Below are 55,252 nucleotides of genomic sequence, written 5' to 3' on the forward strand. Positions count from 1 at the left end.
GTGCCACTGACCTGACGGATACAGGTTTCAGCGCTAGATACAGATGCTCTGTATACAGGATACAAAGCAGCTGTTTCTCAAAAAGTAAAAATAATTTTTAATAAAATGTAATTAGAAAGTTGCACCAAACACACTGATACATGTTTTTATTATTAAAAAATTAATAATAAAATAAAATGTTTTCAAAGGTGTACATAGCCTTTAATGCAAACTTCTTAAACATAGTAACTCAGATTTTTAATAGGATTTTACCTTCCTAGTGTACCACATTTTACCCAGATGAGCTTTAAAAAGTTTTTCCCATCTTATAAAGAGATCACTAGAATATGCTATTACTTTTTGATTGATGGATGTCCGGCTCCGAAGACCTTTACCAATCATAAAAAAGGAGGGGCCACAGCGGGAATATAGCAGTGATACATCCCCTTCCTTGTTTTCCTGCACAGCAGCGCTCCTGGCCACCCGACTGTGCAGGGAAATGCTGATCTTTTTTTTTAATGCTGTAGCTATTTATTTTACAATTTACAAAATTTCCCTTCCCATATTGAAGGCACATACATTCTTCCTGCATTACTTGCTTTATGGCAGTTCATAAGCAGAAAAATGGGAGTTAAAAAATGGAAGTCAATAGTAAAAAAAAATTACACAGACTCATAAAGTCTACAATAAGGGTATGTGCACACACAAACTCAAAAACATCTGAAAATACGGAGCTGTTTTCAAGGGAAAACAGCTCCTGATTTTCAGAAGTTTTTCAAGCCACTCGCGTTTTTCGCAGCGTTTTTTTACGGCCGGTTTTGGAGCTGTTTTTCTATAGAGTCTATGAAAAACGGCTGAAGAAGTGACATGCACTTCTTTTTCGCAGCCATTTTTTTTAAACGGCTCGATAGAACAGAACGCTCTTTTTCCTATTGAAATCAATGAGCAGATGTTTGGAGGCGTTCTGCTTCTGATTTTTCAGCCATTTTTCAGGACATTTACGGCTCAAAAAACGTCTGAAAACACTACGTGTGAACATACCCTAAGAGTACTGCCCCTTTCCAAAAGACCAGAGAGTGATAAAAAGGATCAGAGCAATGAGCATGTGTGGAGAAGAGGAGCCACCCATTAAGGCTGGGTTCACACGTGGCGGAATTTCACTTGAATTCCGCTGCGGACACTCCGCAGCGTTAATCCGCAGCGGAGCCGTTTCTCCATTGACTTCCACTTAAATTTAGAAGTGTTCGTTTAGACGATGCGTAAAATTCCGCTGCGGAGCATAGGCTGCGGAGCGGAATTTGGTGTCCGCAGCATGCTCTGTCTGTTGCGGAGCAGTGGCGGACTGGTTGCGGACTCATGGCGGAATTTCTCCATTGACTTCAATGGAGATTCTAAATTCCGCAATGAAGTCCGCAGCTGTCATGCACATGTTATGTGTGCTGCGGATGCGTCTTGCTTTTTTAACATGACATTTCTTCATTCTGGCTGGACCTATGTATTTCTAGGTCTACAGCCAGACTGAGGAAGTCAATGGGGCTCCCGGAATTACGGGAGCGTTGCTAGGAGACGTCAGTAAATAGTCACTGTCCAGGGTGCTGAAAGAGTTAAGCGATCGGCAGTAACTGTTTCTGCACCCTGGACAGTGACTACCGATCCCAATATACAGCAACCTGTAAAAAAATAGAAGTTCATACTTACCGAGAACTCCCTGCTTATGTCTCCAGTCCAGCTTCCCAGGATGACGTTTCAGTCTAAGTGACGGCTGCAGCCAATCACAGGCTGCAGCGGTCACATGGACTGCCGCGTCATCCAGGGAGGTAGGGCTGGATGCCGAAAGAGGGACGCGTCACCAAGACAACGGCCGGTAAGTATGAAATTCTTTTACTTTCACTAGGGAAAGTGCTGTCCCTTCTCTCTATCCTGCACTGATAATAGAGAGAAGGGAAGCACTTTTCCCGCAGTCCGCAGCAGCTAGTCCGCATCAATTTACTGCACATTTTGGGCAGATCCGCAGCCGTAATCTGCAACCCGGATTAGGTGCGGCATTGATGCGGACAGTTGCGGAGGAAATCCGCGACGTGGGGGCATGCCCTTAGAGAGAGCAGTTTGCATAGGAATAGAAAGAATATTGGAATGAAAAACCTAATGGAAAACCAAAAACGTGCAATTACCTCTACTGATTTGGTAGAACTTAAAGGGGTTTTCCGGTTTTAGCAAATTAATGTTATTTTCTTGTATAATTAAACCATTGGAGACCCAGCCAATTTAATTTTTTTCACTTTTGTTTTTTCCATTGTTGCATTTTGTGAGCCATAACCTTTTTATTTTTCCATCAACATAGACATATGAGGGCTTGTTTTTTGCAAGACGAGTTGTGATGAACACACAGGTGCCGGGATCGTACTAAGACACAGCTCTGATACACATACTGTATCAACGAGACGTACACCCGTGTGGTCATCGCATGACCATGGCCAAAATTGTATTCACTGCAGTAAACAATGAATGTTCCTACTGTATAACAAGCAGAGATGTTGAAAACCATGAGGAATTAATACAGAAAGTTTATTCGAAAATTGTATAGCTTTTAATGATACAAAAATAACATTAATTTACTGATACCAGACAACCCTTTAAGATAAGTACAGAACCCCTTTAAATAATTGACTAAGTTTTAGAAAGACCTATATATCTTTAGTATCAAGGGCCAGTAAATTAAGTATTCTGCATGTTTAGCGTGCTATGCAAGGAAAACCTTGTCCTGGAATTCATGGAATCATGACAGTGACATGTCTTCTCTCTGATCCTCTTAATAGACCTCCAAAAACAAGAAGGACTGGACTGCCATATGTTTTTGTTTTCACACCTGGGTCACATCTTGGATTTGTTTTTGTTTAAAGACAGAGGAGAAAATAAAGTTGTTGTGGGGAATAAACCTAGAGAGAGGAACAACAAAGGACATTACACTGGAAGAATGCTTTAGGCTATAATAATAATAAATATGAGCTGCTCAGCCATGTGCACTGTAGTCACTGGAATTCTATTGAACTGGACAGCTCTCGGGGTATTAGGGTCATGCAGGTTTGAAACAATGCCATTGAAAACAAGCTAAACCTAAGCTTTACATATACAAGTTGAAAACTAATTCAAACAAAATATTAGTTAATAATACTGCTAATATAAAGAATACAAAATACTATAAACATCCATCTTATGCCGACAACGTTTTTCACGGCATCCGAGTGGCACCAGATAGTTTTCACAGACCCATTCACTTCAGCGGGTGAATCGGGTCAGTAAAAACGGACCCGACTTTCTGATCGGTGGAAATATAGGAAGGGACCCGGCCGGCACACACGGTCGTGTGCATGAGGCATTATGCTCTGTTCACATCTGCGTTCCGGATTTCGTTGTTCTGCTCCGACATGCAACGGATCCCAAGTTTCTGGTATTCACATTGTTACCAGAAACTTGGGATCCGTTGCATGATGGAAACCAACGACACCCAACAGAACCCATTGATGGGTCCTTAATGGTTTCCGGCATTTTGCTGGGCCCCAATACTGCTATTTTGTCCCGGAAAAACAACAGAATCTGTGACGGAAGACCCTAATGGAGCCTTCGACGCAGGTGTGAACAGGGCCTTATCTCAGAGCTTCAAACAGCAGGGTTGTTTTGACATTGTGATTCCAAACCATGTAATGATTGCAGATATGGTGGCACAGCTCTGCGTCAACTGTTTAAACTCTTCATAGGTATCATACAGATCCCTTTTTGTAACCCCTTAATGACCAGCCTATTTTAGACCTTAATGACCAGGCTATTTTTTACGTTTTCCATCGTCGCATTCCAAGACCTATAACTTTTTTATTTTTGCGTCGACATAGCTGTATAAGGTCTTGTTTTTTGCGGGACAAGTTGTATTTTTTTAATAGCACCATTTTGAGGTACATATTATTTATTGATTAACTTTTATGAACTTTTTTTTGGGGGGGGATAGAAAAAAATCTGACATTTCGCCACTCTTTTTAGCATCCTAAATCTATGCCGTTTACCGTGTAGTATAAATAACACTATAAGTTTATTCAGCGGGTTTTTACGATTGCAACGATACCAAATTTGTATAGTTTTTGTATGTTTTACTACTTTTACACAGTAAAAACGCTTATTTTTCAAAATTATTTGTTTTTGTGTCTCCATATTTGAAGAGCCGTAACGGTTTTATTTTTTCGCCGATGCAGTTGTATGAGGGCTTTTTTTTTGCGGGACGACTTGTAGTTTTTATTGGTACCATTTTGGAGTAGATGCGACTTTTTGATCACTTTTTAATCACATTTTTTAAAGTCAGGATTCACAGAAAACAGCAATTTTTCATTTCATTTTTTACGGCGCTCACCGTGCGGGTTAAATAATGTAATAGCTTTATAGTCGGGGTCGTTACGGACGCGGCGATACCAAATATGTGTAACTTTTTAACTTTATTTTGTTTTTTTAATAGTAAAGCAGTTTGTAAGGGGAAAAAGCGGGTTTTTCATTTATTTTTTTTCACATTTTTTTTAAATTAACTTTATTAAACGCTTTTTTTTACTTTTTTACTAGTCCCACTAGGGGACTTTACTATGCGATCCTCCGATCGCTATTCTAATACACTGCAATTCATTACAGGCAGACCTGGGGGCCTTTATTAGGCCCCCGGCTGCCATGGCAGACACAGACACTCGGCTATCTTATCGCCGGGTGTCGGTGGGATGAGAGGGAGCTTCTTCCCTCTCTCCAAAACCACTCAGATGCGGTGCTCGCTATTGAGCACCGCATCTGAGGCTTTAAACGGGTGAGATCCATACTAATATCGGGTATCGATCTCACCCGGCAGAGCAGGGACGCTCCCAGCCCTCAGATGCCTCTGGCAGCTGAGAGCAGGGAGATTTGACAGCTCCCTGCTCTGTTTACTTATTCCGATGCCGCGACGTAAAAAGTTTATGGCATTGGAATAAGGCCCGTTAGTGACCGACGTAAAAAGACTATGGGCCGGTCTCTAACGGGTTAAAGCGTCATCAGTCATGTATTTTCATTAATTGGGCGTTATTTATAAAAACTAGTGCAGATAAGAACAGGAAGTGCTGTCCACTGCAACCAATCCGATAACTTCTTTAATTTTTAGAAAATAAAAGCTAAATTCTTTGGCAACGCCTCCAGTTCTTGTCTGCCCTAGTTTTTTGTGTCTCCATATTTGAAGAGCCGTAACGGTTTTATTTTTTCGCCGATGCAGTTGTATGAGGGCTTTTTTTTTGCGGGACGACCTGTAGTTTTTATTGGTACCATTTTGGAGTAGATGCGACTTTTTGATCACTTTTTAATCACATTTTTTAAAGTCAGTATTCACAGAAAACAGCAATTTTTCCGTCGTTTTTTATTTCATTTTTTACGGCGCTCACCGTGCGGATTAAATAATGTAATAGCTTTATAGTCGGGGTCGTTACGGACGCGGCGATACCAAATATGTGTAACTTTTTAACTTTATTTTGTTTTTTTAATAGTAAAGCAGTTTGTAAGGGGAAAAAGCGGGTTTTTCATTTATTTTTTTTCACATTTTTTTTAAATTAACTTTATTAAACGTTTTTTTTTACTTTTTCACTAGTCCCACTAGGGGACTTTACTATGCGATCCTCCGATCGCTATTCTAATACACTGCAATTCATTACAGGCAGACCTGGGGGCCTTTATTAGGCCCCCGGCTGCCATGGGAGACACAGACACTCGGCTATCTTATCGCCGGGTGTCGGTGGGATGAGAGGGAGCTTCTTCCCTCTCTCCAAAACCACTCAGATGCGGTGCTCGCTATTGAGCACCGCATCTGAGGGTTTAAACGGGTGAGATTCATACTAATATCGGGTATCGATCTCACCCGGCAGAGCGGGGACGCTCCCAGCCCTCAGATGCCTCTGGCAGCTGAGAGCAGGGAGATTTGACAGCTCCCTGCTCTGTTTACTTATTCCGATGCCGCAACGTAAAAAGTTTATGGCATTGAAATAAGGCCCGTTAGTGACCGACGTAAAAAGACTATGGGCCGGTCTCTAACGGGTTAAAGCGTCATCAGTCATGTATTTTCATTAATTGGGCGTTATTTATAAAAACTAGTGCAGATAAGAACAGGAAGTGTTGTCCACTGCAACCAATCCGATAACTTCTTTAATTTTTAGAAAATAAAAGCTAAATTCTTTGGCAACGCCTCCAGTTCTTGTCTGCCCTAGTTTTTTGTGTCTCCATATTTGAAGAGCCGTAACGGTTTTATTTTTTCGCCGATGCAGTTGTATGAGGGCTTTTTTTTGCGGGACGACTTGTAGTTTTTATTGGTACCATTTTGGAGTAGATGCAACTTTTTGATCACTTTTTAATCACATTTTTTAAAGTCAGGATTCACAGAAAACAGCAATTTTTCCGTCGTTTTTTATTTCATTTTTTACGGCGCTCACCGTGCGGGTTAAATAATGTAATAGCTTTATAGTCGGGGTCGTTACGGACGCGGCGATACCAAATATGTGTAACTTTTTAACTTTATTTTGTTTTTTTAATAGTAAAGCAGTTTGTAAGGGGAAAAAGCGGGTTTTTCATTAATTTTTTTCACATTTTTTTTTTATTAACTTTATTAAACGTTTTTTTTTACTTTTTTACTAGTCCCACTAGGGGACTTTACTATGCGATCCTCCGATCGCTATTCTAATACACTGCAATTCATTACAGGCAGACCTGGGGGCCTTTATTAGGCCCCCGGCTGCCATGGGAGACACAGACACTCGGCTATCTTATCGCCGGCTGTCGGTGGGATGAGAGGGAGCTTCTTCCCTCTCTCCAAAACCACTCAGATGCGGTGCTCGCTATTGAGCACCGCATTTGAGGGGTTAAACGGGTGAGATCCATACTAATATCGGGTATCGATCTCACCCGGCAGAGCAGGGACGCTCCCAGCCCTCAGATGCCTCTGGCAGCTGAGAGCAGGGAGATTTGACAGCTCCCTGCTCTGTTTACTTATTCCGATGCCGCGACGTAAAAAGTTTATGGCATTGGAATAAGGCCCGTTAGTGACCGACGTAAAAAGACTATGGGCCGGTCTCTAACGGGTTAAAGCGTCATCAGTCATGTATTTTCATTAATTGGGCGTTATTTATAAAAACTAGTGCAGGTAAGAACAGGAAGTGTTGTCCACTGCAACCAATCCGATAACTTCTAAATAAAAGCTAAATTCTTTGGCAACGCCTCCAGTTCTTGTCTGCCCTAGTTTTAGTACATGGTCCAGTCTCTTTCACTACTACGCATCATTTGTTGACCAACTATACATTATATTGGCTATAACACTTGTTTTGACTAAAACACATTACAAACTGCATCCCAAACTGCATTGTGTGAATTTAAGCAGAGGCGTAGCTAGGTTCTCCAGCACCCGGGGCAAAGATTCAGTTTGGCACCCCCCCCGCCCCCCAACCTCTTTCCCGACATCTCCTTCCCCCTCGCCATGTTTGTTTTCTCTACCAATCAATGATGTGTCATTTATTTTCCACATTTTTTTAATGTAACTTGAGCATAAAAACATTTGTACATTTTACGAGCAATATAGCTCTATACAAAACACCAGAACCAAGCTCATTACATATATACAGCACCAGAACAAAGCTCATTACATATATACAGCACCATAACAAAGCTCAATACTTAAATATAGCATCAGAACCAAGCTCAGTACATACATACAGATCCAGTACCAAGCACTGTACATGTATACAGCACAAGAACAAAGCTCAGTACATATATACAGCACCAGAACCCAGCTCATTACATATATACAGCACCAGAACTAAGCTCAGTACATAAATACAGCACCAGAACAAGCTCAGTACATAAATACAGCTCAAGAACCAAGCTCAGTACATAAATACAGCCCCAGAACCAAGCTCATAACATATAGGGTATGTGCACACACACTAATTACGTCCGTAAGTGACGGACGTATTTCGGCCGCAAGTCCCGGACCGAACACAGTGCAGGGAGCCGGGCTCCTAGCATCATACTTATGTACGATGCTAGGAGTCCCTGCCTCGCTGCAGGACCACTGTCACGTACTGAAAACATGATTACAGTACGGGACAGTTGTCCTGCAGCGGGGCAGAGACTCCTAGCATCGTACATAAGTATGATGCTAGGAGCCCGGCTCCATGCACTGAGTTCGGTCCGGAACTTGCGGCCGAAATACGTCCGTCACTTACGGACGTAATTAGTGTGTGTGCACATACCCATATACTGTCATGGTCACAGGGTATGTGGACCCACAAGGCCGCTCCGCCGTAGCGGAGAGGCAACTGACCAGGTCTCAGTCTATACGAAAGTCTACAGCAGTTCATAACACTCGGGTACCTGAACTAGTCCAGACAGTGGCTGTGGCTTCAGCACGGATGGAGGTCGGTGCAGCAGGTTGCGGCAGATGTGGCGGGCAGTACAAGACGTAGCAGAAGACACAGGATGTGGCAGAAGACACTGGATGTGGCAAACGACAGCAGGTGCAGTAGGACACAGGAACAAGGACACAGCACGGGATACAGAAACAGGTAAAAGGGCACGAGCGTGCACGCGCACACTACGGGACACAGCGGACCGGAGCGGAAATGAGCGCTGGCGTCTCCTAGGAAGGAGATGGGGACCCGACGGCCCATGGCCATGGACGCTACAGTATATCCCCTCTTACGCCTTCTCTTCTTGGGGCCAGAGCGAGAGTTCTCCTCCGGCTCCCAGGACCTCTCCTCAGGACCAAACCCTCTCCAGTCCACCAAATAGAAAGTCCTTCCTCCTACCCTTTTGCAGTCCAGAATCTCCCTCACCTCGAACACATCAGAAGAACCGCTGGGAGCAACTGTGGAACTAGAAGTCTTGCTGTAGTGGTTCAGGACCACTGGTTTCAGGAGGGACACATGAAAGGAGTTGGGGATTCTGAGGGTAGGAGGCAGCCGCAGTTTATAGGAGACAGGGTTTATCTGTTGCAGAATTTCAAAAGGACCAAGGAACCTGGGAGCAAACTTGTATGAAGGCACCTTCAAACAAATGTTCCGAGAGGACAGCCAGACTTTGGTACTCAGAAGATACTGAGGCGGCTCTCTTCTCTTGGGATCCGCCTTTCACTTCATGCGATCGACTGCCAGCAAAATAGAGGACCGGGTCTGTTGCCAGATTTGCATAAAGTCCCCAAATGCAGAGTCAGCAGTGGGTACCTGAGATGTAGTCGACACAGGAAGAGGGACTCTAGGATGTTGACTATATACAATGTAAAATGGAGTGGAAGTGGTGGACTCACTCGTGTGGTTGTTGTATGAGAACTCGGCCCATGGAAGAAGCTGTACCCAGTTATCGTGCTATGAAGAAATGAAGTGGCGGAGATAATTCTCCATGATCTGGTTGATCCTCCCGATTAGCCCATTGGACTGGGGGTGATAAGCTGAGGAAAAGTCCAATCTCACATCCAGGAGTTTACAGAGGGCTCTCCAGAACTTTGAGGTAAATTAAACCCCCCGGTAAGACACAATGTGAAGGGGCAAGCCATGCAAGCGAAAGATGTGCTGAATGAAGAGACTCGCCAGTCGGGGAGCAGAAGGTAGGCCGGTCAGCGGGATAAAATGTGCCATCTTAGAGAAACAATCCACCACCACCCAGACAGTGTTGCATCCTGCTGAGGGAGGAAGGTCTGTGACAAAGTCCATCGCAATGTGCTGCCAGGGGGCATTGGGTACAGGCAGAGGTTGAAGCAGGCCGGCAGGCTTGGAGTGAGTAACTTTGTTAGAAGCACACACCGTGCAAGAAGAGACAAAGTGCAGAACATCTTTAGGTAGCGTGGGCCACCAGAAGTGACGAGCAATCAGGTCTCGGGTTTTACGAACACCAACCTGCCCAGCTAGTTTAGAACTGTGTCCCCAGTGGAGAATTCTTCTCCTGTCTGCCAACCGAACAAAAGTCCTCCCCAGAGGGATGTCTCTAACCTGCAAAGGATTAGCAGTGACAATGCAGGATGGGTCTATGATAGTTTGAAGGGACTCCACCGTGTCATCCGTCTCAAATGACCTGGACCAGGCATCGGCCCTCACATTCTTGTTAGCGGGACGGTAGTGGAGCACAAATTGGAAATGGGTGAAGAACAGCGACCACTTGGAGTGACGGGGATTTAGTTGTTGAACGGACTGCAGATATGTAAGGTTCTTGTGGTCGGTGTAGACCAAGATGGGGTGAGCTGCGCCTTCTAGAAGATGTCTCCACTCCTCCAGAGCCAATTTAATGGCCAGTAGCTCCCGATCCCCAATAGAGTAATTGCGCTCTGCAGAAGAAAAAAGTCTCGAGTAATAGCCACATACTACTGCCTTTCCTTTGGAGCTCCTATGGAGCAGAAGTGCACCTGCACAAACAAAGGAAGCACCCACCTCCAATGAGAACTGCAAAGACACGTTAGGATGATGGAGGATCGAGGCTGAAGTGAAGGCTTTCTTGAGGCTAATAAACGCGGACTCTGTCTCTGGAGTTCACACCTTGGCGTTCACAACCTTCTTGGTAAGCCGTCAGAGATGAGAATGAGAGATGGGAGCCGTCAGAGATGAGAAGTTTGTAATAAACTGCCGGTAGAAATTGGCGAATCCCAGGAACCGCTGTATGGCCCTCCAGGACAGACTTTAGTTTCTCAGGATCCATCTTAAGACCTTGATCCGAGATGATGTAGCCCAGAAAGGGCAAAGACCTCTTTTCAAAGACGCACTTCTCCAACTTGGCATATAAGCGATTCTCCCTTAGTCGCAGAAGAACCTGACGGACATGCCTCCGATGGGTGATCAGATCTGGGGAGAAAATCAAAATATCATCGAGATAAACTACAACACACATATAGAGGAGATCTTGGAAGATATCATTGACGAATTCCTGAAAGACTGCGGGAGCATTACACAGTCCGAAGGGCATCACTAGGTATTCGTAGTGCCCATCACGAGTGTTACCCCGGCGAATCCAAATTGGGTTATAAGCCCCCCGCAGGTCTAGCTTAGAAAAGATTTTGGCTCCTCGTATTCGATCAACCAGCTTGAATATAAGTGGCAATGGGTATTTGTTCTTGAGCGTGATCTGGTTGAGACCACGGTAGTCAATGCAGGCTCGAAGTGATCCGTCTCTCTTCTTAACGAAGAAGAAGCCGGCCCCAGCCAGAGAGGAAGATTTTCATATATAACCTCTCTCCAAATTCTCCTTGATATAGGCTGACATGGATAAAGTCTCTGGAAAGGAGAGAGGATATACCCGTCCACTGGGAAGAGAAGCATTTAGAACCAGTTCAATGGGACTGTCATAATTCCGATGTGGAGGCAACGTCTCCGCCTCCCGCTTGTAGAAGACATCTGCAAAACAGGCATACTGAGATGGTAGATCGGAGATTGACTGAGGCAGAGGGGGCATAACAGGACGAACTTGTGACAGGCAATGGCTATGGCATCTGGAACCCCATTGAAGAATCTCTCCGGAACTCCAGTCAAGAACCAGGGCATGTAAGTGAAGCCATGGCAGACCCAGCAGGATGGGATTGATAGCCTTAGGTAGTACAAGGAAGGCGATCTGCTCCGAGTGAAGAGCTCCGACCCGTAGTGTCAACGGCTCTGCGATGAACACAATGGGACCGGGCAATGGTAGACCATTCACGGAGGCAACAGCCAGGGGTTTCTCCAGAAGAACTGTGGGTAGATGTAAACGATCCACTAGATCCTGCTGGATGAAATTAGCAGCTGCTCCGGAGTGAAGATAGGCGGAGGAGGGATGTGACGTCTCTCCGGAGACTATGGCCACAGGAATCGATAATTTGGGAGAGGTTTTAACGTTTGGAGACGTCCCACCTAGAGTTGCCTCACCAACCAACCCTAGGTACTGGAGTTTCCCGGTTTCTGTGGGCATTGGCGCACAAAATGACCCTTAAGGCCACAATACATACATAGTCCAGAGGAGCGTCTGCACTGCTTCTCTTGTTAGGACAACCAGACTCTGTCTACCTGCATGGGTTCTTCAGGTAGCGCACTAGGGGAAGGCAATAGTGGTCTCTGGACCGAGGGTGCTGGTCTGTGGACACGGCTCTCCTTTTTAAACTCTTGAGTGCGCTCCCGGATTCTCATGTCAACCCGAGTGAATAACAGGATGAGGGCATCCAAGGTAGAAGGAAGGTCGCGGGCCGCCAGTTCGTCCTTGATGTGAGAAGACAGTCCCTGCCAGAAGGTTGCCACCAGTGCCTCATTATTCCATGCCAGCTCGGCTGCTAGGGTACGGAAGGAGATAGCATACTCCCCTACTGTGGAACCCTCTTGCTTGAGGGTCAACAGAGTGGCTGCGGCAGAGGATGTTTGACCCGGCTCCTCGAACACGGCATGAAATGACTGCAGGAACAAGGCTAGGTTCGAGGATACAGGTCCTTGTTGCTCCAAGATTGGGTTCGCCCATGCGAGTGCCTTGCCAGCAAGAAGGGAGATGATAAATGCTACTTTGGCCTCCTCGGAGGGGAAGAGATGAGCCCGTAGCCTAAAATGAACCGTGCATTGGTTAATAAATCCTCTACATGCTCTGGGATCACCGTCATAGCGTGGAGTAAGAGGCAGAGGAACTGTGAATCCGGAACAAACAGGAGGAGCAAGGGGCAGTGTACAGCAACAGCCTCTGGAGGAAGAACCGAAGGTGGAACAGTGAGTAGATCCAGACGGACCATGATAGAATTTACAGTCTGAAGAAGTTGGTCCTGACGTGTGGGTACCTGAACTAGTCCAGACAGTGGCTTCAGCACAAATGGAGGTTGGTGCAGCAGGTTGCGCCAGACGTGGCGGGAAGTACAAGACGTGGCGGAAGACAGTTGGACGTGGCAGATGACACTGGACGTGGCAAACGACAGCAGGTGCAGTAGGACACAACTCCAACACTAGTAGGCACAGAAACAAGGACACAGCACGGGATACAGGAACAGGTAACAGGGCACAGGTAACAACTGGAATGGGAAACAATAAGGGACCATTTGCAAGACAGACTTGGGATAAACTTACAACGCTCAGGCAAGGATCAGAAGGCCTGGGCCCTACTTATAGAACAGGAAATCATGTGGGTTGATGATGATGATGATTTTCATGTGCGCACGCTGGCCCTTTACGAGCGTGCGCGCACACCATACGGGACACAGCGGACCGGAGCGGAAGTAAGCGCTGGCGTCTCCTGGGAAGGAGATGGGGACCAGCGCTCACAGGTCCATGGCTGCGGGCGTCAGGAGGTGAGTGAACCCGACGGCCCGCGGCCATGGACGCTACAGTATCCCCCGTCTTACGCCCCCTTTTCTTGGGACTAGAGCGGGAGAGGAACTTCTTAACGAGAGCAGGGGCATCAAGGTTCTCCTCCGGCTCCCAGGACCTCTCCTCAGGATCAAACCCTCTCCAGTCCACCAAATAGAAAGTCCTTCCTCATACCCCCTTGCAGTCCAGGATCTCCCTCACCTAGAACACATCAGAAGAACTGCTGGGAGCAGTTGTGGTACAGGAAGTCTTGCTGTAGCGGTTCAGGCACACTACGGGACACAGCGGACCGGATCCATAGCTGCGGGCGTCGGGAGGTGAGTGAACCCGATGCCCGCGGCCATGGACGCTACATATACAGCACAAGAACAAAGCTCAGTACATAAATACAGCACCAGAACAAAGCTCACTACATATTTACAGCACCAAAACCAAGCTCAGTACATAAATACAGCACTAGAACCAAGCTCAGTACATATATACAGCACCAGAACAAAGCTCAGTACACAAATACAGCACCAGAACCAAGTTCAGTTCATATATATAGTAACAGAACCAAGCTCAGTACATATATACAACACCAGCACAAATACAGCTCAATTGAGTGCAACCCCTGCCGTACAGGTTTGCACTAAATTGTTTCCAGCTCCCAGCATGGACCGAACAATGGTAAGGATATGCTGGGAGTTGCTGTTTCACAAAAAAAAATCATATCATAATCATACCACCTATCATCTCGCTGCAGATCATACAGTGACTACAGTACTGATTAGAGGCAGAATAAACATTTACATTAAGTGACTCACCGGTGACATCTCAGATTCTAGTTCTTTTTCTCCATCCGGTCCAGACCTCTAAGATGACTTCTCCCAGTCACAGCCCATTTCTGCAGTTTGCCGCTCAGCTGTCTTCAGCTTCTCAATTTCTACACCTATGAACAAAGATAAAGTTCTCATTATACCACACACTATGCCCCTAAATATCATAGCGCCATACACTGCACCTCTAATCATAATAGCACCATACACTGTGTCCCACACACACACACACACACCCCGTACCCCCTGTAGATAGTGCCCCCCATAGAGCCCTCTGTAGATAGTGCCCCCATATAGCCACCCCTGTATATAGTGCCCCACATACAGCCCGCTGCATATAGTGCCCCACATACAGCCCCCTGTAGATAGTGCCCCAAATACAGCCACCATGTATATAGTGTCCCACATATAGCTCCCCCTATAGTGCTCCCCATATAGCCCACACCTGTATATAGCCCCCACTGTAGATATAGCCCACCCCTGAATATAGTGCTCCACATATAGCCCACCCCAGTATATAGTGCTCCACAGATAGTCCACCCCTTTATATATCCCCCTGTAGATATAGCCCACCCCTGTATATAGTGCTCCACATATAGCCCACGCCTGTATATAGTTCTCCACATATAGCCCACCCCAGTATATAGACGGCACTGTAGATAGAGCCCCCCATAGATAAAGCCCCCCATAGATAAAGCCCTCCCTGTAGATAAAGCCACCCCCCGTAGATAAAGCCACCCCCCGCAGATAATGCCACACACTTTTTTATTAGGATAAAAAAACAAACTATACAAACTCACCTTAATCCCGTTCCTGCGCCGTCCGGCCGCAATGGAGACCTGCTCTCTTCCGCGCAGTTCTCCTGGGTTTGATCGATGCAAGCAGCGCTTGCATCTATGAAAAGCGCTGATTGGCAGGGCAGAATGACTTTCCCTGTCAATTAGGGCCTTTCAATGACGCAAGCTTCACTTGTAGAAAGGCGCTGAATGGCCGGGCACGGAACGTACCCGGCCATTCATTGCTTCTAATTGTACCTGTGTCCTATAGGCGCAGGTGCAATTATAGTGCAGGAGGGGGTGGCAGCGGCTGGTTTCAGTGGCGCCGCCGACCCCTCAGAGAGGCAGCAGGCCGCCGTCATGGATGGTGTGGCCCTGGCGCCCCCCTCTAAGTTGCAACCGGGGCACATGCCCCGTCTGCCCCCCCCCCCCAGCTAAGCCCCTGATTTAAGCCAAACACATGAGTGAATACAAAAGAGAGGACACTATCTTTCCTTTATACTTTTCCTTCTTTTTGGATCAACTGTTGTCCTCAAAACTTCACCAAAAGCTGCATCGGTGAATCCAGTCTAAAGGTGCCCAATACTCCCTCGACAGCAGATGTTAGTGAAAAGAAGGGTTGGGCATGTTGGATTTCCACGTTACTTATTTACCTCTCCCCATTGATATTAACATGAACACTCGTTTATGGGGCAGTCATGATTAATAACTGATGGCTGAACATGCCAACACTTATTTATTGTGTATGGCCATTTTAAGATAATGTATATGCAATTTTTAGATGTTTTATTGCAGAGTTTGCTTAATTCATTATGATCACAGGATGTCACCCGGATTGGAATTCCTGTGAAGAGGAAATGCATAACAGGTGGTATATATGGAGAAAGATACATGAAATGATGGCAATAGTATTTGCACACAGTTATAATCTTTTCTGACTAAATAGGTTCACTGGCAGGATGAAATAATACGTCTTTCAGAGTCTGCCAGTCAGAAGTAACTTGGATGAATAAGGCCTTCTTCATGCACACATTTTTCCCAGTGTTTTAAAACACATATAAAAAAATTGCCAGAAAAACGCCATACCTAGAGAATGCTGCGTTTTGAAGAAAACACCACTAACCTAAAAAAAAAAACACCATAAAGCAAAACACTGTTTATGTACAGTAGGCTTTCTTATATTTTACTATAGACTTTAAAGTAAAATCTGTTCACAGCATAAAAAGCCACTGGAAACTTGAGTAAATATTGTAAATGAAATCAGCCAAAGTCTGCCATAAATAAAACATTGAGGGGTCTATGATTTTTGTTGTTAGTTACCATATGAAATTAAAAGAATACTTAGCCGCTCAAACGACCCAAATTCAGTCCAACGATCCTGGTGGCATCAACCTCTAATCCACTTTAGGGCTTATTCAGACGAACGTGTTGAAACTCGGACGTGAAAAACAGCCATTTTTCACGCCAGAGTTGCCCCCGTGTGGGTCCCGTTTTCATGGATCCTCATAGACTCGAGTCTATGGAGGGATACGTGAAAACGGAAGAAAATAGGACATGATCTTTTTTTCAACTGACCCTTCACACGGTCTGTTGAAACAACGGCCGTGTGAATGGCCCCATTGAAATACATGCGTCCGTGTGACGTCGGTTGTTTTAACGGCTGTCACAAGGACATATCCAACGTTTGTCTAAATAAGCCCTTAAGGGAAGGTAACAGCACAATAAAACTGGTGCAGCAGATGTCAGTGCTGGCTGGTTAAATGTCCTAGTTTAGGGCTAACTTGGCGTGCCTTTACTTTTATATTATGTTTTTAAAAGCTCAGTTTGTGAGTAGCAATAAACCCTTTTTTGTTTTATCACAATTTACTGGCGGTGCAACTCTATGTGTCATTTCTCCCGTAGTAGGCTCATTTTAAAAATCAGAGAGCCGGGGACCGCCGTGGAACTACTGAGTCCAGCCAGTACTGACATCTGCTGCACCAGTTTTATTGTGCTGTTACCTTCCCTTAAGGTGGATTATGGGAGGATACCACCAGGATCATTGGACTGAATTTGTGGACTCAATTGGGTCATTTGAGCAGCTAAGTATTCTTTTAATTTTGTATGTTTGCAAAACAGTCTTTTAGAACAAACTCTTAACTTAGCCTTCCCCCGACTTTTTGAAAACAAGTGTGCGTAACAAAATTGTACACATTTATAATTGTTGATAACTTTTATATTTGTATATCTACTCTGTAGTTACCATATAAGTAAGACAAAAAAATATTTTTGCAATGTTCTCCAAAATACAGCGCTGTAAATACAGTGCACATGGTGGCTCCATACTATGCCCATGCTTGTCAATGGGAGATACAGAAACATATATTACAATGATGTTAATAGACAGTGTTAAATTATATATACATAATTATCGTTTTTTTCTTAAAGATGCGATTAAAGTTGGAGTATAGTTTCCATGATAACAATTTGCCAAAATGAAGCTCTATGAATCACAGAGTTTATCAATGGGAATCTCCACTTTGTGCCATCCCTACTTCCTAGAAGGGTTCCTTCGCAATAAGTAGACACCCAGCGATCAGCAGAAATGAGTGGGGAAACCTGGCAGTAAAGGGAGTTTTACACAGGACGATTATCGGGCAGACGAGCATTCATAGAACGGTCGTTGCCAATAATCGCCCTGTGTAAAAAGGGCAGCGATCAGCAGATGAATGTGCAAACGCTCGATCATCTGCTGATTGTATAGTTTTAAAAAAGTAAAATATTATCGTTGTCGCCAGCACATCTCCCTGTGTAAACAGGGAGACGCGCTGCCGACATGATAATAATGTATGGGGATGAGCGATCGGAGTAAAAACCGCTCGTCCCCATCCATAGCTCCATGTGACAGGAGCAAACGAGCGTCGATCAAGGATGTCTCGTTGATCGGCGCTCGCTGCACTGGTCAAGTGTCGGCCGGTGTAAAAGTGTTCAATTTACCCCTTTAAGTGAAACCCACTTCTATGTCATATCTTTCTGCTATGGTTTTGTAGCATACTTGAGTATACTCTAATGACGATTAACAAATATTGTTATCAAACTGGGATAAATATCTGCTATGCTGAGATTCAAGGAAGAAGAAAGAATGCTTCTTCTATAGTGTGCGTTTTCTCTTTAAGACAAACAGATGGCTTAAAAGTCCAAGGCAGCAGGGATGTCCATTTGTGATTATGTTAATTGGATTAACAACCAAGTCATCACATAAACTGTTCTGTAGGACATTGGGCACTGAAGATCAGTGAAGCGGACATCTGTGTCATTGTTAAAGAATCAGAAGGTTTTATATATTATGTCTATAGTATTGATTTTTCTTTAGAATAACTGCAGTACGGATACAATTTTTGTTATATTGTTATACTTTTGCTGACTGTATAATGTTAGGTAATGGCCAGTGATAAGTTTACATTTCAGTATTGTGTTTTGAAGGAATCTGGCTAATTGACTTTACATTGTAAATGCTGTTTACTTGTTCATTGTTCCTGTGTTCTATGTAAAGGCCCTTTTATACGGGCCAATGATCGGGTGAACGAGCATGAATGATTATTCCCGATTATTGCCCTGTGTAAACGGCATCGATCAGACAATTAACAAGCAAACGCTCATTCATCGGCTGATCGCATCTTTTATGTAGCCAAAAATGGTTGCTGGTCGGCAGCACATCTCGTAGACAGGGAGATGTGCTGTAGACATGATGGAAATGCGTAAGGATGAAACATCGTAGTAACTAAACGATCATTGCTCCGGTTGAAGGGCTGTATTGTGAATCGGAGCTTGTTTTAGGTGATAAACATGAGCGATACCTGCCCAGGTAAAACCTCCTTAAGGCTTCATGCTACTCTGTTTGTAGGGAGTCGAAACAGGGCTGCAATAGAGGTGCATGAGGCCGCTACTGCACTTCCAATTTTGTACTGAGGTTTTTTTCTGTTGGATTCCATATGAACCCAACAGAAAATAAATTGTGGTCAGAAAACAAATTGTGATATACTTCAACAAGCTCTGTATGGATTTATTCCCCCTTAGAAGAATTGATAGGTAGATACATAGAACCGGCAGAACCTGTACGGCAGTGCACGAAGCCTGCATGTCTGTCGCATAGGCTCCATGCAGAGGGCTCTGATAAACTTTCTCTACTTAGAAAATAATAATAATAAACGCCAAGAAATGCTCCCGACGTATATGCTGAACAAGTTCCTAGCCTTTAATGGGCCCAAAATATGCTAAAAGAGTATTCTTTTTGTATAAATTGTTTTACCTTTTTGTTTAAAATTATAATTGTATTTATTAACCCCATCCCGCCACAGCCCTTTTTCAGATTTTCATTTTGGTTTTTTCCTCCCTACCTTCCAAAAGCCATAACTTTTTTATTTTTCTTTCGATATAGTCCTATGAAGGGCTTGATTTTTGCGGGACGAGTTGTAGGTTTTCGTAGCACCATTTATTGGGCTATATAATGTACTAGGAAACGGGAAAAAAAATATTTGTGGGGTAGAAAATGAAAAAAACTGCGATTCCTCCATTGTTTTTTTGCGCTTAGTTTTTACGGAATTCACTGTGCAATTAAAACAACATGTTAACTTTATTCTGTGTGTCAATATGATTACAGCGATACCAAATATATATAGTTTTTTCTATATTTTACTACTTTTACAAGTGTAAAAAAGAAAATTAATTTAGTGTCGTCAAATTCCCAGAGCCATAAAAAAAAATTTACGTTGATTAAGTGGTATAAGGGCTTATTTTTTGTGGGATAAGCTGTAGTTTGTAATGATACCATTTTGTGTACATGCGACGTTTTGATCACTTTGTATTTCATTATTTGTGGGAGATGAGGTGACAAAAAAATAGAGATTCTGGCTTTTACCATTTTTTTTATGCCGTTCACCGTGTGGGTTAAATAATGATATATTGTAATAGTTCAGACTTTTATGGATGCGGCGATACCAATTATGTTTACTTATTTATTTTTTTACTATGCTCTAGGGGGAAAATGGGAAAAGGTTTTTTTTTACTTTTATTTATTTTTTTTATATAAAAAAACCTTTATTTTACTAATTTTTACTTTTCTTATTAGTCCCCCTAGGGGACTTCAACCAGGCAGCCATAACAACCATTGCCACCCCGCGATTGCATTGCGGGGGGCGCGATGAGCTGTTAGAGGGGGTCGCCCCCCTCTTTCTAACGATTTAAATGCTGCGATCGCTATTGACTGTGGCATTTAATGCGTTAAACAAGCTGGATCGAGCTCGTTACTCTGAAGTGTCGGCTGTAACATACAGCCGACACCGGCATCGTGTGGAGTGGGTTCACTCCGTGAGCCCGTTCCATACTTCCCCTACCCGACTTTGGCGTATGGATATGACAAATGTTGGGAAGGGGTTAATTGGGCTCTTTGTTGTGGTGTCTACAGTTTGTAATGTAGTTTGTGTAGCTGTGTGGTTTTTAGGTTCCATGCTGTGCAACTGATTTACAAAGGTTTAAAGGGTAACTAAACCTTTAAAAAACTTTTAACATGTCATAGTGACATGTCAGAAGTTTTGATCGGCGGGGGTCCAAGCACTGAGACTCCCACCGATCGCTAAAACAGGGCGGCCGAAGGGCTTGGGTGAGCAATGTGCCGCTTCTTTTTTGATCGGCTTTCCTCTGAGCTGTGTAAAAAGTTGTTTTAAAAGTATGGTTACCCTTTAACACCACTAAAGCCTGGTGTAGTTCAGTAGCTATGGTGTATTCCTCAGTAGATATGCACAGTCTTGAGGAAGTTGGGACACACTACACCTTCCATTTAAAAAGATCTTGGGATTTAGAATATGCACCTCAGTGTGTAAATTCAAGTTTCTAATCTTCATTCACACTCAACATTCATTTTAGGGCAGAGTAGGAAGGAGTAAAAAAAACAGAGGGGAAATAGAGAGAAGAAAAAAAAAAGAGAGAGGAAAGAAGGGAGAAGAAAAAAAATAGAGAGAAAATTAATGAAATACTTGAATATCTTACCCATACAGGAAATTACAAGTAACTTTGTACATGAGGATCTAAGAGCACTGTGAAGGACATTTTAACACATACTGGAAAGCTGTTCAGTGGTACGTCAGAATTACTAAATGTGCCCTATTTTATTAATTGTACTGATCCCTAGTTACAGCCTGCATTATGATCCAGAGCTGCATTCATAATTCTGAAGGCTTTGAGAGCTGAAATCTCCCAGACACAGACTATATAGTAAGCAAGAATTTAAAGAGAATGGTTGTTTTCGGCTATGGCTTTATTTGGCTAAACATGTTGCATAAAAATCAGGCATGTTAATGTATGGCTGCCAACATATAAAACATGTAATACATACTTTATAGCAAAAGATGGAATACTTGTAATGTAGACGAATGTGGAACAAAGGACATCATATTTTTTTGTCTGTTTCTACAGGGGGAATATGAAATACTTATTTGCATTGATGATATATCTACTGCATTTGAAACCTAAGCAAAGTGCACCAACATCAACAGATTTAGAGGATATCAAAGGTAATAGAATCATTCCAATTCCACAGCCATCAGCATGATTGTTCATGTTAAAATTTCAACTAATACTTGGCCCACTTGGTACATCAGATATGACAGTTTTGGCCCCTCATATAATTAAAAAAAACACACTGGTGTGTGTTAAAACGTTAAAAAACAAACTACTTAGTCTTCATGTCCTGTCCTGGTGTTGTCTTCCTGCCCGCCACTGATGAATAGATGAGTTTGTGCAGCAAAAAGGTGAGGGGATGGCGGCGCTCCTCCGAGACTATATATGAGGTGGTGAGGTGTAGATCGCCAGCTGCCACCCACTGCAGTCCCTTGGTGTTAAATCCTTAGTACCTGGGACAAGGTATGTGTAGAAAGGTAAGAAAAAATGCAGTCTAGACACGGGCATCGGCGCCAGGCTGAAGAAGATCAGGAACGGAGTCAGGTAAGTATGATCAAGGAGATCTTTTATTCAGAAGACGACGCGTTTCAGGACCGGACAGGTCCCTTCGTCAGGTCAGTATACAATAGTTGCACGTGTAGTTTGCTCATACATGTAGTAAAAAAAACGGGATGGATGTATCTTCTGAAATTCAACCCTGCACAATGTTAGTAACACAAATATCTAGAGAAATAAATAGTAAATTAGAATACAGTAAAACTAGGCAAGCTTATGTAGTAGTTATAGCCAGGGAGCGGAGGTAACGAGCGGGATGCTGACTGAGGGTGAGTCGCGGTGGCTGGCATGGCGGCTGACTGTGACACATAATATTTGCTGCTGTTTGGCCAGCATACATATAGCTTGAAAATTGGAAGTGATACAGAAAGTATATCAGAAAATGTTAAAACTTTTCATTATACAATGCATAATAAGCTTTATTTTCTGAAACTTAAATTTTAATTTTTCTTTTTTTGCGTAGCGCTTTCCAAACTTGGAGAGGAGTATGTGGAACAAGAAATAAGGAAAGCCTTATTGGGTGTGAAACAAATGAAGAAAATTATGGAAAAAAATGAAGAAAACCATGAAAATATTCTGAAATCTCTCAAGAAAACTAAAGAAGAAAATCAGGTAGAGAACAATAAGTCTATATTTACAGTATATAGGAAAACGTATTAAAGTTATCATAAATATCTGGGTGACTCTATCCAGGGGTGATTAAACATTATTCAAATTTTTTTTATTTTTTTCACGAGTCAGGAAATATTATAAATTAATTCTAATTTATAATATTTCCCATTGCTGGTCACTAGATGGAGCTATTCCCAAAATTGCAGCATTGCATGTGGTAAAGCAACCACATTGCTTTATGCTGCAAAATTGGGTAAAAAGCCCTCGCTCTAGTGAGCTCTCAGCATCCCCCCCCCTCCTTTATCCTGGCTAGTGCCGGGATAAACGAGGGGTTTGAACGGTCTAACCTCCTACACTGTGTGTCGCCATTTTTTGAGCTAACACACAGTGTAGTAGGTTTACATACAGTAGTAAACGTACACAAACATACATAGAAATCTCTTACCTGCTCCTGCCGCCGCGGCTCCCTCCGGCCCGTCCGCTCCGTCTGCTGCCGCTGGTCCAAGTGCACAAGTCCGGAAGCCGCGACCGGAAGTAGTAATCTTACTGTCCGGCCGCGACTTCCGGTCCACAGGAAAATGGCGCCGGACGGCGCGCATTTCAAATTGGACTGTGTGGGAGCAGCACATGTGCAGTTCCCACACAGACGGCGTACATGTTAGTGGATGGAACGGGCCCCGTTCGCAGTCCCTATGGGACTGTGGCTGCCGTATTCCATGTCTGCATGTGTCGTTAATCGACACATACAGAAATGGAAAAAAAAATGGCAGCCCCCATAGGGAAGAAAAAGTGTAAAAATAAGAAAAAGTAAAACACAAACACACAAATAAATATAAACGTTTTTAATAAAGCACTAACATCTTTAACATATTAAAAAAAAAATTGTGATGACACTGTTCCTTTAAGTTGCCCTCCTTTAAATGGTATCCTAGGCAACTGCCTTCTATGCCTACCCCTTGTCCCGGCTCGACAATATTTATCTTATCTTTACATTGTGAGGAAGCAAAAGGGGTAATTCTGGAGGGTAAGTACAATTCCTCTGCATAGTCTAGAGAAGTGTAAATCTGAATATACACATTAGGGAAAAAGTGTCCGCAATTGGATTTCGGGTATATTGAGCGATCCTTGTTCTAAAATTTAGGACTATAATGCCAAGTGTGGGTAAGAGTGAACCCCTATTTTCTTTGCGGCTTTCTTGTTTGGTGCTGTCTTGAAATAAGGACTATAATTTTTGTTGATGTGAAGACTTGCTAAACTGCCTGTTCTCAGAAAGCAAGATTCTATAATAGACTATCATCCACAATTTCCCCAGTTGGTAGAAGCTGATCACAGGTGGAGGAGCACTTTAACCTTGTGATCCTTCATAGACTTCTATACGCTGGATACCACGTGCATAGGTAAATCTAATCCTGGAAGACTTAAAATCTCATTTTTCTCCCTCCTGGCACCATAAGCTTTCTTTAGGAAATAGCATGGGTTTCAAAATGCAGCCCCACCACCCTAATTCACTGAAGTTCTGCATTATAGCTGTCAAATCGACAATCACTCTCTTAAAGAGGCTCTGTCACCAGATTTTCAAATCCCTATCTCCTATTGCAGGTGATCGGCGCTGCAATGTAGATAACAGTAACGTTTTTCTTTTTCAAAAACGAGCATTTTTGGCCAATTATGAGCATTTTTATATTTATGCAAATGACCTTTCTTATGGACAACTGGGCGTTTTTAATCTTATTTCCAACTGGGCATGTATTGTGTTCGTTACATCTGGGTGTGTTTACTTGTTTTACTAGCTGGGCGTTGTGAATGGAAGTGTATGATGCTGACGAATCAGCATCATCCACTACTCTTCGTTACCACCCAGCTTCTGGCAGTGCACAGACACACAGCGTGTCCTCGCGAGATCACGCTGTGACGTCACTCACTTCCTCCCACAGGAACTTCATCGCGTCGGACGAGCGAGGACACGCTGTGTGTCTGTGAACTGCCAGAAGCTGGGTGGTAACGAAGAGAAGTGGATGATGCTGATTCGTCAGCATCATACACTTCCATTCACAACGCCCAGCTAGTAAAACAAGTAAACACACCCAGATGTAATGAACACAATACACGCCCAGTTGGAAATAAGATTAAAAACGCCCAGTTGTCCATAAGAAAGGCTCATTTGCATAAATATAAAAATGCTCATAACGTGGCCAAAAATGCTCGTTTTTGAAAAAGAAAACCGTTACTGTCAGGGTATGTGCACACACACTAATTACGTCCGGAATTGACGGACGTATTTTGGCCGCAAGTCCCGGACCGAACACAGTGCAAGGAGCCGGGCTCCTAGCATCATACTTATGTACGATGCTAGAAGTCCCTGCCTCGCTGCAGGACAACTGTCCCGTACTGTAAACATGATTATACTACGGGACAGTTGTCCTGCAGCAAGGCAGGGACTCCTAGTGTCGTACATAAGTATGATGCTAGGAGCCCGGCTCCTTGCACTGTGTTCGGTCCGGGACTTGCGGCCGAAATACGTCCGTCAATTACGGACGTAATTAGTGTGTGTGCACATACCCTTATCTACATTGCAGCGCCGATCACCTGCAATAGGAGATAGGGATTTGAAAATCTGGTGACAGAGCCTCTTTAAATGACCTTGTTTCCCTATGTTCCCACAAACCCATAGCGTTCTTATTTATAATGCCGACAATGCAAAACCAGCATTCACTGAATTCGAGTACTTGTACTCTCTGAATTAACCCGAGTGTTATTTCCATCTCAGACATTTATGGCATATGCACAGGTCTGGGACCCGCACCTATATCCAGAATGGGGGTCACACGCTGGGTGCTGATTCTAGGCAGGGACTACGTGAAGTGGTGGCCACGCATGCGGGTCGCTCTCTTCATCATGTTCTATGGGAGTTACGGAAACAGCCATTGCAGTATCATGAAATGATATCCTAGTGCCTATTCAAACTGCATTTTACCTCCGGCATAAGCGTCCGATGTATGCCACTGTAAAGGCTGTGTGTCGGAACGTACATGTTGTCGAGTGGATTAATTATGACCTCTGGAATGAAAATGTGATGTCATAGAATTATGAAATCTTGTCTCGACATTTTTAAAAATCACATATGTAACAATATGTAAGTAACTGATGATGACAGAATTATGTGACCTCTTCCTAGACATTATGACATCACATATGTTACAGTATGTAAGCTGATGATTATGATGTCATAGAATTTGTTTTAATAACATTTTAATTAACATTTCTAACAAATTGGCACAGTGTGGGGCCACCTTATACTCCTATCCCTCATCCCGGCCCTTGCTATGTGTGTTATTTAGACTTATTAGGCTGGGTTCACACGAACATGTTACGTCCGTAATTGACGGAACGTATGTCGGCCGCAAGTCCTGGACCGAACACACTGCAGGGAGCCGGGCTCCTAGCATCATAGTTATGTACGACGCTAGGAGTCCCTGCCTCTCCGTGGAACTACTGTCCAGTACTGAAAACATGATTACAGTACGGGACAGTTGTCCTGCAGCGAGGCAGGGACTCCTAGTATCGTACATAACTATGATGCTAGGAGCCCGGCTCCCTGCAGTGTGCTCGGTCCGGGATTAGCGGCCGAAATATGTTCCGTCCATTACGGACGTACGGACGTAACATGCTCGTGTGAACCCAGCCTAAGTGATCATAATGAAGAATATTTCTTCATATTCTTAAAATCCCAGTTATATTAAAATATATTTTTCACATTTCTAACATCACTTCTTACAGAGGTCCAGTTATTACATTGTTCAGAACATAATGAGAAGTTTGAGCAGCGGGATTGGAATTAATAACACATTTAGACAATCTGCTTATCAGGGGTTTGAATCCAGAAAATCAACAAGTACTTTTTTGCCAAAATGTCCCATGCAGTATAATATGTGCACCCAGTAAGCGATGATCCTAGTTAGATTTCAACTTACAGTATTTGTTTGTAAATGTCAAAAGAAATGGAATGTTTATTAACTAGCTGACATTACGATCACGAGTGTTCTTGTACCAGGCGGCTCGTGAGTCTTTCAGCATGGTTTTCTTGGAACAGATTTTATTTAAATAGGTAACTCAGTCGACTGCTTTAAAGTATCACAGTTTGATTACACTTCCAGTGTAGACGCTTAAAGTAAACAACCATTAAATGAGAACATTCCCACTGGGATGTATTTTTAAATAAATACATTCAATTAACTATACAGTACTAATCGTCCACTTCACTTTTTATGCTTCCCGTACAGCTGCTCACTACAGGGATCAGCCTGAAATAAACCATGAGGAATTAGAAATATGTGCTTATATTTTATATTGATAGCTTGTAATAGCAAAGACAAGTAAAACGTCAACTAAGATGCTTATTTGTTAAGGAAATGCAGTATACAATGTTAATATTGTCTGCAAATAGATAGGAACTGATGTTTCCATAATGTCAGAATTGTCTCATTCCAAAATTCCAATGGACAGGTTATTGTATAAAAATATAAAAGAAATATATATTTATATCACACATAATGATTAGTTCATATGTATATATATATATATATATATATATATATATATATATATATATATATATATATATATATATATATACATACATATATATATATATATATATATATATATATATATATATATATATATATATATATGGTGATCAAGCCAGAGTCATAACTAGGATTTCTTTGACCAGAGGCAAAGATTCAGTTCACTGCCTTAGCCCTTTATCTAAATACCCTGGCCATGGTCAAGTGGCACCCAGAAATTGGGGAATGTGCCACACCGTCTATACCCCTGAAATAATTTGACCTTTACCATGGCCGGCCTTAGGATTAATGGCGCCCCGTGCAAAATCATCTTTTGGCGCCCCAAACCCATCATTAAAAAAACACAGTGCCCCATAAAAAAATTATAATGCCCCTTTAGTGCCTCTATACAGTATAATAATAATATTTAATAATATAATATATCACAACCCCTTCAAGGACACAGTATTTTGTCCTCTAATTGTTCCCACAGTATTATGCCCCCTGTAGTACCCCTACACAGTATAATGGTCACTTAGTGCCCCCCCCCCACAGTATAGTGCCCCCCTGTAGATTTTGCCATACAGCCTCCCTGTAGACAGTGCCATAATCCCACACCTCCTCCTTGTAGATTGTGCCATACAGCCCCCCCCACCTCCCCCTTGTAGACAGTGCCATACAGTCCCCCACCTCCCCCTTGTAAACAGTGCCCCCAAACAAAAACAAAAATTGTACTCACCTAGGCCCCGTTCCCACGTCGAACTGAGCTGCTCCACCACGGGATCCCTGCCTATGCCGGCGTGATCCTGTCGCCTAGTACAGCGTTTCCCAACCTTTTCGGACTGGAGGCAGCACTGGAAAAATAGAATTTCCTCAGGGCACCCCTATCAAAAATTGTTTTGAGAAAGACAGAAAACGGCTAAAAAAAAAAAAAGCACCACACTCGTAGGATATGTTTACACACGTTTTTTTTAAGGCAAAAAAAATCTGCCTCAAAATTCCTTCAGGAAGTGACAGCGTTGTTTGACCTTTTTTTGTGTGTTTTTTCTTAAGCCGTTGAAGCTAATGCAAAAGACGCAAGCAAAAAAGCTCCAAACGAGCACCGCAGGTATTTTCTGCCTCCTATTAATTTCAATTGGAGGTCAGAGGCAGAAACCACTTGAAGACCATCAGCCCCCCACTCACAGTAAAATGACCATCAGCCCGCCACTCACAGTAAAATGACCATCAGCCCCCCACTCACAGTAAAATGACCATCAGCCCACCACTCACAGATTCCCCCTGTAGGTAGTGCCACACAGCCCCTTGTAGGTAGCACCACACAGCCCCTTGTAGGTAGCGCCACACAGCCCCCTTGTAGGTAGCGCCACACAGCCCCCTTGTAGGTAGTGCCACACAGCCCCCTTGTAGGTAGCGCCACACAGCCCCCTTGTAGATAGCGACACACAGCCCCCTTTTAGATAACGCCACACAGCCCCCTTGTGGACAGCGCCACACAGCCCCCTTGTAGATAGCGCCACACAGCCCCCTTGTAGATAGCGTCACACAGCCCACTGTAGAGAGCGCCACATAGCCCCCAGTAGAGAGTGCTACACAGCCCCCTGTAGACAGTGCCACACAGCCCCCTGTAGAGAGTGCCACACAGCCCCCTGTAGAGAGTACCACACAGCCCCCTGGTAGGGAGGACCACACAGCCCCCTGGTAGGGAGTGCCATACAGCCCCCTGGTAGGGAGTGCCACACAGCCCACAGCCCCCTTGTTGGTAGTGCCACACAGACCACAGCCCCCTTGTAGGTAGTGCCACACAGCCTACAGCCCCCTTGTAGGTAGTGCCACATAGCCCATAACCCCCTTGTAGATAGCAAACCCCCCCCCTTCCTGTAGATAGCGCCACTGTAGCTCCCTGAAGGAGCGGAATCCCCGTGTGGCCGGGGATTCCGCTCCTGGAGCGCTCCTTGATGTTTCTGTTCATATATGGAGAGTGACATCAGGGGAAACTCCTGGAGCGGAATCCCCGTCCAATCCTGTCGCCTGTGTCCATTTATGGACAGTGACGTCATTGGCTTCTCCTGGAGTGAAATCCCCGGTCACAGCGTCTGCAACGCCGTGGACGGGGATTTCGCTTCAGGAGTTTCCCCTGATGTCACTGTCCATATATGGTCCAGTTTGTAGGCCAAATGATCTGACAGATTCTTTTTAACATTATGACATCCTAAATGTAACAGTATGTTAGCAGCTACAGATAATTTTGGTCTCATAGAATTATTGACCTCTACCTGGACATCATAACATAAGCAGCTGCTGATGACTGTGATGTCATATAATCATGTGACTGTTGCCTGGACAATATGACGTTGCATTTGTAACTGTTAGGCCTCGTGCACACTTCAGACACCGTTTTCACGGTCGTTTTTGACGGACCCGTGTGCCCGTTTTAGCGGCCGTGTGCACTCCCGTGTGCACTCAGTGTTTCCTTTTCTGAGCGCCGAGCATGGTACTGTCCAGGGTGCTGAAAGAGTTAATGGGCTGCACTGATTGGCGGTAACTCTTTCAGCACCCTGGACAGTACCATGCTCGGCGCTCAGAAAATACAATTATAATGAAATAAAAAAAAATAATAATAAGTTCATACTTACTTTCCTCCTGTCCGGCCTCCAGCGATGACGTTTCATCCATGTCACCGCTGCAGCCAATCACAGGCTGTAGTGGCGGTCACGCACGTCAGGATGACGTCAGGAGGCCGGCCTCCAGGGATGACGCTTCATCCCACGTGACCGCCTAAGCAGCCAATCACAGGCTGCAGCGGCCTCTGCAGCCAATCACAGGCTGCCGCGTCAGAAAGGAAGGTCGGACTGGAGGAAGAAGAAGGACTCGTCACCAAGACAACGACCGGGTACGTATGACCTGATTTTTATTTTATTTTTAATCAGCAGCCTCTTTTCTCTATCAGTGATTGATAGAGACAAGTGCCTGCCGATTAGTGTAATATTTCTGTAATGTTTTTCTGCCCGCCCGGCCGTTGCTAGGCAACGGCTCCGTCACACACGGACGGCACACGGATGCCTTCCGTGTGCCTTCAGTTTTTTTGACGGCCCCATTGACTTGCATGGGCCTCACGGTCACGGAATCTCGGACCAAAGTAGGTCATACTCTACTTTGGATCGGAACGGAGCAACGGGACCGTCAAAAAAACTGAAGTGTGCATTGCCCCATTGAAATGAATGAGTCAGTGTGCTAGCCGTCAGAAAAACGGCTAGCACCCTGAAGGAAAAAACTGAAGTGGGCATGGGGCCTAAGTAGTTGATGATGATTATGGTGTCATAGAATTATGTGACCTGTTCCTGGATATTACTACATCACATATGTAAAAATATGTAATAAGCTGATGATGATTGTGACGTCATAGAATTATGTGACTATTGCCTGGACAATATGAAATTACATATGCAGCAGTATATAAGTGGATGATGATGGTGTCATAGAATTATGTGACTTCTTGCTGGGTATTATGACATCACATACATAACAACAGTATGTAAGCAGCTGATGATTGTGATGTCATAGAAATATGTGACCTGGACAAAGGTCACAGTATGTACGCAGATGTTGATGATTGTGAACTCATGGAATTGCATGACCTTTGCATGGCTATTATGATATCACATACTGTATGTTCCAATATGTAAGCTGCTGATTATGATGTCATAGAATGTGACTTCTATCTGGATATTATGACATCACATATGTAGCAACTGTAGCAGCTGTGACATCATTCTAATATCTTTCAAATAATTTGATCTTTTCCTAGGCATTATGACATCACATGTAATTATGTAAATATCTGATGATTATAATCTCACGGATTCAGGCTCAGTTTACTTTACCTTTTTATATAATAGTTGGAGGCAAACAACTAATCCCATTGTTGTGACAATCAGTTTTACCCTTTTTATTTTTTTCACCTCAAAATTGTAATTTAAAAAAAAAGAATTTTCAACATTTTAACCTGTCTGTTAGGAAACGTCCATCCCTTTAAGATTGGCACGACTACTAGTCTAGTTTCTGGACGGCTCTGTTTTTTGTTGCAGAGTCTCCCACTTCTCTGTCTTTCTTCCTATCAGATTGAAGGGTGGAGTATTTAAATCTGGTTTGGTTCTGTCTTCTTTGCTTGTGATTTTCCTTGCTTCCATGTGTTTGAGCAAGCTCCTAATTATACCCTGTACCTTTGACTATTTGAACTTTTGGAACTGGACCCTGGCTTGTCTCTGGATTTAGCCCTTGCTTACTGGTTTGGACTTTCTGTTCCCGGCTTGTTTTGACCTCTGCACTTCCTGATATCCTCTAGCTTTGTGATTTGAACTTTCTGTTTACCCTCTTGCTGTCTTGTTATCTGTTCTGCTATTGCCTGCATTGCACCTCTCTTCCAACACTGAATTCTGTTAATGCAACCTGAGTTCTATGCAGCCAAATCCAACCTGCCTTGCGGTGGGCTCTGGTGAACATCATGGAGTCGCCTTAGATTCTGCTGATCAGAGGTGTGACGGATTTGAGGTAGAGAATTTACTTGCATGCTTATTCTGAACAGTCTCCAGCTGCCTTTGGGGAATCGCTCACATAGCAATTCCATCAACTTTCACTCTGGGAATTGCTCAACTAGTGATTCCATAACACTGTCCATACTGTTACAGCATATTACACCCCTGTCCTATCAAATGTAAATATTCTATAAAGAATTAGTCTACATAAAAAATTGAGTAGCTTAATTTCATCTCATTAAAATTTGAATGCAATTTTACAGCTTATAGACAGATATTTATTCATAGTTCACACGTAGTGTAAATACTGCAGATTTTCCAGAATGTATTTCATTGTGGAAAATCCACAGCATATTACGGTAGCTGCTAAGTGGAATCTGAGCAAATGTCATCCACACGCTGCGTAAAAAACAGCCGAAAAAACGTTCAGAAATTGACATGGTGTGTTTTTTCATCTGCAGCATGTCAACTTATGCTGCGGAATTGCTGGTTTTCTGTTGTGATTTTTTTCCCATTGAATTCAATGGGGAGGTAAAACAAAAAGCAGATGTTGCGATTTTTGAATGGTCCTGCCAAACGTAACCACAGAATACAGTGTGAATTTAGCCTAAACTTGTTTTGTCTTTTGGTCATTAAAAGGAAATTCTAGTACTGAGATATGAGTGCCTTGCAATAGCTAAATTTCAAATGTGGTGCAGAAATTCCGCTGCATTTACAGTAGCAGCAAAGTGAATGAGATTTAGAAAATCTCATGCCCACGCTGAGGGAAAAAAAAATGCAGCGTAAACATTAATGAATTGACCTGCGTTGCGAAATTTAAATCTGCAGCATGTCAATTTATCCTGTGTTTTCGTTGATTTTCTGGTGCGAGTTTTCCTCATTGAATTCAATGGGAATGCAAAACCTGAAACAGAAAGCCAAGTGCTGCGACTTTTGTTGCGGAATCACAGTGATCCTGAAAAAAATCACAAATCATAAATAATAAGACTTACCCAGAACTCTCTCTTTCTTCCTGCAATCCGGCCTCCTGGAATGACGTTTCATCCCATTTGACCGTTGCAGCCAATCACAGGCTGCAGTGTCACATGGCCTGCAATGTCATCTTAGGAGGCCAGACTACGCGCCGAAAAGAGGGAGGGGGTAAGTATGAACGTTTTTTTTCTCCAGCGGAAATTCCGTTAGAAAACAGGCACCACAATGTGGTGCGGTTTTTCGAACGGAAGGTGCTGCGGTTTCCAGGTCAGATACGCTGTGCAGTTTTTACACACAGTATCCGACCCGTAGGAACCAAGCCTAAGGGTCAGTTCACATGCTGCATAAATACTGCAGATTTCAATTGAATTCAATGGGGAGGTTAAAACCCGCAAAAATATAGCCGATGTTGCGTTTTTTGCGACGGAATCGCAGCGATTCTGCTGCAAGAAACGCAACTCAGAAAAAAATAAATCTTATACTTACCCAGAAGTCTTTGTTTCTCTACCTCCAGGCCAGCCTCCTGGGATGATGTTTCATCCCATATGACCGCTGCAGCCAATCACATTTCATCTCAGGAGGTCGGCCTGCTAGTAGGCCGGCTAAATGCTGCAGTTTTCCACAGCGGACATTCCCGGCAAAAAACTGCACCACAGTTTGGTGCGGTTTTTTGTCTGGTATTCCCTGCGGCGCACATGGCAGATACGCTGCGTGCTTTTACTGTGTGAACATAGCCTTACAATAGTAAAGTTGTATGACTAATAATACACTGTATTATTAACAGGAGGCTATGAGGCTCGTTGATGACATTAATGAAAAGCTTAATGAAGCCGAAAGACAATGCAAACAATCACTAGAAACCGAGTGGGAAGGATGTAAAGTTTGCCTTGAATGGTCTTGCAATACATTTTTCACAAACAGCTGTTCCCAGTATGATTTGCAGACATTTGTTGTCAAGGTAAGACCAGGATGGATATAATCACACACGTGTTTTTTTTATGCTTTTTTGCCGTGCATCCAAGAAACGCATGGGTTTTTCAGTGCGATTTTCGGATGCATGGCAAAAACGCACAGTGTGAATACACCCTGCCACTTGGTGCTGTTGCCGCTATTCTTCATTTTGTGTTTTTGTGGTGTGCTTACGGAAAGCACCCTTTTTTAATAGCGAATAAAAGCTGAAATAATGTGAATAAAAGCTTAAATAATGCAAATAAAAGCTTTATTTCAGTGCCCACTGTAACCAAAATGTTATATCCGTTTTTCCAGCAGTGGCTATTTGTTACTTTTTGAGAAGTGTGTATTTACACAAGCAGGTTTTGTGGTGATTTTTGCCGTAATTATTGATTATCACGTGTCCGATTTCAAATGGATTTCTCCACAGATTCTGAGCTGAAATCCAAGGAAAATCCGATTAGAATTTGCATTCCATCTATGTGCATGGTATCTTTGCAACCCCCTGTTCACATGCAACATAAATGTTTTATGCAGACTTCTGTCAGCACTGTGGAATAAAGTTAGCCATGGAAATAAGTAGCATGCTACCGCTTAGGCTGGATTCACACGAGCACATTACGCCCATAATGGACGGAACGTAATTCGGCCGCAAGTCCCGGACCGAACACACTGCAGGGGGCCGAACTCCTAGCATCATAGTTATGTACGACGCTAGGAGTCCCCCTGCCTCTCCGTGGAATTACTGTCCCGTACTGAAAACATGATTACAGTACGGGACAGTTGTCCTGCAGCGAGGCAGGGACTCCTAGTATCGTACATAACTATGATGCTAGGAGCCCGGCTCCCTGCAGTGTGCTCGGTCCGGGACTTGCGGCCGAAATACGTTCCGTCCATTGCGGACGTAATGTGCTCGTGTGAATCCAGCCTTATGTTCGTGGATTGTACACTGAAAAGTTGAGGATTAGCCCTACTGAATGATAATGGGGCCAATATTCGTGCGGAACTGCTGCACACGCACACTGAAGCACATCCGTGGCAGGATTGCATCAGCTTTTTGCTGCGGATCATGAAGTAATTATGTTTTGGATTTGCAATATGAAAATCTGACACATGTAAAAAGTAAGTCTGCAACTGAACAAACACCTGGGCAACACTGGGTATAGTCTCTCCCATCTACAAAAGCCTGTAACAACTATAAAGTAGTCATAGATCTCTGGCTGTGCCGCAATATTAATGCCCTCCTAGCACAGTCGCTCTTTTTTTTTTTTTTAGAACGGCCTGACCTGGGCAGATTAAGGGTAAGTTCACATATAGAGTAAATACTGCAAATTTTACGCAGACTAATACAGTAGCAGCAGAGTGGATGAGATTTGAACAAATCTCATCCACACGCTGCGTAAAATATAGCCGAAAAAATTTGAATTATAAGGGAAAAAAAGCTCAGAAATTGACCTGCGGTGCAATTTTGATTCCACAGCATTTCAATTGTATTTGTGTAAGGTTTTCCCCATTTAATTCAATGGGGAGGTAAAAACCCGCAACAAATAGCACATGTTGCGATTTTTGCGACGGAAAAGTAGCAAAAATGTTTGAGAAAAAAAAATTCTTATACTTACCCAGATTTCTGCGATTCTTCATCCAGGCCAGCCTCCTGGTATGACGTTACATCCCATGTGACCGCTGCAGCCCATCACAGGCTGTAGCGGTCACATGGGATAAAACGTCATCCCAGGAGGCCGGGCTGCAGGACGCCAGAGGGTAAGTATGTGCATTTTTTTTTTCTCTTCTCTATTCCACAGTAGAGATTCCGGACAAAAAACTGCACCACAATTCCCTGCGGCCGCCAGGGCGGATATTTTGTGTACGCAGCGTATCCGCCCTGTATAAACTTACCCTAAGGGCTTATTCAGACGAACGGGATATACGTCCGTGCAACGCGCGTGATTTTCACGCGCGTCGCACGGACCTATATTAGTCTATGGGGCAGTGCAGACAGGTGCGTGATTTTTACGCTGCATGAGTCCGCAGCGAAAAAGTCACGACATGTCCGTTCTTTGGGCGTATTTCGCGCATTACGCACTCATTGAAGTCAATGGGTGCGTGAAAATCACGCATGCCGCACGGAGGCACTTCCGTGGGACAAGCGTGATTAGTGCAACAGCAGTAAGAACTATGAATGAAAACAGAAAAGCACCACGTGCGTTTCTGTTTACAAACATCCAAACGGAGTATCATAATGATGGCGGCTGCGCGAAAAGCACGCAGCCACGCATCATACGGGGCTCCACACGAAGCTGTCAAGTGCCTTTTGCGCGTGCAAAACGCCACGTTTTTTGCGCGCGCAAATGCACAAGCTCGTGTGAATCCGGCTTGAGGGTATGTTCACACGCAGAGTCAAAAACAGCTGAAAATTACACAGCTGTTTTCAGAGAAAACAGCCTCTGATTTTCAGCCGTTTTTTAAGCTGAAAACATTTTTGGGCCGTTTTTTTCTAGACTTTTTGCAGCTGTTTTTCCATTGACACAATGAAAAACAGCTCCAAAAAAGGCTGAAGAAGTGACATGCCCCTTCTTTTTACGGGGCGTTTTTTTTACACGCCGTTTTTTAAAACCAAGGCGTAAAAAACACCCCGTCTGAAGGAAACACAGTTTTTCCTATTGAATTTAATGGGCAGATGTTTGTAGACGTTTAGCTATCTTTTTCAGGCGTGTTTCGAGGCATTTACGCCCCGAAATACACATGAAAACATAGCGTGTGAATATACCCTAAGGGTATGTGCACACACACTAATTACGTCCGTAATTGACGGACGTAATTCGGCCGCAAGTCCCGGACCGAACACAGTGCAGGGAGCCGGGCTCCTAGCATCATACTTATGTACGATGCTAGGAGTCCCTGCCTCGCTGCAGGACAACTGTCCCGTAGTGTAATCATGTTTACAGTACGGGACAGTTGTCCTGCAGCGAGGCAGGGACTTCTAGCATCGTACATAAGTATGATGCTAGGAGCCCGGCTCCTTGCACTGTGTTCGGTCCGGGACTTGCGGCCGAAATACGTCCGTAAATTACGGACGTAATTAGTGTGTGTGCACATACCCTAACAGTTGTGATAGTCTTTAATTATTGAGTTACTTTTTTCCTATATCAATCCTCTTATTGGTACTTTCAATAGAACCTGTCATAGCGTTGTTTGGAGTGTTTAGGCTGGGTAGACACAGTCCAATCTTCTGCTCATTCACAAAGTACAGTAGAAATACCATCTAATTTATAATAATACAACTTCTCCACAAAAACTATGCCAAGGTTAGCTTTATAGTATACAAGTTTAGATTTCGCATTGTGCTTTTTCAATCATGTTTTTGTTTCAAACAGGCTCAACAATTATTTAAAGAGTCGCCACCAATGAGTCTCATTTCTGGAAACACTGAAAAAATATATAAAAGTGAACACTACACGGCTATCCAGCTCAGGCAGAAAGAGGGCTTGTTCAGCCAGCTTACGTCAGACATTAGCAACCTCTTTAATAAAAGCATTGCATTTTTTAGACGCTTTCATAATGGGTTTAATGAATCGTTTCAAAAAATGTTTCTTTCCGACTTGAATCAACTAGACATCAGCACCTCAACTATGACGACTGACAGGGATCCTGTAATCATCTCAGATTATGTTGAACATTGGAATTTTTCAGGACTGCTTCAAAGTTTATATGAATTTGGACAGTCTTTTTTTGAAATTATGACAGATGTTTTTGTCATGATATACAAAAAGTTCAGTGGTGATCCTAAAGATACTTACATACCCCTTCAAGGTAAGTTTTTTATTTTATCAAGAAAAACATATGGGTGCAGTCAGGACGATCAGTCAAACTCTAAATTAAGAAATCAGTATAACAAAAGCCTAGAAATACATGGACGGCACATTGTTATCACAGGTCTGATGAATTGCAATAAAAAAGGAAATTAGATATTATAAAGTGGACATTACAACATGTCGGATGGAGTGGTGTAAAGCACGCTGCCACCACTGGACTCTGAAACAGTGAAAACGTGTTCTGTAGAGTGATGAATCACACTTCTCTACCTGGCAGTCTGATGGACGAGTCTGGGTTTGGCGAATGCCAGGAGTATGTTACCTACCTGACTGCATTGTCCCAACTGTAATGTTTGGTGAAGGAGGGATAATGCTGTGTGGTTGTTTTTCTTGGCTTGGCCTAAGCCCCTTAGTTCCAGTGAAGGGAAATCCTAATGCTTCAGCATACGAAGATATTTTGGAAAATAGTATGATTACAACTTTGTGGGAACAGTTTGGGTAAGGCCTTTTTCTGTTTCAGCATGACTGTGCCCCATTGCACAAAGCAAGGTCTGTGAAGGCATGGTTGGGTGAGTTTGGTGTGGAAGAACTTGACTGGCTCACACAAATCCCTGACCTCAAAACCATCGAACACCTTTGGGATGAACTAGAACGTTGATTGTGAGCCAGGTCCTCTTGTCAAACATCAGTGTCTGACCTTACAAATGCTCTTCTGGATGAATAGGCAAAAAGACGCCGGGGAACAGTAATATGGTGGTGGCGGAAGCAGCCATTACATATGGTTGCAGCCATTACAATGTCTGAGCAAAAGCCTATCTGTTACTCTAAGGCTCTATTCACATGACAGGGTCCAAGTGTCAGCCGATAAAAACGTCCATTTTTGTCCATTTTTCTCAGCCGATTTTGACCCGTTTTGCATCCATTTTTTTACCCTGTCCGTTTTAAAAAACGGATGAATTCCATTTGTACATTTTTTGCCACACACTTCCCTCTGTAGATAATGCCACACACTGCCCTCTGTAGATACTGCCACGGCCCCCCTCTAGGTAGTGCCACACAGCCCCCTGTAGGTAATGCCACACAGCCCCCTGTAGGTAATGCCACACAGCCCCCTGTAGGTAATGCCACACAGTCCCCTGTAGGTAACGCCACACAGCCACCTATACGTAATGCCACACAGCCCCTTTGTAGGTAATGCCACACAGCCCCCTGTAGGTAATGCCACACAGCCCTCCTGTAGGTAGCTCTACACAGCACTCTTTTACATAGCACCCCCCCATCGATGGCACCCCCTACCTTCCTGTAGATAGCACCACTGTACGGGACCGTTCCAGGAGAAGTCCCTGTCTTCAATGTCCATATATGGAGAGTGAAGTCAGGGACTTCTCCTGGAGCGGAAACACCGACCACAACGCTGGGGATTCCACTTCAGAAGTCCCTGACGTCACTGTGTCCATATATGGACAGTGAAGTCAGGGACTTCTCCTGGAGCGGAAACACCGGCCACATCGCTGGGGATTCCGCTTCAGAAGTCCCTAATGTCACTATGTCCATATATGGACAGTGAAGTCAGGGACTTCTCTTGGAGCAGAAACACCGGCCACAGCGCAGGGGATTCAGCTTCAGAAGTCCCTGACGTCACTGTGTCAATATTTGGACAGTGGTTTCAGGGACTTCTCCTGGAGCGGAAACACCGGCCACACCGCCGGGGATTCAGTTTCAGGAGTAGGGGACCGGGCCTAGAGAAGTCCCTGCCGTCGCTGTCCATATATAGACAGTGAAGTCAGGGACTTCTCCTGAAGCGGAATCCCTGGCCATAGCTTCAGCAACACTGTGGCGGGGATTCGGGATTCCGCTCCTACAGGGAGCAAAAAATACCCTCCTCCTCACATGCACTTCGCACTTTGAGGAGGAGAAGAGAGCGAACGAGCAGCAGAAAGCTGGGCCATCAGTCGTGTCACATCCGAGTGACAGCCGTTCTTTACATGGCACCATGGACTTCTATGCGAGCCGGGCGGCCGGGAGAACGGCCGAAAACAGAGCATGTCCTCAAAAAATCGTCAAAAAAATCGGCCGTGTGAATAGCACCATTTGGGGTCTATTGTTCCTACTTCGGCCGTGTGACGGCCGTTCAAAGAACGGCCGTCACATGGCCAGGAATCCCTGTTGTGTGAATAGGGCCTTAAAGACAACAACATATCATAGTTAAATAAACAAGACTTATACATTGCAACAAGAGAAGAACAAATATGATAGTTTAATTAACAAGACGATAGGGACAGATGATAAATTAAAAACCTACAAACATCATGTAAAGATTGGCACCAGTGCAAACACCACATATGCGGCCATGCATTTATCCTAATTTTGCCTCCAACATAGTTTGGGCATTGTCCTCGTGGGATCTGATTCAGATCAAGAAGCTGTTAACAATTAATTTTGCAAAACTATTTTCCTGCTTTTGAATAGTGACTTTACATGTTCTTTAAACACTATGAACATGTGTTATAGAGTCTCCAGTTCACCTGAGATCCATGCCAAGCAAAATATTGTGCAATGAACTTCAAAATGCTTCAGAATGCCCGCTGCTTCAGAAGAGATGTCAGCTATGCTATGAATCTGTGATGAAAGGTATAGTAATTTATTATTGTTTATGAGTGTTTCCAAAGCAAATTATTTTATCAGCCAGTGCCAAATTTGTCTACAATGGCAGATCTAGAGCTCAGGAATTCGAGTTAGGGAGCTGTTGTGTAAAGTGGAATAAAACTCAACTCGAGATTTGCCACTTAATAGATACTTTGTAAATTGTGTCTATTAGGTTGGCTCTTTAACTGGACCAAATTCATTAACAGGGTTTTCTGAAACATCAAGACTCACATCTGTTGGGGTCTGACAGCTGGGACCCCACTGATCTTTGTCATCAATAGATCTTAAAGCAGGACTTCATAAATGCTTGGAAATGTATTAGTGCTTCCCATAGAAATGGAGAAGTCTTAAGGTCCTTTTACATATCGGGCCGTGAAAACGAGTTCTGATTGATAAGACAGCTCGTCGATCGGCGCTCGTTTGGTCCTTTCACAACCAGCAATGATTGTTAATGTATGGGGATGAACGAATGTTACTAAGATCGTTCGTCCCAATACTTTTTCATCATGTCGGCGGTACTTTTCCCTGTTGACTAGCAACCATTTTATTGACCGCATAAACTAGCCGATCAGTCCATGAACGAGCGTTTGCTCATTCATTGGCTGATTGTTGGCCCGTTCTTATAGGACAATGATCGGGAACAAGCATTAGTATGAACGCTCATTTGTCAGATCATTGACCAGTGTAAAAGGGCCTTTACTTGCAAAAACATTGCACTGGATCGTTTAGAACTAATTATATCTTATAACAAATCTTTCCTCTTACCTTGCCTGGGCTCCCTTGGATATCTACAAGTCTGTCCTGATGTGATAGAGCTGCATTTGAAGTCTGAAGCAGCCTTTAGGTTGGTAAATGTATCCAGACAACAATATGAAGATGTTGTACAGCTTGTTCAGCAGCACACAGATGAAATATTTAACCTATTGAGTCAAATGAAAGACAAATTTGGATGGGTCACTGAACATACTAACATTACTTCTGGCACAGACACCTTCTTTAATATAGAAAAGGTAAACCATACAAAATATATTTTACGATAACAGAAAAAAAATCTAGCAATGATTTATCTGATCCCTAGACATTTCCCATATAAATGGATCCAGCTAAGAAAAAAAGTTATAGTATATACACTCCACTATAACCACTCCCTGCTGTTACCCAGACCTTCTATAACTTCTCCATGTCATGGACTTGGCTAGTAAATATAAGGACTTTACAAAATGGTCATGTGAGCATGTGAAACCAGAATGTTATCAGCTTAGGGCTCGCATGGGACAGTGTGAAGAAAGAGATGGCCCTTATTTCTCGACCATTGGGGCAGACATACTAATGTATCTGGAACACGATGTTATCGTAAATTTAGCTAAAATCTGGCACGTCTTGGCGCAGTTTGGCACATTTCTTGTTAAAGAGACTCTGTCACCACATTATAAGTGCCCTGTCTCCTACATAATGTGATCGGCGCTGTAATGTAGGTGACAGTAATGCTTTTTATTTTAAAAAAACGATCTATTTTCACCACTTTATTAGCGATTTTAGATTTATGCTAATGAGTGTCTTAATGCCCAAGTGGGCGTATTTTTACTTTAGACCAAGCGAGCGTTGTACAGAGGAGTGTATGACGCTGACCAATCAGCGTCATGCACTCCTCTCCATTCATTTACTCAGCGCATAGGGATCCTGTTAGATCCTTATGTGCTGTCTTATACTAACACATTAACAATACTGAAGTGTTTAGACAGTGAATAGACATTCCACTGGATGTCTATTTACAATCCCTGCACTTCGTTACTGTATCTGTGGTAGTTACAGCAGAGCAAGCGTAATCTCGTTGTAACCTGTCATCTATAGCGTAATCTTACGAGATTACGCTTGCTCTGCTGTAAGTACCACAGACAGAGTAACGAAGTGCAGAGATTGTGAATAGACATCCCGTGGAATATCTATTCACTGTCTAAACACTTCAGTATTGTTAATGTGTTAGTATAAGACAGAACATAGCGATCTAAAAGGATCCCTATGCACTGACTAAATGAATGGAGAGGAGTGCATGACGCTGATTGGTCAGCATCATACACTCCTCTGTACAACGCCCACTTGGTCTAAAGTAAAAACACGCCCACTTGGGCATTAAGCAACTCATTAGCATAAATCTAAAATCGCTAATAAAGTGGTGAAAATAGAGTTTCTTTTAAAATAAAAAGCATTACTGTCACCTACATTATAGAGCCCATCTCCTTATGTAGGAGATAGGGCACTTATAATGTGGTGACAGAGCCTCTTTAAACTAGATGTTTGCACCTCACTAGTCCCTTTTTTTAAAAGTGTCCCGAAAAAGGGCGTGGCTTAACAAAAAAGGGGGCACAAGGTTTTATCGCAAACCAAACCAATTCAAAGGTAGTATAAGGCCATGTTCAGACGTGGCAGAATTTTTCAGCTGAAAATGTTGCTGCAGATCCTTTGCGAATTTGCAGCAACATTTGGATATTTTTTACAGGTAATTCAGACGTTGTGGATATCACAGTGGACTTATTGCAGATTTCAGCCTTTGCAATGCAAATGCTCAGATCCGCAGTGAAATTCCGCTTCTTCTACGCAACGTCATGAGCATGCTGCTGAGGGAAAATTCTGCACCGCAGCCTGATTTCCGCACAGTTATTTTCTGCAACGTCTGAACTAACTTTCCTAAAAATGTATAGAAAGAAATGGAAAAAACGGCTGCTGCAGAATTCCACTGTCCGCAGCCGAATTCAACAGCAATAAGAAGGAGGAAAGTGTCTAGCAGGTCAAGTAAGATGTGCCAAATTTATCATACAGTATGCACCACTGTGATAAATTTGGTGCGTGTTCTGACTGCCTTGCCACCATTAGGCTATGTTCACACAGAGTATTTTGGGGGAGGAATATCTGCCTCAAAATTCCGTTTGGAACTTTGAGGCAGATTTTCCTCTCCCTGCACGCCGATTTTCGCGCCGTTTTTCGCCCGCGGCCATTGAGCGCTGCGGGCATAAAACAGCGCGAAATACGCTTTCTCTGCCTCCCATTGAAGTCAATGGGAGGTCAGAGGCGGAAGCGCCCGAAGATAGGGCATGTCGCTTCTTTTTCCCGCGAGGCAGTTTTACTGCTCGCGGGAAAAAGACGCCGACGCCTCTCATTGAAATCAATGGGAGGCGTTCTCGGGCCGTTTTTGCCGAGTTTTGCAACGCGGTTTCCGCGTCAAAAAACTCGGCAAAATACTCCGTGTGAACATCCCCTTACACTGTCTAAATCTTAGACTGCATTAGTACATCTGCCCCATTCTATTTAAAATAGCAGTGAGCAATAAATTCATTCCTCTATGCAATATAGTATATTTGCCCCAGCTAAATAAACTCACTAAAATTACTCCTTTTTGGCCTATATCTTGCAGGCCTTTGCTACCTCTATTATTGTTCGTTGGGATATCTGATGATATTATTCAGACGTGTGCTTTTCTTTTTTCCCTTTCAGGTGTCGTTTAGCCCAAACACAGACACAGTTGTAGAAGCAAGAATATTCACATCCACCAATTTTATTATAAAGGTCCCAGCCAATATTGACGTTGATAGCCCTCAGTTCATACAATATATTGTGGATAAAGCATTAGAACATCATAAAAACAATTTTTAAAAGCAACAGATACTCGGTTACTGTATTAGCAATGAAATAAATGAATGCGGAAATTATTCCAGACATGTCAGTAGAACCTTGAATTAGTATAACACGGGCAGTTGTCCAGTTTAAGTTCATCATCATGTATTTATATCAATACATGACGTAGACTGCAGTTTAAAGAGGTTATCCCACCATAACAACTTATCACCTATCCACAGAATAGGTGATAAGTGTTTGATCGCTGGGGATCTCACATGCGTGCTGCCACTTCTTTCATTCTCTATGCGACTGATGGAGTTTGTGGAACACAGTACTCAGCAAACTCCGTCAGCCCCATAGAGAATAAATGGAGTGGCAGTGCACGTGTGACCGCCGCTCTGTTCAAACAGGGCAATCGGAACCCCCATTCTCATGATAGGTGGGGGTCCCAGCAGTGGATTTTTTTTTTCCATCCCTCCAATTTTTTTAAATAAAAGTTAATTAATAATTCATATGTACCCCAAAATAGTACCAATAAAATCTACGTCAACACAAAATTAGAAAAGTTATGGCTCTTCGAAGCTGTCGATGCAATACAAAAATATTGCTCGGTCATAAACACCCAAAATAGGCTGTTCCTTTAAGGGCTGAATTAAAGTGACACCTTTCAGTGGGAGCTGTATTGATCCACATTTAATGAACTCCCCCTAGTGGAGATTGCAGACAGCCAGAATTGTATCAAGTACAATGGAGAGTCCGGGATTAAAAAAAAAGATTCAGCTTTTTTCCAGAAACAGCGGCACTCTTGTTCAGAGACTTTGACTGGTATTGCAGCCCAGCTCCATTTACTTCATGAAAACAGACACAGTCCATAGACAAGAGTGGTGCTTTTTTTGGGGGGGGGGGGGGGGGCAGACCATTTTTTTCTTTGTCTGAGGGAAGGGAAGCAGTGAATTTGGAGCTCTGTATTAGGAAAATGGAGCTTTTATCCCTATGAACATATATTGTGTAATCAGCACAGAAATTTGGACCTAAAATGGACTGATGTTCAATAGTTGGCCATCACATTACTTTACATGATATAAAGAGTCAACAGATGTCCAACATCTTTGAACCTCTAAACCTTATAGTGAATGTCACTTTTCTGAAGTAGAAAATGTGCAAAATTGGCCAAAGTCTTTTGTCCTTTTTACGCCTTCACAAAGCCACTGTGGCCCAAAAATGTTATTACAATTTACACCACAAAACTGGTGTAAATTATAGCAGAGATTTATGATATGCTCATGCCAGGCCTTATACCTTGCCCCCCCCCCCCATCTGACTAGCTCCCTCCCCCTCCCCAATCAGACACATTAAAAAGATAAAAAAATTATACTTATCTTACCGCTCTGCTTCTCCTCTCTCCAACGGGTCCCCTTCGGCTCCCTCTTCATGCCACGTCTCATTCAAAATACTCCACCCCAGGCGTCATCGTAAAACAACAGAACCCTGTCACAACGGTGACCAACGGAAACCATTAACAACGTTTCCGTCATCATTGAGATCAATGGTGAGGGAAACGGCAGCTAAGGTTTCTGTTTGCCTTTCCGTTGAGGGGTTAACCTGAAGGAAAACTCAGACAGAAGGTCAGTGGTGATGTGAACAGGCCCTAAAGGGGTTTTTCCAGTCCCTTAAAGCTGATTGGTCGGGCTCCGACTCCCGGGACTCCCGCCGATCAGCTGTTTTGTACGAGCGCTGCTACCCCTTAATTTCTTCTTGCTCACTGTAAATGGTCGACACGGATGTAGCGGTGATTCACTGTATTGCTGACTTCTCCCATTGAAGTGAATGGGAGAAGGCTGCAATACCAGTATTGCAGCTACTTCCGTATCGATTCACAGTGAGCAAGTAGAAATGAAGGGGCCGAAGCACTCGTATGAGCGCTGCCCCCCCCCTTTAAAACAGATGATCGTCGAAGGTCCGGGAGTCGGACCCCGACCCATCAGCTATTGATGGCCTATCCTCAGGATAGGCCATCAATTTTTAGGGACTGGAAAACCGCTTTAACTCCATATGGGGCATCCACTTGGGTCTTTTTATATTTAAAAACAATGTGCCCGGAGACACAAGAGTTTATAAAATCATAAAATAATGTCATTTATTTTATGATTTTAGAAACGCTAGTGTTCCCAGGCACTAAATTGTTTAAACTCTCTACTCACTGTTCCGTGGTTTCTTTTTCTCTGCAGTGCTCCGCTCTGAAGAGTCTGGTACGCCCTGTTCCCTTGCTCCAGGTAGACTGCTACTGCTGTGTTGCGCTGAGCGTCACAGTGACGTGGTCACCCTGAGCGCAGGCAACTCAAGGGACAGGGATAACGTCGTTCCGGGGGCGGGCGTGGCTTTTAACAGGGAGGGTCCGGAGAACTTCGAGGCACGGCAGGACATTTTTCAGACTGCCCAGGATGGCGGGACATCGGTGACAAACGGTTGGGAGCTATGCTGGTTATAATCAGCCGGAATTTTATAATTTAACTCTTTGGCTTCTAAGGGGATTTAGAGGTCAGTGTTAGAGCTCCGACCACTATAAAGATATATTAAGAAATGAAGCAGCACAGAACTATGAACCATAAAATGACATGATATTAAAAGGTGGACATTTACTTTCAGGCCACGTATACTCACACTGTGAATTGTTCATGTAGGTTAGCTTATTATATGTGGGTGGCCCTTTGACTTATTAGATGTCAGGGCTTTGTTTGTTGCACATTGTGGGCAGCTTTAAGTGGTTTTAAATCAGTCTGTGTTAGTATGTTGACATTGTGTGATTATTTTTTTGCAATAAAGTTATTTATTTTGGCAATGACAGTGGTGCAGTCTTGTTTGCATGTGTTCTTTTCTCTAGTTTTTTTTTTCGTTGTTATACATGCTGACTTGCACTCCATGATTTGATCTCTGCAGCCCAGCCAACAAATCTATTCCGTTGTCTATGTAGGTTTTGATGCGTCTTTTTTTTTTTAGCCAGAACAAGGAGTGAATAAAAAATTATTTATCTTTCCTTTAAAAAAAAATGCATCAGAAACTGCAAAGTGTGAACATAATTTTAGGTTTTGCATCAAAAACTGCGCTGTACACTTTTGTTTCATAGTCTGGGTTCACACAACCTATTTTCAGACGTAAACGAGGCGTATTATGCCTCGTTTTACGTCTGAAAATAGGGCTACAATACGTCGGCAAACATCTGCCCATTCATTTGAATGGGTTTGCCGACGTACTGTGCAGACAACCTGTCATTTACGCGTCGTCGTTTGACAGCTGTCAAACGACGACGCGTAAAAATACAGCCTCGTCAAAAGAAGTGCAGGACACTTCTTTGGACGTTTTTGGAGCCGTTTTCTCATAGACTCCAATGAAAACAGCTCCAAAAACGGACGTAAAAAACGCTGCGAAAACGCTGCGAAAAACGCCGCGAAAAACGTGAGTTGCTCAAAAAACTTCTGAAAATCAGGGGCTGTTTTCCCTTGAAAACAGCTCCGTATTTTCAGACGTTTTTGGTCACTACGTGTGCACATACCCTTATGCTTTAAATCCCCAGTCAAACATGGCATGAAAACTGCACGCAAAACTGTCACTTCTTGGGACTTTTTTGAAGGCGTTTTTCATTGACTCCAATGAAAAACAGCTCCAATAACGGCCATAAAATCGCTTGAAAACAGCTCCGTATTTTCAAACGTTTTTTGCTAAGCATGTGAACATACCCTTAGCATTGACAAGCCACTGGGATCAAAAACGCTAAAGAAACACCACTAAACAAAATGTGTGTTGAGAATTTCATATTATCCCTATTGACTAATAGCAAATTATAGATCTCTAAAAACACCATAAAAAACTGAGCTAAAAGCTGTGTGTAAATCGGGCGTTTTAACCTCGAATTACGTGCGAAAATACGGCTCCAATGTGCCGGCAAACATCTGCCCATTCATTTGAATGAGCTTTATGATGTTCTGTGCCGACGGTCATTCTTTTTAAGCGCCGCTGTCAAAAGACGGCGCCTAAAAAAGACGCCCGCGTCAAAGAAGTGCCTGTCACTTCTTGGGACGTAATTGGAGCCGTTTTCCATTGACTCCATAGAAAAACAGCTCCAATTACGTCTGTAATGGACGCTGCGAAAAACGCCTGCACTTGCCTTTACGTCTGAAATTCCGGAGCTGTTTTCCCCTGAAAACAGCTCCGGAATTTCAGGCGTATCGGACGTGTACGTGTGAACATACCCTTAGGGTATGTTCACATGGCTTAGCAAAATACGTCTGAAAATGCGTAGCTGTTTTCAGGCGAAAACAGCTCCTGATTTTCAGACGTTTTTGTAACAACTCGCATTTTTCGCTGCGTATTTTACGGACGTAATTGGAGCTGTTTTTCAATGGAGTCAATGAAAAATGGCTCCAAAAACGTCACAAGAAGTGACATGCACTTCTTTATCACGGGCGTCATTTTGCGCGCCATCTTTTGACAGCGATGCGTAAAATAACACCTCGTGGGAACAGGACGTCGTAAAACCCATTGAAAGCAATGGGCAGATGTTTGTAGGCGTAATGGAGCCGTTTTTTCAGGCGTAATTCGAGGCGTAAACAGCCCGAATTACGTCTGAAACCACTGCGTGTGAACATACCCTAACACTGCACGAAAGCCACACATGCAGGTTTTAAAGTGGGGAAAAAACTGTACCAAAACTGCATCCAACCTGTACCAAGACTGTAAGGCCAGAAACACACACAGTTTTAATGCCATTTTTAGCTCAGTTTTTGAGCCAAACACAGGAGTGGACACAAAAGAAAGGAGATGCATCAGTCTTTTCTTTATACTTTTCCTTCCTTTTGCAACCACTTCTGTGTTTGACTGAAAAAACGGAGCCAAAAACTGGATCAAAACTGTGTGTGTGATCTTGGCCTATCAAATGCCCTAATACTCCCTGAAGCCCGTCTTATTATTATGGGATATTAATATGATATGCCATCAGCTGTTGATTGGTGGGAATTGGACTGCCTGGACCTCCATGATCAGAATGACGGGGGAGCCGTGCTAGTTTAGCGCTGCAGCTCCTTCAAAGTTTTTTCCTGCACAGTGGTGCTACCGCTTTAATGGAGCTGTGTTTTAGAGGTCGAACCCCCACTGATCTTAATGTTATGGAACATCCTAGTGATATGCCATTATATTATGCGATGGAAATTCCCCATTAACAAAGGAATTTTATTGAAAATATTAGGTATTCATAGTTTAATCAGACAATTTTTTTTATTTATAATTCTTTATTAATTTTCTATTATAATGGTACACCGAATGCAAAAATTATCAACCCACACCTAACCCAACCTATTCTTGAGCCAATAAAAAGGGGAAGGAAAAGAGAAAGAGAGAGGAAAAGATAGATAAAAAAAAGGAAAATGTAAATAACATGGTAGGATTACGACCATCACCTCTTGCTCTTGAGCAGAGGCGTAGCTAGGTTCTCCAGCACCCGGGGCAAAGATTCAGTTTGGCGCCCCCCCCAACCTCTTTCCCCGACATCTCCTTCCCCCTCGCCGTGTTCGTTTTCTCTACCAATCAATGAGGTGTCATTTCTTTTCCACATTTCTTTTTATGTAACTCGAGCATAAAAACATTTGTACATTTTACAAGCAATATAGTTCTATACACAACACCAGAACCAAGCTCAGTACATATATACAGCCCCAGAACCAAGCTCATTACATATATACAGCATCAGCACAAATACAGCTCAATTTACTGCAACCCCTGACGTATCGTTTTGTACGGCGTAAAACTACAGCTCCCAGCATGGCCCGAACAATGGTGAGGAAATGCTGGGAGATGCTGTTTGACAAAAATAAATCATATCATAATCATCTCGCTGCAGATCATACAGTGACTACATTACTGATTAGAGGCAGAATAAACATTTACATTAAGTGACTCACCAGTGACGTCTCAGATTCTAGTTCTTTTTCTCCATCCGGTCCAGACCTCTATGATGACTTCTCCCGGTCACAGCCCATTTCTGCAGTTTGCCGCTCAGATGTCTTCAGCTTCTCACTTTTCCAACATTTCTACACCTATAAATAAAGATATAATTATCATTATACCACACACTACGCCCCTAAATATAATAGCGCCATACACTGCACCTCTAATTAGAATAGCACCATACACCATGTCCCACACACACACACACACACACACACACACACCATGCCCCCTGTAGATAGAGCCCCCTGTAGATAGTGCCCCCATATAGCCCACCCCTGTATATAGTGTCCCACAAATAGCTCCCCCTATAGTGCTCTACAGATAGCCCACCCCTTTATATAGTGTCCCACAAATATCTCTCCCTATAGTGCTCCACAGATAGCCCACCCCTGTAGATATAGCCCACCCCTGTAGATATAGCCCACCCTGTAGATATAGCCCACCCCTGTAGATATAGCCCACCCCTGTATATAGTGCTCCACATATACTCCAACCCTGTATATAGTGCTCCACATATAGTCCATCCCTGTATATAGCCCCCCCCTGTAGATATAGCCCACCCCTGTATATAGTGCTCCATAGATAGCCCACCCCTGTATATAGCCCCTCTGTAGATATAACCCACCCCTGTATATAGCTCCCCTGTAGATATAGTCCACCCCTGTATATGGTGCTCCATAGATAGCCCACCCCAGTATATAGCCCCCCTGTAGATAAAGCCCCCCCGTAGATAAATCCCCCCGTAGATAAACCCCCCCTGTAGATAAAGCCCCCCGTAGATGAAGCCCCCCTGTAGATAAAGCCCCCCCGTAGATAAAGCCCCCCTGGTAGATAAAGCCCCCCTTGTAGATAAAGCCCCCTGTAGATAAAGCCCCCCCTGCAGATAAAGCCCCCTCTGTAGATAAGGCTCCCCCTGTAGATAAGGCACCCCTGTAGTTAAGGCCCCCCTGTAGATAAGGCCCCTTGTAGATAAGGCCCCCCTGTAGATAAGGTCCCCCTGTAGATAAAGCCCCCTGTAGATAAAGCCCCCCCCCCCGTAGATAAAGCCCCCCTCGTAGATAATGCCACACACTTTTTATTACAATAAAATAAACAATTTAAACTCACCTTAATCCCGCTCCCACGCTGTCCGGCAGCCATGGAGACCTGCTCTCTTCTGCGCAGGTCTCCTGGGGGTTGAACGAAGCATCTATGAAAGGCGCTGATTGGCTGGGCAGGACGACTTTCCCTGTCAGTCAGCGCCTTTCATAGACGGAAGCGCGATAGCGCTTCTCTGGTACAAAAGAGCTGAATAGCCGGGAACGGAACGTACCCGGCTATTCATTGCTTCTAATTGTACCTGTGTCCTATAGACACAGGTACAATTATAGTGCAGGAGGAGGTGGCGCTGGCGCCCCCCTCTAAGTTGCGCCCGGGGCACATGCCCCGCCTGCCCCCCCCCCCCTAGCTACGCCCCTGTCTTGAGGAGTGTATGCAGAAATCTCTGGCATTTCAGTTTAAACTTCAGTTTTTTATTTATCCTTCTATAAAACACTTTTTCATATTACATTCAATGAAAGACTCTTTACCTCAGCTTGTTGGGGTTCCTCAGGAATCAGGCCTAGGTTCTCCCCTCTTTTCTCTCTACACATCCCCTATTGAACCAACTGTCAGCAGATTTGGCTTCCAATAGTATCTCTACGCTGATGACACTCAATTATATACAGATGCCCGACATCACCCCACTTTTCTGCAAGACACCAGTGATTGTCTGTCCGCTGTCTCTAACATTATGTCCTCTTTATCTGAAACAAAATTTTTCTAAAACTGAGCTCCTTGTGTTCCCACCATCTACTAACCGACCTAAACTTGAAGTTTGCAGTACTACCATAAGTCTTAAGTTGTCTTGGGGTTATGTTTGACTCAGATCTTTCCTTTACTCCTTATATTCAGTCACTTGCACACTCATATCACCTGCACCTAAAAAACATCTCCAGAATCCGCCCTTTTCTTACTGTGGAAACGGCCAAAACTCTCATTGTCACTCTGATTCACTCTCATCTTGACTACTGTAATTCATTACTAATCGGACATCCACTCACTAAACTCTCCCCTCTCCAATCTATCCTCAATGCAGCAGCCAGGCTCATCTTTCTGACCAACCGCTACACCAATGACTTGTCACTGCATTTGTTGCCCATTCACATTAGAATACAATTTAATCTTATTACTCTCACCCACAAAGCTCTCCACAGTGCTGCACCTCCTTACATCTCTTCCCTCATCTCTGTCTACCACCATACTCACGCTCTACGTTCTGCCAATGACCTTAGATTAACATCCTCCATAATCCGAACCTCCCACTCCCGTCTCCAAGATTTTTCTCGTGCTGCACCAGACAATCAGATTAATTCCCAATATCCACAGTTTTAAACGTGCCCTGAAAACACATCTTTTTAGACAGGCCTATAACATTCCCTAATCTGACTCCTTTCCTTGTCCCCACCTCCTACATTATTTCTTAGAATCTGACCATTTCATTCAGCAGTATCCCCCACACTCCTTGCACCCTAATGCACTTAATTTCAGTTATACACAGATACTGGCTGGTGACCGGGCGATACAGCTTTGTATACCACCCCATATGTATAATAGATGGCTGGACCATTGTACAAAACAAGCCCTTTTTACATTTTGTCACTTCTATTTTCTCATAGATTGTAATCTCCTCTTGTTTTAATTGTCAATTCGTTTTGTCACTATGTAATACCTGATATTGTTTGTACATGTTGGCTTTGAATCATGAAGTGCTGTGGAATATGTTGGCGCTATATAAATAAGGATTATTATTCCTCCATAAGGAGACCACAATGTGATCACATGTGTAGAACATCCACTTTCAAAATATCTCCTATGATATATGGACAGTGATGCTGTGACGACGGCAACGACAACACCCGACGGCCGAGTGGGACCCCCCAAGGGTAGTGGGCCCCGGCACTTGTCTGGGTTTGCCAGGTGCTGACGCCGGCCCTGGGTACGGGACTCGTTAGTCTTTGCCGTCCTGAATTTGCATATCCTCGATTTAGAAAATATCCCTGAGGTTTCACTCGATACCCTCCATATTGATTGGGTGTGTGGACTTGATGCATATTGATTAAAAATTAAATTTTTAGCTTTTTTTCTGTGATATGCATCTCTGGCCGTCCGTGCGCAAGAAAGTCAAATCTACTGCAGCTATTTAAGCAACTGCCTCCAAAGTCGCCTCCGGGTGTACCATAGGTGGGATCACCTAGGGCTGGGCAATTAATCGGAAAAAAGAAAACGAAATTCAGCGCAGATAACGGAGGTCATCTTGCGCATTTACTTTTTTTTCAAGTTTTAACTGTATCTGTGACCTCAGGACGTCTATATAGTTGAATCCTATAGTAGAGAAGGGAAACGTCAGCTCCCTGCTCTACTATTCACTGTATAACGCTGGCCGCTCACGGCTCAGTGCAGACAGGCGTGATGACTTCACTGCCTCGCGCCTGTCTGCCATATACTAGCGTTTCAGGCAGCTTATTGGTCCACAGAGACCTCAATGTCCGCCCCATTTATTTCTTGTTTAGCCTCAATGCCCACCCCAATAGTATATACACGGATGATGGGGGTTATATACAGGGATGATTGGGGTCCCTGTATATTACCCCCATCATCCCTGTATATAACCCCCATCATCCCAGTATACAGGGATGATGGGAGTTATATACAAGGATGATCAGGGTTATACACAGGAATGATGAAGGTAATATACAAGGGTGATGGGGGTTATATACAGAGGTGATGGGGATAATATATAAGAATGATGAAGGTAATATACAGGGATGATGGGGGTTATATTCAGGGACTGCTATCATCCCTGTATATACCAGCCCGCCATCGTCCCTGTACATATCCCCCATAATTCCTGTATATAACCCCCATTATTCTTGTATATAACCCCAATCATCCCTGCATATACCAGTCAGCCATCATCCCTGTATATAACCCCTCATCATCCGTGTATATACCATTGGGACGGGCCCTGTCAACTCGCGGTGGCGCATGGGCATTGAGGCTAAACAGGAAGTAAATGGGGGAGGGGGGGTTGAGGACATGGTGGACCAATAGTGAGCCTGAAACCTGAGTATGTATTTTATTATTTTTATTAGGAATTATTGGGGCTGTATGGGGGCATTATACTGCGTGGGAGCAGCTATAGTGATATTATACTGTGTGAGGGGCATTATCAGGGGGTTATTATATACAGTAGTATACAGCAGAATCAGGGGATCTATATTAATTAAATGGAGTGGCATGCAAATAGGGGGCGTGTCATGCAAAAACGAGTGTGCCCTAAAAATCGTTTATTATTCGTAATACTGGTTACATGTTCAATTAATCGTGATTTTGATCATTATCACCCAGCTCTTGGATCACCATGATCACAATGTTACGGCATATACGAGTAACATGTCATAACATTATTAGATGGGAATATCCTTCTAATGTATTTCAATTGACTGCAAAATCGCACCATGCACCCACGCACATCCCATCACACAGTAAAAGTGTGGGTGATCATTGCTGACATGGACAGTATAAGTCTATATTGAGTTGGAAAGTATCATTCTTAATGTTTGTCTCCCTCTTCAGGTCTTCTACTGTTATAACAACCAATTTAAAGTAATAAATATTTGAAAGGTTTTCTATAGAAATATTTCATAACAGATGGAAAAAAATCCAAAGAAAATTAGGCAAATAAAGGGCTACAATAATACCACAATACTGGGGCAGATTTACAATTCAAATTGAGGCAGAATTCTGGTGCACATGCCGTGCGCCAAATTTATTAACTGTTTTAGACACCTTTTGCGCCACGCTCGACAAAGGAACGGTGTCTAGTGGAAAGGGGGCTGGGCTTAAAATGTGCCACTGTGCACCAAAAGAAAACTAGCGTAAACTAAGCCAACCAAGAGGTGGTATAATTAAAACTGTCTAACATGCAGCATGCACCACTTTGATAAATTTGGCGCATCTTCTGACTAAGTTTAAAGAGAATCTGTCAGCAGTTTTGTGACCTTGAAATGGTGACATAGTGATATAAGGGAGGGGTAGAGCAGTGTAAACATTCCTTTTGTCTCGGTCATGCATGTGAAATAAATCGCATGAACGAGATATCGATGTTAAATTCCCCTGGCACTGCAGCTACAAGTGGCACTGAGGTGGGCACTTGATGTGCAAGTGCTCTATGGTTCACCCCACTGCACGTTACCAGCACTGCCCCTGTGCTCTGAATGAAAGCTCTATCGGTCTCCTGATTGGCCGCTCCAGCCGTCACTCAGAGCAGAGAGTGGCACTTGCGTCTGCTGAGCGGGGGAATTAAACGTTGGTTTCTCGGTCATGTAAAAGGTAACATTACACTGCCCTAGCCAATATCACGCGGTCAGCAGTTTTGAGGCTTAAAAACTGCTGAGAGATTATGCCTTCTACTTTGTCAAGTAGTAAAAATTTATTTTATTAAATCTCTTTCCTAAAAAGTGGACCAATAGCCTCCATTAAAGTACCCACAGGAATTTTCGACCGGGTTCTCTAGTCTTGAATAGCAATTGTGCCGAGTGTGGATTTACATCCCCAGAGATGTCGGTTTACAGGGTTATGG

General features: G+C 43.6%; 1 protein-coding gene across 1 annotated transcript; it reads left to right on the top strand.

Annotated features, from left to right (window-relative positions):
* The first annotated feature begins 21,352 nt into the window (after nucleotides 1–21,352).
* On the top strand, nucleotides 21,353–43,682 carry CLUL1 (clusterin like 1). The gene is made up of 7 exons (XM_075828352.1): nucleotides 21,353–21,443; nucleotides 22,349–22,497; nucleotides 33,354–33,527; nucleotides 36,895–37,330; nucleotides 39,844–39,963; nucleotides 40,774–40,988; nucleotides 43,468–43,682. The coding sequence occupies exons 1-7, from the start codon at nucleotides 21,353–21,355 to the stop codon at nucleotides 43,624–43,626; spliced, it is 1,344 nt and encodes a 447-aa protein (XP_075684467.1). The 3' UTR covers nucleotides 43,627–43,682.
* The last annotated feature ends 11,570 nt before the right edge of the window (nucleotides 43,683–55,252 follow it).

This window comes from Rhinoderma darwinii, chromosome 5, assembly GCF_050947455.1.
Source record: "Rhinoderma darwinii isolate aRhiDar2 chromosome 5, aRhiDar2.hap1, whole genome shotgun sequence".
NCBI lineage: Eukaryota > Metazoa > Chordata > Amphibia > Anura > Rhinodermatidae > Rhinoderma > Rhinoderma darwinii.

Excerpts from the sequence above, each read along its gene's own strand:
- CLUL1 (XM_075828352.1), top strand. The coding sequence starts at position 21,353 with ATGAAATACTTATTTGCATTGATGATATATCTACTGCATTTGAAACCT. Across the intron at positions 33,528-36,894 it reads TGCAGACATTTGTTGTCAAG|GCTCAACAATTATTTAAAGA; the intron begins GTAAGACCAGGA and ends TGTTTCAAACAG. Across the intron at positions 39,964-40,773 it reads CTATGAATCTGTGATGAAAG|TCTGTCCTGATGTGATAGAG; the intron begins GTATAGTAATTT and ends GATATCTACAAG.